Consider the following 72089-nt stretch of genomic DNA (forward strand, 5'->3'; position numbering starts at 1 on the left):
CAGCAACAACAAAAGGGTTCCACTTAGGTGAAGCTTGTTGAACTAAGGAGTTTTACAGAGCCGTGCAGGAACACAGATGACTCAGGCAACTGCATCACTGCATGGCTGACGATAGCTCACAAAAGTTATATTTCTGGAAGTTATATTTCTGCCCAATTTGCAGAAGTCTCCTCTCCCCAGTCCAACTGTCTAAGTGTGGTCTCTGTCCTACCTTTTTGACCTTCTCCAGCCTAGTAAGTTTTGTTCGAGCTTAGTCCTGAGTTTCCTTCTTCCCTTCAGGATGGAGGCTTCAGTTCAGAGGAAATAGCTATGGAACAGCATTTGCTTCTGCTGACTAACAGTAGCTTTCACAGTGCCCTGGGGATTCAGTCAGTAGGCAGAGCTGATTGACAGCTGGGTGTCACTTACATCTGGACCATCGACTTGCCATTTATATTTAATTTCTTCTCTTAGGGCCTGAAGGAAGACAATATAAGTGGTGGATTAACATATGAAGCAATTAGAAAATAACATGCAGTGTGCTTACTGTATACAATTAAGTGCTTAATTGCCTTGCTTGACTGTAAGTACCAAGCCCAGAGTACCAGACAGCAGTCTTAGACAGGAGAAAGCTTTCCAAACACAACGGCTGCCACATATTTATTCGAGAACATTAGACATTTATTAGGGCAGTGGTGTGCTAGGATCTTGGGATATGAAAAGCAATAGGATATGATTTCTTTTCTCAAAGAACCCACTGTCTAGTGCAGAAGGAAGTGGAGGTAAGTTCGGTAAAACAAGGACAATTTTAAGATAGAGATCTGGGGTGGGACCAAACTGGAAGCCTCACCTAGTCAAGGGGTCAGGGATGGCTTCAGGGACACACAACTGAATCTTGAAGACATCCAGGTGCAAGCCATTTGTAAAAAGGCGCTTTCGGGAGTAAGAAGTGCTGTGGTCTCTTCATTTCACTGCCCAGAAAAGCTGGGGACATTCGGTGACTTGTATATAGAGCAAGAAAAAAATGATCCATTTCGGCAACTCCAAAAATAACTCTTTTACAGTTCACTGAGTGTGTGTGCCCACATTGGAGATCCCACACGGAGATCAGAGAACGACGTGTGTAAGTTACTACCTGCCAGGTAGGTCTGAAGGAAACTGTAATTCCCCAACTATACAAATACCTAGATTTAGATATCCAGAAATAGGCTCAACCTGGACTTATAGGAGAATTTCTGGAGGTTAAATAAAAGCCAGCATTCCTCAGGAACTTTTGGATCTCATCTGCCAAAAGGAGCTATTTACCCTATCTCTAGAAGAAGGGGCCTATGGCTACCTGTGGCATCTATTAGCATATCAAACTCATGCTGGTCTCACAAGTACCTGTTATACCTTTCAAACTCTCACCTCCTCCCCTACCTTAAACTCCCTCCAGCTCAAGGGCTTCTGCCCTTCCAGCTGCTCATTCTCCTTGTAGCCCTGTGACTCTTGCTGTGCTCTCTCCTTGCTCTTCTCTTGCTCCTCTCATGTTTTCTCCCTTCTCTAGACCTTGCTATTTGCTCCTTCTTACAGCTAGTCCTGGCCAGATCCATTCTGCGGGCCATCTTCAGCCTACTTCTCTCTCTGCTCTGGACTCCTCCAAATGTCTCTCTCTCTTTCTCCCTCTCTCTCTGTCTCTCTCTGTCTTTGTCTATGTCTGTCTCTCTGTCTCTGTCTCTCTGTCTCTGTCTCTCTGTCTCTGTCTCTCTCTCTCTCTCTCTCTCTCACACACACACACACACACAACCTTTCCATTAACCATACCATGGAGTGGTCGTGCCCTCAGTTTATAAAGTACCCTCCTTTTCCCTGGTGAGTTTGGGGAAATTGAACTCAGTTCAACAGGCTTGGAGATAGTGCCTTTACCATCTTGTTGGCCTAGGCCTAGTTAGGGAGCTAACTCTTTTTTTTTTTTTTTTTTTTTTTTTTGGTTTTTCGAGACAGGGTTTCTCTGTGGTTTTGGAGCCTGTCCTGGAACTAGCTCTGTAGACCAGGCTGGTCTCGAACTCACAGAGATCCGCCTGCCTCTGCCTCCCAAGTGCTGGGATTAAAGGCGTGCGCCACCACCGCCCAGCGGGAGCTAACTCTTGTAGCTAGTATTTATGGAGTTCTTTGGGTCAGAAAATATATCAAAGATTTTTTTGTTGCTTTTTAAGAATTTTTTAATTTTTATTTGTGTGTGTGTGTGAACGTGTGTGCACACATGTGTGCATGTGAAAGCAGCGCCCTCAGAGATCATGAATGGGCATCAGGTCTCCTGAAGCTGGAGTTACAGGCAGTTGTGAGCCACCTAGCATGAGTGCCGGGAGCCGGACTCAGAGCAGTGCCCGCTATTAGCTCTTGAACCATCTCTCCAACCCCAAAGGTTTTATAAATATATTCTCACAAGACTCATTAAAAGTGTTGAAAAAGTTACTCCCACAATTCTCAATTTATAGTTTGGAGAAATGATAAACACTGAGAAGCTGACCTTAAATTTATTATTTGTGTTCGGTTCATTCCATTCTTTGCCTCCACATCTTATGATTCATTGGGAATATCAGATCCCTAATAATTATTATCCAGATACAGTTTCTCAATACTCTAGTTTCATCAGTATTCAGCCCTTGAAGTAGTGTAGATCTATCTGCCTGGTCATGCTAAATAATCAACAATCAAAATAGGGCCAAATCCAGTGATAGCAGCACTTATTAGTACATATCCTCACTAAAATATGTGTTTACGGATGATATGAATATTTCTGAATGAAGTTCCTTTGGCCTTCCAGTCTTACAAACAGATGAGATGCCTAAGATTTTCTATGTGTTACACTGTAACGGCTTCTGGTCAACACCTCTCAAACTTTTATGCTCTCTGAGCTTCACAGCCTTACTAGATAAATGCATAGCCCCAGGGGCGGGAGAAATGGCTCAGGAGTTAAGAGCACTGGCTGCCCTTCCAGAAGACCTGGGATTTGATTTTCAGCACCCACGCGGCGGTTCACATGCAGCTGTAACTCCAGTCCCAGAGGATACATTACCCACTTCTGGCCTCCTTGGGTACCAGATATGCTTGTACTGTACAGATCTAACATGTAGACAAACCGCCCATGTGCATAAAACAAAGCAATAAAATTTGAAAAAGAAAATTGCAAAAAAGGAACTTTAGGAAGCAAGAAATGATGCTTGGTGAAACAAAAAGCTTTTGTCTCTTTTCCCTCTTAGAAAAGTTGGAAATAGCTATTTGTACTCAAAAACAACAATAACAACAAAACTTAGCAACTATAAAGAAAACTCGTGTGTGTGTGTGTGTGTGTGTGTGTGTGTGTGTTGGTTCGTTGCAGAAGTCAGAGAATAACTCGTAGGAACTGGATCCCTCCTACTAGAAGCCTGGTCCTGAACATAAATTTTGTAGCATTGGAAACAGTTTCTTTTGTTGTCTTTGTAACTTTGAGCGGTAGTCACTTAATTGCTTAACAATCTCTTCCTCTGTAAAATGGTACAAACAGTACCTGTCGGGGCTGTGGGGAAAAAGAAAGGACATCTGGGCAGGTGTCTGTTACACTGTCACATTGCAGACTTCCGTACTCTGCTTTTCAGTTACTTCTGCGGGATCATTGCAATATAGTATATTAAGTTCAGCTTCTGTGTTAATTCAGCAGTCATTCTGGGACCATGGGTCTCTAAATCATTCCTCTTACCACAGTCACTAGTCTCCTGGGCAGTGGCTATACCAGACTAAGCCTCAAATTGCCAAGCAAGGAATGTGTATATAATCAGGTCCTTTAGAAATCCTAGCTCCCGGCCGGGCGGTGGTGGCGCACGCCTTTAATCCCAGCACTTGGGAGGCAGAGGCAGGCGGATCTCTGTGAGTTCGAGACCAGCCTGGTGTACAAGAGCTAGTTCCAGGACAGGCTCCAAAACCACAGAGAAACCCTGTCTCGAAAAACCAAAAAAAAAAAAAAAAAAAAAGAAAGAAATCCTAGCTCCCAGGTGAGTACCCGAAGAGCCCCATAGACTGGAGACTTAGGAATGTTGCAAAGCCTTGATGATAAACTTGATGTACGATTAAAAATGAACTACAAAAGCTAAGGGAATTATAGGTGCAGAATGCTTGGGGGCTAACACTAGTGGGGAGATGAAGTAGAAGATATGACAGTCAGAGAAGCCCTAAAAACTGCCTGTCATATTTGTTGGAGAAGAGACATCATCTAAATTATTATCTGTCTTTGTACCCTCATAGAAACCTTGCAAATGGCATTTCTCTTTTGACTGATGTAGAAATTAAGCTCAGAATTTGGTCAGAGATTGCCCAAGCTTTCTTTTTTAATTAGCTTCACCGCAATGATTCAAATTTAGGCTCCTTTTCTCTTGCACTTCATCTCATACGGAGAAATTGCATGTTTGCTCACGGGGGACATCTACGATATTTAATCCAGGCACTTCAAAATTAAGAAATGAGAAATATAAAAATGTCTGGTATAAAACCACAACTAGGACTGGGAACTGCAGCTTGGTGGGAGAGCAAACAAGGCCATAGGTTCAGTCCCTGGCCCCAAAGAAAATGCAAACAGATGTTAGTTTTACCTCAATTTTTAGTTCTATTTCAAGTGACATTTAAATTAAAGCTAAATAAAAGAGGCAACGCTTCTGTCATGGGTGTCATTTGTTTATGAGCTTCCTTGGTGTTGTCTCTGCACAAGAATGTGCCTTCTAAGTCCCTTTCTACTCTAGCACGTAGGAGGCAATTGGTGTGTCTTTGGTGAACGAATGGGGTTGATTCTAGCCAGAAGAAGCTCATAGGTACATAGGCAACTTTAGATTACAGTCTTCTGAAGAAAAAAAAATGGAAAGATATCTTAACTGCGAGTTTCTTCCTTGTGAGCCTCAGGGGATGTGCGGTAGAAGAATTGAGAAGTTTAAGGAGGCTTTTATCTAGACTTACACTTTCAGCAGCCCGAGGAGATGGCACAAAACAAACATGAAAATAAAAAACTTTATTTGTTAGCATGTTCCCAAGGTCTCATTTCCATGACTTAAGAACTGCTGGGCAGGGAGGAGCAACAGCAGCCGCGAACAGGATGTGGCTGTGACCTGGGAAGGTTCTACTTTACATCATAAAGTGAGAAGAAGTCAACACAGCAGTCAGAGTGACAGACCTAGTGAACTGTTGTTTGGGGCCCAAGGAAGATGGAAGAAGATTCAGGGCTGGAGAGGTGGCTGGGTGGTTATAAGCACGCGCTGCTCTGGCAGAGACAAGTGTTCAGACCCCAGAACCCAAATGGCAGCTCACACCACCTGTAAGTCCCATTTCAGGGAGTCCAATACCCTTGTCTGGCCTCTGTGGGCATCAAGCACACAGGTGGTGCACAATACATATCAGTAGGCAAAACACCTATGTGCATAGAAAAAAAATAAAAAATAACAAAAGATAGAAGTTCCAGGTCAAGTAGATGGTCCAAAGTGCACAATGTAACCAATATGGAAAGAAAAAAAAGCATCATGGGCTTTGATCATATTTTTAGTAAATGCATGACAACAGGATGTAGACTTTTCTGGACGTTTGACATGTCCTTGAAGATCCAAATCAAAGGAATGCCTCTCGGGGATGTTCTCCCTAGTTTTTCTGGGCGGAGTCCAAAAATCCTTGGGGTGTGTGATTATGTTAGTGAGGTTCACCTATTGCACAGACCCAGTGACTAGACCAACTACCTCCATCGTTTAGATTGAGAAGTACTTGAGGGCGGGACCTGTGGCTTTTTTCTCTACTTTTAGCTCTTTTATACCCTCGGTTTTATTTAGATATACCGAAAATATTTGATATATTTAAGTTGTATAACTTGATGGGTTGTGGGGGTTTTCTTTAATTTGTTTTTTAAAATGTATTCATTTTTATTTTCTGTATTTGAGTATTTAGTCTGTATGTTTGTCTGTGCACCATGCGCATGCTTAGTATCTTTGGAGGTGAGAAGAGGGCATTGGACCCCCTTGAAATGGAGTTCTAGGGGGTTGTGAGTCAACGCGTGGGTGCTAGGAATTGAACCCAGGTCCTGTGAGAAAACAGCAAGTCCTCTAAACCACTGAGCCATCTCTCCAGCTGCACATTATTTTTGAGTCAGGGTCTTGTCATGTAGCTGCATTTGGAAATCTCAAGGTCCTGCTTCCTCGAATTCCAGGGAGCAGGGGCTGCAGGTGAGCGCCACCACTCCCAGCCTCGGCTTGCTGTTTTAATTAGTAACTATGTTCCCTTTTAAAGCTCTAGCATCTGTCATCCGACTTGCCATTCAGAAGCGAGCTCTATAATGCCCGTTGACTAGGTGCCTGGAGAGTAAGTAGATGGATCTCTTAAGAGCGAGGGCAAGCTGGAGTAAAGCAACTGGTGCTCCAGAGCTGAGCAAGGAAGTCGGGGCTTCCAGGACCCGGGAGAGGTGGCGCAAAGCACAGCTCTAGCCACTGAGATCAGCTGCTGAGATCAGGACAGACAGCTCTGTCAGTTTTCGCGGCTGCATCAGAGGATGGGGGTCCGGGATCTTAGCTCAGACGGTCCTTTTTAAAGTGAATCGTGAAGTTGGGGCCTTTGTTGAGTGTGAAGTACAAAACAGAAGCAGTAACTGGAGCCTGAAGGGGAAGACCAAAGAGGTTGGTGGGAGTGCACTGGTGAATCACTAGGAGATCGGTGGTGTCTTTGTTATATCCCCAGGCACTAAGCAAGTGATAACAGGCTGTATCCATCAGTCCTGATAATAGGGACTGACTACCAGACCTAGGCCCGAAAATAACTGAATCCACTGATAACTGTCTTTGGACCTCTGCATTTCTGTCTCACTGTCTAAGGTACTCACTGCTAACATCTCCTGTTGTGGCCATTTGTCTTTTCTTTACTAGACTTTAATCAGTTGGAAGGAGAAGCTGTGTCTTCCTCATTATTGAGTTGTAGCTCGCCACAGTGCTTTTTACTCATCAGGCAGTGGACGGCTGCCTCGGGCGTGCACCTTTATCAGATTGTACTGTATTGGTTTACTTGACAGCCTCGGTATTTTCACCCTGAACTCAATGGGCTTGTACTGGATTCATCTTTGTTTCCTTTCGGTTCGGAACTTAGTTTTGCAAGCTTTTATTGAATTAAACTGTGTTCAAATAAGTGTACGAATGAAAGAATGAATTAAAGTCAATAAAATATGGGCGGGGTGGTGTCAAATAAAAAAGACTACACACTGTTTAGCCACTGCCTTTTCTTTTACATCTGTGTCATTGTGAACTTCAATAAGCCTGTAAAACTTGGTGGAAGACCTATGATTTACATACAGTTTAAATGGAATACACATTGTGGATCTTCTTATGCAAATCTCTAGTCACTCCCTGGAGCGAAACTGTAGACAAAGGGCAGGGGAAGTAGATTATCTTTTTTTCTTCTTTGTTTTGTTTTTCGAGACAGAGTTTCTCTGTAGCTTTGGAGCTTGTCCTGGAACTCACTCTGTAGACTAGGCTGACCTCAAACTCACAGAGATCTGCCTGCCTCTGCCTCCCGAGTGCTGGGATTAAAGGCGTGCGCCATCACCTCCCAACATAGATGTATCTTTTAAGAGTGAAGGCGGAATAGATGAATCTTTTAAGGGTGAAGGCGAGCTAGAGCAAACCAGCTGATAGCCCTGAGCAAAGCCAGTTAATCCGAGTTCCAGAGCACAGGAGGGGTGTGATTGAAAGCACAGTCTTAGTTTCTGAAATCAGGACAGATAACTACGAGCCGAGCTAGAGAAAGGTTCCTTGTAGCTAAATGATTGATTTGTAGACCCTCATTGGGTTCCATTTGAATGAATCAATTTTAGATCACTATGGTTACTGTTTTCTTGGGTGTTGAAATTTAAGGTTGACCTTGAAAAAAAAAAAGGTTGATGAAACACTATGTAAAATGCATTGGATCCAGAATGTAAATCCACTTCCATTGCAGGAAAAACAGTCACGTGAAAGACATCTTTAAAGGCTCACTGGTTTGTGACATTTTTTTCCCTGTTCTTTCTTTTTTAAAAATGGTTTTCCTCTCACAGAGGCCAGAAGATAACAAAAGTTGACCCTCATAGAAGGTATACTATGTCCCCAGGCATTCTTCTCCTGTGCTTTGCATAAATTAACTTATTTCTCACACTCTTTTGAGAGGGATACCGTTACGTTCTCCATTTTAGAACTGACTAGTCTGAGGGACCAGAGGTACTACAACGTGACCAAGGTCATGGAGCTAGAAGTGAGGGCGCTGAGATTCAGTCAAGACTATGGCTCCAATATGCCAAAAAAGAGCGCCGGTTTAGGTCTTTGGTTCATCTTTGTGGGTTATAAAGAAAATCACTCGTCTTAATCACTCGTCTTTTTTGACTACGACAACCCCAGCATTTACAAAGAGCCGGCTATACACAGGAGACGGTAATACATGCTTCAGCCGCATCCTTATTCTTCCTCACAATAATCTTGGGAGGTTATTTTATCTTTATTTTCAAGACCAAGAAACAAGCAAACAAAAAAATTAAGGTTGAGCGATTAAAACGATTGGCCCGAGGATTACCGTACGAACGGGAAAATTACACTGAAGCTCTGTCTTTGCTAGCAGTGAAATCAGGCAAAAGGAGGACCCCACAGGGATGCCAGGAGAGTACAATGAAATAATGGATGTAAAAAGGCCTCGAAGAACAAGTGCAAGGGCTAAGGCCTGTGCATTTGAGTCACTGGAAAACCGGTTCCCCAAGACCTGGTCCCAGGGTTTCTGGCCCCAACCCAGCGCCTTCTCCTCCCAGTGCCCAGCTTTCTCTTCAAATTCCTTTCTCAGTCTCCTCTGATCCTGCCCCCAAAGCCTCAGCGGCAGAACGGAGAATAGAAGGTACGCGCGCGAGCAGGAGGCGGGGCCGCCGCCCCAAGCCTTTCGAGGGGGGCTGGTCTGCGCGCTTGCGCTGTACTTCGGCGGCTTCAACCTCCCCGGCTCGGTGGCCAATCAGAGTCCCAGGCGCGCTTGAGACGTCTTAACGTCCTGTGGGTCGCGTGCGTAAGGAGGGAGGTAACGTAAGGGCGCTCGGCGAGCCCGTCTCTCCTCGAATGAAAGGAAACAACCCCCGGCGACAGAACCCCGCTCTTCGGCAGTGCCGAAGAACCGACGCCCGCCTTCCTCGTCTCCCCTCGTGGGCGCTGTCCTCCCGTCGCCCGCCCATCGGGCCAGGCTGGTGAGTTCCCCGCGGGAGCTAAGGGCCCCCCATTCTCTGTCTGGCGGGAGAAGACGAGAAGGATGGCGGTGGCCAGGCCGCCGCCCCTGCCCGTTGTTACGGGGTACTCGCGGTGGTCTCCTTCATTGTCAGGGACCCCCAGAGGCGCCGCGCTTTGTCGGTGAGCGCTGCAGTGGCTGGCGACCTAGTGCCTCGGGGGCGCTGAGGGACACACTAGGCGGCTGTCTGGACTTCGGGGGAGGGGGCTTCACACTAGAGGAGGGAAAAACTGGGATGGGGGGGTTAAAAAACTCTATACTGTTGCTTAGATCGTTTTAGGGGTAAGGAGGGTGACTCCTAGTTTTGAAGTATAAGAGAAAAAATTGGTTAGGATGGCTTGAGGCTGAGCCCTACGGAATGAGGGGGAGAAAAAGAAAAACTCCCGGGCGAGGGGAATCGGGTGAAAGTGATGGATAAGGAGATGATGCTCTGGAGTAAGATCCTTAGAGGACGAACTCCTGGAGGAGGGAGGGGTGGGAAGAAAGTGCTACGACGATATTTTCCTGAATTCCAGAGATTTGGCCAAGGACAATCGGTGGGGGGGGGAAGACCCCCCCGACTATCTGATTGAAAGGAACTTGCCGAAGTGTTGGAAAAGAGGATAGTTTTTCGAGTTTATCCAGCGCTTTGGTTAGAGGGAGATCTAGGAGTCTAATGTGTGATTGGGGAATAAATAACGGAGAGAGTCCGCTCTGTTATGTGCCTGGTCCTTTATTACATGAGCGAACAGCACGGCGTTCTTTTACAATTTCTATTCGTTTCGATATTCTGCGTGAAAGTGAAAAACAAATCTTTTGATCTTTGAAAAGCCTTTAATTTTCCTCTGGTTCCTACGTAATATCAGGTCTTCATACAGTTCAAATTTTTTTTCACTACCCTTTGGCTTGAAACAACTGGAAAATTCCTTTAGTTTCCTTTTGAATAACCGCAAAAAGCAGTGCGAAGCATGTAATAATATCGTGCAACCAAATTCAGGTGCCTTTCCGGTACATCTCTTACTCGTTTATTTCTCTCTTCTGGAACTTTCCTTATAGAAAAGCTGTATTATCTTTGGAGGATCATGCTTCTGTCTGTACATTTCAACTGGCTTGCATGCGGAAGGGATTTCATCTTCCGGAACTGCAGTTTTTGTTTTGTTTGTTTCTCTGTGGAAAACGTTCTTTTCAGATACCAACCATTGAACGAGCTCTTGAGCTGGTTCTCGAATGCCCTCCTTGGTTGTCCAGGTGATTTTCTACCTTGGTGCTTTACAGCATCTTGAAAAAACAGCAGAAATGCATTCATTGTTTCAGCTGCGTGTGTTTTTCATACGTTTAAACAATGTATCCCATAAAGATGTTGTCTCTTTCTGCTTTAGACATTATCTTTCTTCAAAGGGAAAGGTCTCATTGTCAGGGGAAAGTATTGAACTTTGAGCTGTGCCTGCTCTTGAAAATATTTAAATTAAAACGAAAGCGCTAAATAGATGTGGATGATTATGAACCCTATAGTAGTGATGCTTTTGAATGGCCGTATTCTGCTTACCCCGAGACCACAAATGTGACAGCAGTAGATAAAAATCTGTATTTTTATGATAGACAGTTTGCTGGGCGTCATTGTTTCCATGATGGTCTCTGCTGCTGCGTGTTTTAAGAAGACAGATGTGAAAATCGGCGAGCTATGCATACATGCATTATTTGAATTTTAGTGGAAAAATCCAATTAGTCATTGCATAGCAGGGCAAAAATTTAATCGTTTGTTGCACATTTATGTGTTTCTGCTCACTTTACAAATAAAATATAAACTAATTACCAGGAAATAAATGAATATTTTAAAAATGCAAAATTAAGCATATGTTTGTTCTCCTTTAGATTTTGGAATCATTAATATCTAGAAAAGCAGGTTCTGAAAATTAAGATGAACAATGTACCTATTTATTAGTGAAACGAGGCAATATTTAATAAGAATAGAATGGGGGTACGATTTCAGAATCAATTTTGGGAATAAAGAGTGAATTTTCCCTCTAGGAATTTTGCTTAAGTCAGTTTTTTTTTAAAGCCAGTGCTAGGATTGTATATGGACGGCACATTAAAGATGTCTATGAAAATTAGATTTATAATGTACCATCCTTTCAGCTGGCCTGGATGACCTGGAGAAATGCTGAATACATCATGGTGACTTCACAGTGCCTATTATTCATTGCACGGTAGTAGAAGAAACTCATTTAGAACTCCAGGAGCATATCTGGGTGCTATTTATGAATCTTGGTGTTTTTGCATAGCTGTAAAAACTGGAGCAGCTATATTTTTCATAAAGCAACTGGACACATACTTGCCTGAGCAAATGCAAACACACTTCCCCTTTTGTTTCTTTTGTTTCTCTGTTGTCCTTTTTTTAATGCTAAAAGATTAGCTGCCTATTTTCAGTCTGTTTCTCAGTGTTCTGAAATCAGTACTATTGAGAAGTACTCTGTGGCACTTGGGAGACTGAGGCATTTAAATTAGAGATAGCATTAACAGTTTGTTAGACCATCAAAGCAGAGACTGCAAGACCTTTGAAGTCTTGTTCAAAAGAGAATACTGGATGTAAATTAATGAGAAGAAATGTTTTCTTTGTGGCTTCCCATTACATTACATCGAGATGATCCACGTTGAGCAGAGCGGAGTGGTTGTAGATACTGCAGATTGCTGCTGCTTGCCCTGGTGGTGGTGGTGAACAGATGCTTCTCAGCGCTAACGACTGAGTTGTTAGTGAGCCAAGTCTCCAAACGCAATGTCATGAAATGTTCAAATCTATATAAGTGGCAATTTAATAAGCTAATTTGAAGACAGAAGTTTGAGATTCTATTGATTGTGATGTATGTTATGGCAACCTGGGCCTAAACTGCTTACTCCCATTAATTGGGTGAATTATACAGATCAAAACACTGATTTGAAATTTGTTGAGTGATGGCATTGCATGATCTGTGTTAAGAACGATGATGCAAATCTGTAGATTCTGTGTTACAATTTTTCTTCCCTTTTTTGGTTTGACTGCACAACCTATAATTATAATCTGATCAACTGCAAGACTCATTCAGAAGCATTTTCCTTCCACTGCACAGTATTGCTAACTTCTGTATAGAAGTTACTGCATGTAGAAGACCACTGTTGGTTTGGCTTTTAATAAACAGACAGGATAAATCTCAGCCAAATAAAATGGTTTAGTAAATATTAAGGTCCTAACGACTGTATTTTTGGTACAATATTAGGAGCTTTAGTATTTTATTACATGGAAAAGGAACAAAATAGCAAGGATCTGAAGTCATAAACATTTTCTTAAATTTGAACTCGATTTCAAGTGTTAAAAGTAGTTGTTTCAAAGTTACGGTTAATTTTGCTTCTAATACTTTATCATTATGTGAACTGGAAAAAAGTAAGCAATTAAATAAGTTCTCAATATTTTCTAGTTTAATTTATAGTTTTCAATTGTTCATAGATCTTTATCATTTTGTTTCCTTGATAGCCATCTACCTATACTTGAAAGAATATTTTTTTATTAATTACTAGTGTGTCATGGTCCAGTGCCAGCCTGGACCATAAATTATTTCTCAGGACCAGAGGGGAGGCCTCATACTCATGATCTTTTGCCTGAGACTCCTAAATGCTGAGATTCTAGCCATGCACCACTGTATGCAGTAGCTATGCTATACATTCTTCTCCGCACATGGCTCCTAATTGGAACTCATTTTGATTTCTCTCACTCTAGACTTGATTGCATTCTCTATTTCCCTCTCGTAATACGTATTACATATGGAAGGCATCTTGGGCTTTAGTATTTATACTAATGTTTAAGTAACTTTTAAAATCTAGGTCAGACATTAAACTACTTGCATGGAAATGTATAATGTTTAAATGAAATTAACCATTTTGTTGCCATTCTTATTCTCTGTAGCATTTCTTGAGGCTTAAAGTGGCATTCTAAAAGCAGTTTAAAAATCATGTCAAGCTCAGTTGAACAGAAAAAAGGGTCTACAAGACAGCGCAAATGTGGCTTTTGTAAGTCAAATAGAGACAAGGAGTGTGGACAGTTACTAATATCTGAAAACCAGAAGGTGGCAGCACACCATAAATGCATGGTGAGTATGTTATCAATCAAGAGACTTCAACCATTCCTGAGAGGGAATCTTAACACATTTGTATTACTGGATATGAAAGCAAAAACGCTGTTAAATTTTTAAGAAATAGTTTAATACTATGCAATGTCATTTTAATAGAAAATTCATTTTTAAGTTTAATATTTTATTCATTGTCTTGATGTAATTATATATGAACCTTAATGTTTCCAAATGTATTTATAGCTCTTTTCATCTGCTTTGGTGTCGTCACATTCCGATAATGAGAGTCTTGGTGGATTTTCTATTGAAGATGTCCAAAAGGAAATTAAAAGGGGCACAAAGCTGGTGAGTTGGTATTTCTGCCTCTTGAGCATAAAAAATATTTTAAACTCACAAAGAAGGAAATTGCTTATCTTAAAGTGTACTACTTTGTAAATTTTAGATAAATTTAAACTGTGGGTTCTTTTTATTTTCTAGCTAGTAAAATCTAAAGCTTGATTTGTTTATAACTCAAGCAAAAGGAGTGGATCGCTATCTGTACTATTGGAATATTTCTTCTTCAAAGGAAAATCTTCTTAAAGGCTGTGATCACTTACAAAACAGATAGTTCACTTAATTTGCATGTATCATGTTTAGAATCTTCATTCAAATATATTTTTCATAATTCTGGTATGTCTTTCCTATTCATCATAAGATTAGTGTGGATCATCACAAACTAAGATGGTAGTGCCTCCTCCACAGGAAAAGGATAACTTGCTAACAAAATACTATTCTGTGGTTTGGCTGTATGACACAGCATTTATGACTTTGGATAACTTTGGTAAATTTTCCAGGAGTTTTCCGAAGCTGCACTAGAGTTATGTTCCTGTAGTTATCTTCACCACCAGTAACCAGATTGGCAGGATGGTATATTTCTCCTTGGGAAAAGTAGCATCATCTCCATTGGTATTTACAACACACGACTTACCACACAACATTTAATTGATTGACAGATTGCTTTCTCTTTGGCTGTTTCTCTTGCTTGAGCTCTTTATTGAAATTATATCCATTGTTGTAGTAAGATCTTAACCGTGAACATATCTTATCATTCCAGCCCTAAACTGTATGTAATAATAGAAAAGATCTTTTTTAATGTGATTTTTTTTTGGTGGTTTTATATTACTTCATAACTGTAGTGTGCTATTTTTGTTTTTGTTTTTTTAAGAAACAGAACACCAGTGTTTTTATTTCATGTTCCTTAAAACAAATTAAGATGCAACAAGAAAATGCTATTTACTTAAAATTATTGTTGTAAACATTATTGCTTCATTTATTCTTTGTCATTAGAAGTAAAAACCCTTTCTCTTCTTGGTGTTAGAGATTGCACCACTTAACATGCCTCCTGTAGTCAGACAGGTATGGTATTGGCCCCTGATACTGAAATAGAATTAAGAAACTCAGTGCCTTCTTTTTTTTGCATGTTACATGAAGCAGAAGTACACATCTGTCAGTATTGCTGTAGTTAATCTAGATTCAATGCATTTGAACCTGTTTGTAAAGAAAATACCAGAACATGATACAAGTTTTACTGTTAGGAACTATTTTGTTTTGAATGTGGGGTGTTAATCTGTTAATCCCTACCCCCAGGTATAGTGTGCTATAAATAACTCAACTTGTTTCTTGATCTATTGAGTGGGATAATATTAAGGGTTAAAAGCCCAGAAATAGGAATAAACTTAGGCTTAGATCCCAGCTCTGTTACTAACTGGGTAATCCTGAATATATTATTTACTTCCCTAGCCATGTATCCTTGTTCAAGGGATAATGAACATACTTGTTCCACAGAGTTATTATTAGGATTAAAAGAGCGTATACAGGACTAAGTATGGTGCTCAGCACATAACATAAGTTAAGACTTGGTAAATGCTAGCCACCTCTGTAGTTATTCCTTATAGATAAAAGTAAGATTCTGCTAATATCATTGAAGACTTCCGAAAGCATGCTAGGCAGAGAAGTCATGAGATCAAATATTTCTTTGGTGCTTGAGCTAGAACCCACAGTCTTAAAGATGTTAAACATGTGCTCAACTACTAAGCTATTTCTCCAGCCCTGTAGCCTTCTTCCTGGATAATTCCCACAGACACATTGATGTTACCTGAGACAAGTCATTAACTTACTTGTCTTTTTGCCACCTATCAGTAGATAATGTTTTACCATCACATACTAGACATCAACAACAAATAGTTATAAAAGGTAGAACTATTTCCCATAGGCTGGTGGCATAGCTCACTGGTAGAACGCGTTTAAAGCTTGCATGCTGTTGCCAAGCATTAACTCTTTAAGAGCTATGACTTATTTCAAAAGCTATTTGACACCCTGGGCATCTTGAATTGTGGAATAGTTACAAAAGAGGAGTGTATCGGAGCCCAGACAGTTCTCTTCTTCCTTCATCCAAAGTGTTAGAATTTAAATTACTTATGTAGTGAATTGGAGAGCAGCATTTGTTTCACCTTGAAATAACTTCATAAAAATTAAAATTTTTGTTTTTATTTTGTGTGCATGAGTGTTTGCCTACTTGTATGTATGTATATATTATGTATTTGCACTATGTGCATGCCTGGGGCCCATGGAATTCAGAAGAGAGTGTCAGATTCACTCAATATTGGTAACTCTTGAGAACCTGGATCCTCTGAAAGAGCAACAAGTACCCTTAACTACTGAGCCATCTTGATAGCCCCTTAAAATTTATGTATATATCTGCCTTTATGTAGAGGTATGTGCATATGAGTGCAGTTACCCATGGAAGCCAGAAGAAGACATTGGATTTCTTGGAGCAGGAATTATAGGCAATTAGGAGTTGCCTGATACACATGCCGGGAGTAGAACTTGGGTCTTCCGCAAAAGCAGTATATACTCTTAACTACTGGACTTTTTTTCCAGGCTCTGAAGTAACTTTAGCTTTCAGGTTTTTTCTTTGCTTATATTGTTTTCTTTTTTATGAGGTATACTGCCAAGTTTTTCTTTACTTTTCCCAGTGTAGATTGGTCTAGGCAATAAAAGGACTACAAATCAAATAGAAAGAAGAAAAAATAAAGAGTTCTATATATCTTAAACTACATATAAACCAAGTAACTAGTGTCCCTGGTCAGCTTTTTAAGGCATTTGATTCTGTGAGCCTTTCTGCCCTGGCTCAAGGTCATATGCATTTTCAGATGAAAAGGGTCACGGATACCCACTGAAAACAAAAGCAGGAGCCGAGATTCCTGAGTACATTCATGGCAGATTTTAGTCGGTACCTGGCGTTGCTTCCAAAGGTCTCCATTTGCCCCAGGGAAAAGTGGGTGCAGGTGGCTAGGTGGGAGTCTTGCAAAGGTGGGAATACAAGCAAGAAGTATGTGCAGGTATGTGATTCCTTGCAGCCACGGGCAGTTCTTCACGATTTCCATATCAGCTTCAAGGATCACAGAGGAAAGCTATTTTGTACGAACATGTTCATCTCTTTCCATTATCTTAAATATATAGGCCCTAGATGTATGAAGAGAAAAAGAAAAAACTTTTTGTAGTTTAGTCATTTATTTTCCACAGTGATTTCCAGTTCTTTTTTTTTAATATTTGCTTATTTATTATGTATACAATATTCTGTCTGTGTGTATGCCTGCTGGCCAGAAGAGGGCCCCAGACCTCATTACAGATGGTTGTGAGCCACCATGTGGTTGCTGGGAATTGAACTCAGGACCTTTGGAAGAGCAGGCAATGCTCTTAACCTCTGAGCCATCTCTCCAGCCCTGATTTCCAGTTCTTATTGGAGCCATAAAGACACCACAATTGTACCGTGCGCCAGCTATGCTTTATTTTTGAGCTAGAGTCTTCTGTGTCCCAAGCAGGCTTCAAACTTACCATGCAGTTGAGGATAGCTTTGATTCCTAATTCTCCTAACTCCTCTTCTCAGTGTTGGGATATTATAGATCCTACACTCACCTGTAAAATTTATCCTTAATTGTCTAGCCATATAGAAAAAAATGTGATTTCGAAGTAAAGCTATTAGTTATCATTGCTTTTTTGAATTTCTCATGAGGAGACACTTGAATGTGGTATTTGAAGAATGTATTCTTTCTGAAGCTACTTGGTGAGATCACTAAGATCTACACTGATAGTTACTTTTACTAATTGGTACCTGTGTCAGATAGATAACAGATGTCAAAAGAATCCAGGAGGTCATGTAGTTTACCTTCCTTACTCCTAGGCAAGATAACCTAAGTCCCCCAAGATGAACCGCCCCTCTGCTCTGTTCTACTGTTAGGAAATTGTGATTCTACTCAAGTCATATGAAATAAGAACAGCAATATAAGCCGGGCGGTGGTGGCGCACGCCTTTAATCCCAGCACTCGGGAGGCAGAGGCAGGCGGACCTCTGGGAGTTCCAGGCCAGCCTGGTCTTCAGAGTGAGTTCCAGGACAGGCTCCAAAAGCTACAGAGAATCCCTGTCTCGAAACCCCCCTCCCCCAAAAAAAGAACAGCAATATATTTGAGAAACTCATCCCTTTGTAATTCAAGTATGTTTCTTAATTTCTATGTCTGTCTCCATTAAAGAAATACTTGTGGCTTTTTCTCCCTTTACTTAAAAAGAATCTTTCCTATACACAGCGACCATCCTCACATGATTCCCAAACTTGCCTTATTTTCGGATGAGAATTTTTGCCATACCTCATGAACTCCCCTGAATGTTTTACACTTTTTATAGTAGTAAAACTAGCTGACACTCATTGAGTGCTCATTATGTGCTAAGGACTGGCTAAATGTTTTAAATACATGATCCTAATTAATCCTCACAATCATACTTCAAGAAAGGGTTCATTCTTGCCATATACGAAAGGAAGCAGGCTCACAGAAGCAAAGTAACCTGAATGTCTATGGCCATAGAGCTAGTATGTGACAGACCTCAGATTTGAATCCAGGGCCCGCACTCCTAATCACAGGTTATACCAACTGTCCTTTTAAGCTGCTTCATGTCAAATTACATTTTAATAAAGTATGATGATAGTTTTCTAATAAAGATTGCTGATTTTAGGACACACTCAGGCTCCTATTACTTAATCTATTCTATCAATAGCATTCATTATCTTGCTTACTGTTAGGATAGACCCTTATATACATCCTAGGTAAAAATGGTCTATTATATCGGAGATATTTTTGTAGGCTCCGACCATAAGACAACTCATTCTATATAGTCTTTACTCAGTAGCAAGGGAGTGTGTGGCACTGTAGAGGTAGGGTGTCTGTATTTATGATCTAAATAGATAACTCCTAATGTGTGCATTCCTTCTTTTTCAGGGGGACTCTTCCCTACTTAAAATGTTAAGAGTTCTTTCTAGAGGCAGTCGGGTATAGGAATGAAGTAGACTTGAGTGAGAATGATTACAGGTAGTTTGGTTGGTTGGTTTTTGGTTGTTGTTTTGTGTTTGTTTGTTTTTTGACACAGGGCTTCTTTGTCTAGCTCTGGCTATCCTGGAACTAGTTCTTGTAGACCAGGATGGCCTCATCTCATCTGCCTGCCTCTGCTTCCCGAGTACTGGGATTAAAGGCATGTACCACCATTGCCTGGCCAGGTTTCATTTTTTTTTAATATCAGATAAGAATTTTAACTCAGAATGAGGAAAGGCAAACAGGATTTTTCTGGAAACACGTTACATACAATAGGCACTGAAGAGAATGAAGCACAATGGTTGCAGTTTATTTCCCTGCTCTATGTAGATGTCCTGCAGACATTGTACTCAACTTGTCTAAACCAGTGTTTATAGCCTTCTGCCCTGAAACCTGATTCTTTTTCTGTATCCCTTGCCTTCCACCCTTCCTACCCTTCCTTCCACGCCTGTTGTGTGGATTCTATTTCTTTCTTTCTTTCTTTCTTTCTTTCTTTCTTTCTTTCTTTCTTTCTTTCTTTCTTTCTTTTTTGATTTTTTTTGAGACAGGGTTTCTCTGTAGCTTTGGTTCCTGTCCTGGAACTAGCTCTTGTAGACCAGGCTGGCCTCGACCTCACAGAGATCCGCCTGCCTCTGCCTCCGGAGTGCTGGGATTAAAGGTGTGCACCACCACCGCCCGGCCCTGGATTCTATTTCTGAGTAGACTTTGTCCTTTCTCTCCCCCCCCTTTCTTCCTTCTCTCCTTCCTTCCTTCCTTCCTTCCTTCCTTCCTTCCTTCCTTCCTTCCTTCCTTCCTTCCTTCCTTCCTTTTTTCTTTCCTTTTTTTGGTTTGGGATTTTTGAAACAGGGATTCTCTGTAGCTTTTGGAGTCTCTCCTGGAACTCACTCTGAAGACCAGGCTGGCCTGGAACTCACAGAGATCTGCCTGTCTCTGCTGTCTTTGCCTCCCGAGTGCTGGGATTTAAAGGCATGTGCCATCACCGCCCAGCTGTCTTTTCTTTCTTAATGTTAGCCTGTATCAAGCTTTCATCTTCTCATTTTCTAGTAAACATACTACCGGCACTTGCTTGGCTGCTTTTAACAGCTACTGCCAGGCTTGTGAGATGGTTCAGCTCTGGTAAAGGTGCTTGCTACCAAGTCTGACAACCTGAGTTTGATCTCCGGGAACCACATGTTGATGGACATGATAGATAGTGAGGACCAATCAGTCCTGCATCTTGTCCTCTGACATTCTCCTCTGTGTGTGTGTATGTATGTGTATATATGTGTGTGTGCGCATGAATGCATACACCCACATGCATGTATGTACACACACACACACACATTTAATTTTTCTTTTTTGTTTTTCAAGACAGGGTATCTCTTTAGCTTTGGAGCCTGTCCTGGAACTAGCTCTTGTAGACCAGGCTGGCGTTGAGCTCACAGAGATCTACCTGCCTCAGCCTCCTGACATTTAATTTTTAAAAAAGCTAATGTTATTCTCCAAACTCTCCAGAGACATTAGCATGACACTGAGAAATCCTGTCTTAATGTACCTTTCCCAGCCTTTTCTCTCCTTTCTTGGGTTTTCAAGCATCCCCTCTATCCTTCTTTACTGCTTCATAAAAGGTTCTTCTTGTGTGGCCCAGCCCAAACTCATGCTTGTGTCCACCATACAGTACAGCACTGCATGCTTTGTAGTGGGAACACGGGCAAACTTTTCTTCCGTGGTGAACTGTGGGCTCCAAGAGAGTTGAGACTGTGTTCTCTTTGCCTAGCATAGCATCACATGGGCATAGCACATGGAAACATTTGGCATAGTGCTTTCAGTCTTCTTTGTGCTCTGTACTATTCCAACAAGTAAGTGGGCACTCATCAGTCCTTGCATGTCAAAGAGGAATGGGTTTCGATTGGAGAAAGTGGGACGCCTTTAATAATGGGTTAGGAGGATGTGAGTTCCAGGCAAACTTGGACTACAGAGTAAAACCTTTTCCCACAAGAGGTGGGCTTTTGAAATGTGTTTCACTAGGAGAAAGTCAAAGGCGGAAGGGGGACTTTCAAGGAAGAAGTGTTTGGAAATATTAAGTGAATGCCACATGCCAGTGCTGCTTAAGTAGTGTCTGTGCTTGTTTAGCATTTAGTAAGGATTGAATGGGGGCAAGATGCCCCCACTTGGTTTTTGCAACAGCACGTGTTGTGACTGTTAGTGCTACCTAAGTTCTTTTAACAGTGATCCCTCACCAGCTTGAGGGAATTGGAAAAGGGGTAGGTGTTCAGACAGGCACATTTGAGCTTTTATAAAATAGGGTCTTACTATATAGTCCAGGCTGGCTTTGAACTTGCAATTCTCCTGTCCCGACCTCCTGAGTGCTAGGAGCACAGGTACCACAAAGCAAACTTTTTCTATAAAAGACCAGATAATAAATTTGTGAAACTTTCCTCCAGCTATGTGTAATCAAAGACAATACAGAAAAAAAAATGGTTATGGCTGTGCTCCAATTAAACTTCATTTACAAATTCAAGAAGTAGGCCATGTTGGGCTCATAGGACATCTGCTTTAGGATATTTGAGGAGGAAAAGAAGTAAATTTTCATCATGAAGATTTTTCACTTCTCTGTAACTATATGTACATGCATTATGAATGTATTAATGCTAGTGGGAATTCTTTAAAAAGCCAGTTAATAGCATTCAGGTTAATTTTAATTTAGAGATATTTCACCAGAAATTTATATTAAAGTGAACTTTGCATTTGGAATGATTAAGTAGAATAAGCAGTGATGGAGAAAACTGTGTCTTTGGCTATTATGGAAATGCATTTATTTAAATGCAGTCTTTTTCTTTGCCTTCATTTAGTATTTTTTTTAATTTATTTATTTATTATGTATACAATGTTCTGTCTGTGTGTGTGCCTACAGGCCAGAAGAGGGCACCAAACCTCATTACAGATGGTTGTGAGCCACCATGTGGTTGCTGGGAATTGAACTCAGGACCTTTGGAAGAGCAGGCAATGCTCTTAACCACTGAGCCATCTCTCCAGCCCCATTTAGTATTTTTTATAATTGGGAACACTAACTTTATATTATCTAATTCTCATTTGTGTTTGCTAATGGAGGAGAACCAAAATCAGCAAGATAAACCCAGAGCTTGAGGAGGTGTGCTCAGTGGTAGACTGTTTGCACAGCATGTTCAAGGCCCTGGGTTCCTTCCTCAGAACTGCAAAAACAATTGAGCAGCAATGGCAAATAATTTCTCTGTGCTCTAGGGGACTGTCTTGGTGCTTGAGTGTGGCTATGTTTTTGGCATTCTTCACAGATTAAATATAGCAAGCAGCCTGGCAGTTCACAGTTTTCTCAGCTGCAAAGACCATAGCTGAGAAGAATCTAAACAAAAGGTCTGTGCTTACAAAATGGCTGAACTTTTCAGCTGAACAGAGCGAGAAAAGAAACTTCAAATGCTCCAATACGAGAACCTGTTTTTCTTATCAGACATGATTCAGGTAATTGGATAGAATAAAGTCAGAGGGCTAGGTTAGGCAAGAACTTCATAGACCGAGTTTGTTGTCCTCCAATTTTTGGGTTTTTTTTTTTTTTTTTTTTTGGTTTTTCGAGACAGGGCTTTTCTGTAGCCTTGGAGCCTGACCTGGAATTAGCTCTTATCCAGGATGGCCTTGAACTCACAGAGATCTGCCTCCCAAGTGCTGGGATTAAAGGTGTGTGCCACCACTCAGCTGTCCTCCAATTTCTAAGACTCCCCCAATTCTTTTGGTTAGTCTATATGTACTCTGGTTAAAAAAAAAAAAAAAAAAAAAGTACCTAGTGCTTTTCATTGGCCCCCCCCCCTTTTTTTTTTAGAGGCACCTGGAATTTAAAGTCTAAATATGTCTTGTAAGCAAGATTATCTTCTCATTTTTCAAGAATTTGACAATGTTCAGATTTTATTGATGTTTTTTAGCTTCTTTTTAGACCTAAGCAAGTTTTTATGTGCTATCGTAATAACACTGGTTTTGGAAACAAGAGTATAGCTATAAGATCACGTAGAAACATTTGAGTTCATGCTGCACCCTTCTTGGCAGGGACAACAAGTAGTTTGGTTACTGTCAACTGACTAGGTAAGCCAGAGACTACTCTTGTCCATTTTGGATATGTGAGGTAGTATTCTAAACTATGATCCTGGAGATAATACAGCATTATTGAGGCATTCCCGACTATTTGCCCTAACTGTACTGTCCTGCTTTCTGGTTTTTATGGGCGATACTGTTATTACAGCCAAAAGAAGGAGTCAGACCACTGTAAGGTGAGCTTGCCTCTTGTGAAAATATCCTAGATACAGTGTCCCTTTCTGTAGGTGCTTTTGACAGTTTTCGTCTTTGCCTTACAGGCTCAGGACCATGGCTACTTTTCACATCTTCTTTTGCATTTTCTGTATTCCAAGCAGTTTTCTGACGTGAGTGTCTCCAGTGCTGTCAACAGTATTGCTCAACTGTGACTGTGTGTCTGTGCCGGGTGTTCCTCTGTTACATTGGGCTGCATGGAACTGTGCCAGACGGGTTTCTGTGTAGCCACTGGATTCTAGCTTTTCCACAAACACTTACTTTTTCTGCTTATCCATGAAGTTGGCAAGCTCCTTTTCATTTTCCTCCCCTCAGCTACTGAGAAAACTGTATTTTCCTTTTGTTCCTTAAGACTTTGTGGAGACTCAGTTTCGCTCTTGGCCTTGTTCAGTTGACTGCAGCGCAGGTATGTTCTGCCGTCTGCTTCCTCTGGTAGCCCAGCTAAGATTTACTTTGAATTCTTTCTGTGTCTTCTCATGCATGACTTGGTTCCTCTTTCATCTTTGGGTCAACTCCTTGAGACTTGTTTCTGTGGTACAGCTGAACCCATGTTAACATAGCAGAACTTCTGGCTGTTACCATGACTTCTGACCATACTGTGGAAAGGGTATGCAGTTACCTATAATAGGACAGGACCTTCTTTCCTAAGTCTCCAACTTTGACTCTGGATATTCATAATTGAGGTTTCTCAGGTGTCCAGGAGTAAGCTGAAGGGGGTGTGGGTGAGAGAAGAGCAGTATCAGCGACACGTGTTTGCCTTTTTCAAACAAGGGCGTGGTCTAGGATACAAGCAGAGGAGCTGGGAATGAGCATTTATACAAACTACAGTGCGGGAAAGAAAACTGGCTCTCAAGAGAATATTTGATAGGTAGGTCAGCCCTTTTTTTGAGCAGGGAAAGGACACAATTGTTCTTAAAAACAACCACGTCCCTGTCACATTAGTTTTCATTTTCCCTCATTGGAAGGTGCCAGGGATACAGAGAAAGCTTGACGAAAATGGCAGCTGACAGTTCTTCTGGAGGACAAATAGCAAGGATGACTGTGGCAAATTGCAGAGCAAATGTTTTCTGTAAAGGCAGATACTGGGTACCAGTGCTAGCTAGGGTGCTTATGACAAACCTTGCTGTGATGGCGATGGTGGGGATGGGGGCTCTTTTGTTTGTTTTTTGAGAAAGAGTCTTACTTTGTAGCCCTTGCTGGCTTGGAACTCATAGACATCTGCCTGCCCCTACTTCTCCCTCCTTGGTGCCAAAATTGAAGGCATATGCCACCATGCCCATCCCTCTTTTAAATTAATTTTTCTTTAGTCTTTGAACACTTCATACATTTATGACATTTATTTTTATCATAGTTACTGACCATGACCTTCCTCCGCCTCCTTCTAATGTCCCTCACCTTGTCATCCTGCTAACTTCATGTCCTTTCTCTTTTGTTATTACTAGCCCCCTGGAGTCCAATTATTGCTGCCCGAAAATGTATGTGTGTGGTGATAGCCACCAGGCTATGGGGAAACCTATCAGCAGCCAAGTCCCCAGAACAGGACAGTGGCTCTCTCTTCCTTCCTATTTCCTTTTTTTTTTTTTTTTTTTTTTTTTTAAATTAAAAGGCCTTTTAGGCAGATCTTTGTAAGTTCAAAGCCAGTGTGGTTTACAGGGTGAGTCTCAGGACAGCCAGGACTGTTTCATGGTGAAATCATGTCTCAAAAAGACAAAAAAGAAAGAAAAAAGAAAAGGCCTCTTTTTTATTTCTATTTGCCATAGCATTTCAGAAATGGTTCTACCTACTTATCTTCTTTCCTAGCTTCTTTAATTGTGATATTTATCTTTAAGCTCTCAATCTTGTTTCAATAAGGGCTAATCTGTTCCTCCCTATACTCTGTATTCTTTCAACTGAATTGCCCTCAGGTTCACTTTTTCTAGTCCCAGATCAAACCATTTGTAAGTTATTTTGTGTGTGTTTTGTATGTTTTAGTGTGTGAGTGTATTGCATGTGTTGTGCAGTGCCTTCATGGGTTAGAAGAGAGTTCTGGATTTCCTGAAAGTGAACTTACAGATTGCTGACCCTGGGTCCTCTGCAAGAGCAACAAGTTCTCTTATCCAGGGAACCATCTCTCTAGCCACTGTTTATTTCTGAATAAACCCTGAACTCAACTTGCCATCCAACTTGAAATTGCCTCAGTTTCCAGAGTTCTGCTATCAAAGGTATATTCCTACATCCAGTTCGTTATTTTTAGAATCATCTGAAGATAAATAGGTAAAGTCTTCAATTTTTAAGTTTTTGTGTGTAAGATATTCCAGTCTTCAATAACAGAATTAACAAATAAATTATGTTGACAAAATCAGCAAATCTATTGAGCACTCTCTTAGTTTTCAGGGGGAGAGTGCTTGCCTACCATGCACAAAGGCCTGGGGGCCTTCTCTAGTGTTAAAAAGTAATAGAGAAGGGATGGTTAGGTAAAAATCTATCCACTTATAAATACTAGCCAAATAGGGAGGGAAACTGTAAGAACTAAGAGGAAGCTGGTATGCACCCTGTCCTGTAGGAATGGAGGGAAGAGAGTTGCTGCAGGCGTTGGGCTAAAGCCTGGATGATTAGGACAGCACAGTGAGAGGTGGAAGAGTGAGGGTAGAAATTCCTGACGTTTGGAAGGCTGACACAGTTGGGGGCTAGACTGGGCTACATACTGGAACCTTCTGTCAAAAAATAAAACAAGTGGATGGACAGATTGCTCAGTGGTTAAGAATACTGTATAGTGAGACTGTGGTGATGCACGCCTTTAATCCCAGCACTCTGGAGGCAGAGGCAGGTGGATCTGTGAGTTCAAGGGCAGCCTGGTCTACAGAGTGAGTTCCCAGACATCCAGGGCTACACAGAGAAACCCTGTCTCAAAAAAACAAAACAGAAACCAAACCAAAACACACACACACACACACACACACACACACACACACACACACACACACCACTGTCTGCTCTTCCAGAAGACCAGGATTCAATTCCCAGCACCCACATGGTGGCTCACAGCTGTCTGTAACTTCAGTTCCCAGGGATCTGATGCCCTCATCTTGCCTCCATGGACAAACACCCATAGAAAATAAGGAAAAACAAATTTTAAAGTATTACATAAATACCCTCACCCCCAAATCCAAAACTCCAAAGAAATTCTATTCCTTATCTTGACAAGTATTTTCTTTTTTTTTTTTTTGCATTTTATTTATTTATTTATTTATTTTAAAATATGGAATACTTCAGAAATTGCCATGTCATCTTTGTGCAAGGGCCATGCTAATCTTCTCTGTATTGCTCCAATTTAGTAGACATGCTACCTTGACAAGTATTTTCTACTCTAAAATATTTTGTCCTATTCTTCATTGAATGGAACTGACAACAAAATAAGCTTTTGATTGCTTTAAAAACATGATCTTCCTATGTTGATGTACTTGGTTATTTATGAAATTGATTTCTGTTCCCATAGCAGCTTAAACAACTTACTTGGAATGTATCTAAATTCATAGCTCCCCCCAAATACTGGCATATTTTGGTTTCCTTTGCTTTCTCAGCTGATCAACAAACACGAATGCATTGACTAAACTATTTCTGATACTTTAAAAAATAACTTGTATAACAAAATACTTTGAATATTGTAGAGAATATGGAGAATTAAAACCATCTAAAGATAGCAACCCAGCATTTTGCTATATTTACTTCTGCTCTCTTTCTTTCTTTCAGTCGTTTTTTTCTTTCTGTATTTTGAGTCGAGGGTTTCTCTGTGTAGCTCTGCCTGTCTTGGAACTTGCTTAGACCAGGCTGGCTTCAAACTCACAGAGATCTGCTCCCTCTGCCTCCCAAGTGCTGGGATTAAAGGCGCGTACCACCACCACCTGGTTTCTATTCATTTTCAAAGACCATGTACTAGAAATATAATTGAGATAGAAATTGACTTAGTTTCATACCCTCTATTGGTGTTTCATGTAACATAAATAGACCCATTACTTTGAAGCTGGGTATGCACTAGGTAGTTTGAGGCTGCAGGTCCCAAATCTGAGTCCAACGTAGCTGTAATATGAGATGCTCTCTGAAGGAAAAGTTCTCTAAAGGAGCAGCAGTAGAACATTCCGTCATATGGACATGCTGCAATTTATTTGAACGTTTCAATTGTTTTTTTGTAATTAAAACGATTCAGAACAGTTCTGCAATGTGTTTGAACATAATTTTTTATGCCTGATGATATTTGCAGTAAATGTGTAGAAGTGCAATTACTAGAACAAAGGATATAAACTTTGTAAAAACTAATTTTTCATTTTGGTGGTGCTGGAGGTGGAGGTCAAACCTAGGGCCTCATACATGCTGAGCAAGTGCTCTGTGATCTTGCTGTTCCTCCATGAGCGCAGTGTTTCTTTTTATGGTAATTACTTGGAGTTTCGGTACTCATTTGAAGAAGTGGGTTATTTCTTGTGTATTAATAGTGGATAGTGGCCCTTATGATTTCTGGGAAGTACCTACATTGAGAGTATTTTTGACTTACATGAATATTTTTAAAAATGATAGCATGAGTGAGTTTGAGTGATTTCCTTAGAGAGATGTGGAAAATTTTATTGGAATTTATATTAGCCTCTTAATACATCAGCGTTGCTTAGGGACTAAGTAGTCCAAATGTTAGGATTATAAGTGGTGTTTGTTTTTCCTTGTTTGATCTTGGGTTTGGATTTTGGAGGAGAGTCTCAGTAAATGTAGCCCAGGCTGCCTCCATCCTTGGTCTCCTGAGTACTGAGATGAGAGTTTAGAGCAAGGTGTCTGGCAACCAGGAAACAAAGTGAAGGCTCTGTTTTTACCTTATTATGATTCACTTTGCTGTGGCATTTATAGCTTAGGAGATGGCACATTAAAAGTCCACAGGGTGCAGTACACTGTGTTTTCTGAACCAAAACAATTAATAATGATTGTTATGTACTTTTAAAAACAGAATTGTTTTCTAAATATAGAGTATGAGCTGGTTAATTACTATCTAATAAGTTCAGAACGTAAGATAATATCTAGTTGAAAGAATCTTTTCTCTCTGGCTTGAATTCATAATGCAGACGGTAATTAAAAGTAAATTGAAGCAGGCAGGCCTATTTTCACAGTATAATCAATTAGATATCACAAAATATTCTCAACTCAAGGTATTAAAACTACTTTATAATTCTTTTATCCTCTCTACTGACCTAACTTCCAATTGATTCTACCAGGTTCCCAAATAGTATAGGGGAGTTTTTCTCAACGATTTTCATTTAAATCTTTCTTAATCTTCATTTAAATCTGGTTTGAAAATTGGTTTTGGTGGTGGTACCAGGGACCACTGGTACTAGGGACTGCTGGTAGGTTTCGTGACTGAGGAAGCAGTGTATCACTGAGCTGTATCAACACTCTCTCTGATTTAATTGGAAGTTTTAAGGAAAAAAACTCTTATGCGGTATTTTTCCTAATTAATTGTATCCAGCAAGTTCTGGATTGCAAAGAAGTTAATCTTTTTATAGTGGTATTTATATATAGCTCAGATTCATGATTTACAGTATTTCAGGTATTCTCTTGACCATGGAGAAATAACAGGCATTTATAGTAGCCTATATTTTCCCCCCAGAGGCAGTCAAAGGAAGTATCTTTGTTTCTTTTTTTTATTTTTTTAAATTTATTTATTTATTAAAAATTTCCACCTCCTCCCATTTCCCTCCCACTCTTCCCACTACCCCTCCCTCTCCAGTCCTAAGAGCAGTCAGGGTCCCCTGCCCTGTGGGAAGTCCAAGGCCCTCCCCCCTCTATCCAGGTCTAGTAAGATGAGCATCCAAACAGACTAGGCCCCCAAATGTCAGTACATGCAGTAGAATCAAAACCCAGTGCCATTATCATGGACTTCTCTGTCAGCCCTCATTGTCAGCCACATTCAGAGAGTCCGGTTTGATCACATGCTCATTCAGTCCCAGTCCAGCTGGATTTGGTGAGCTCCCATTAGATCAGGTACACTGTTTCCATGGGTGGACGCACCCCTCGCGGTCCTGACTTCCTTGCTCATGTTCTCTCTCCTGCTCCTCATTTGGACCTTGGGAGCTCAGTCCAGTGCTCCAATGTGGGTCTCTGTCTCTATCTCCATCCATCGCCGGAAGAAGTTTCTATGGTGATATGCAAGATATTCATCAGTGTGGCTATGTGATAAGGCCAGTTCAGGCACCCTCTCCTCTGCTGCCCAAGGACCTAGGTGGGGACATCCCCTTGGACACCTGGGAACCCCTAAAATGGCTCCCTTAATTAAGATATATACTTCCCTGATCCCATAACCACCCTTCCTCCATCTCAACCATCCCATTCCCCCAAGCTCTCCCCAATCCTCCCCTTCTCCCTTCTCTCTCCCCATCTCCCTTTCCCTCACCCCCACCCCCGTGCTCTCAACTTTTGCCCAGCGATCTTGTCTACTTCCAATATCCAGGAGGATAAATATATGTTTTTCTTTGGGTTCAGCCTATATTTTTTAATCAATGAAAAAAGTACCAACAGAATTATTTTATTCAGATTATTTTTAGGAGACAAAATAAGAAAACTAATATGAATTAGAATTTTTTTCAATAACCACCTTGCTTTTTCTGACAGAAATTGGAATGCCCCTCAGCTGTTTGTGACAGTATTAGCAAACTCACATTTGAATATTGTTTTGTTGTTTTTCTTTAGATGTGTTCTTTGTGCCATTGTCCTGGAGCAACAATTGGCTGTGATGTGAAAACCTGCCACAGGACATACCACTACCACTGTGCATTGCATGATAAAGCTCAGATCCGAGAGAAACCTTCACAAGGCATTTACATGTAACTGTTTCATTTTGCTTTGTTTTAAAGCAATCATACTTTCCTTCAGCTTTTATAGTTTCTCCTCATTCAAAGCATTTCATTGTCACTATAAAGGCTGTTTTTATATGTAATAGTTAAAGAAATGATTTAGGAAGTGTAACAGTGAGATTTAAAAAATTCAGTTTATGAATGGGGTGGACTGTGCTGCTCATTTTTCTAATTTGGAAGCTGAATTTAATTTAGTTCATGATTTTGTATTTTCCCCCTCAGGGTTTATTGTCGAAAACACAAGAAAACGGCACATAACTCTGAAGGTATGTCTCATCAGTCAGTTTCATGTTTCAGGAAGAAATGTAAATAAAATATGAATGGTGATTTGTTAAGGTTTTTCTTAAGATAGTTCACACAGAAACTCTGTTAATTAAACACTTCTTGGCCTATTAGCTCATACATATTTCTAGCTAGCTCTTATATCTGTGCATCAACATGAGGTTATGGCCTACCGGCAAGGTTCCACCATCTATTTCCTCCTGTGGCTACACGGCATCTTACTGACTCCACCTACTTTATATATATCTTCCAGCCTGGCTGTGTTCTGCCCTGCTATAGGCTGAAGCAGCTTCTTTTATTAATCAATGATATACAGAGGGGAGTCCCACATCAAGGGACATCATTAGAACAAACTAATGTAAATAAGAGCTAATTTTTAAAGAAAATTTTTACCTCAGAGATCTTCTAAAGTATACATTGAAAACTTATGTCACATTAGGAAGAAACAGTGGTAACAGTGATGTTTCTGTAAGGGTGCTAATTGTGATTTTTGCTTTCGTTAGCTATTGTAGACAATGTTAATGTAGCAATACTAATGTACTTTGGATCAGCATACATTCTAGGAAGATTTCAACACATTGTGGTAGCTTTATGTGGTAGCCTTATTCATGATTTTGCTTTCCATTGTTTCATTTACTCTTTGGCTTTCATGATCCAGAAATATTAAGTAGAAATTTCCAAAATTAACAAGTTCTAAGTTACTTTTGATTACAATATGTTTATGTTTCATTAATAGTTATTGTTGTTGATGCTTTATTGTCCTTAATTTATAAGTCAGACTTTACCATAAGTAGGTATATGTAGGGAAAAAAATTTAGAATTATTCATGATTTTGCATATTGACTGGGAATTTTAAAACACATCCCTCACTGAGAAATATGTGGAAATATATTTTTTTCCAGAAGAAAATAGATGCTTTACAAGTAACTAAGATTTAAAAATAGAAGCTTATTTTGTTTCCACTTAAATTTATAAAACTAGTTTAATCATGTTTACATATTGTTAGCTAATTTGCATCTGGTCCTTAAAGCATGAGGAAGTTCTCAAGTTGGATTCTGACTTGGGTCAAACCTTTTATTTTTTCTTTTTCTGTTTTAAGTGTGTGGGTGTTTTGCCTGCAGGTATGTCTGTACACCATGAGCATATCCTGTACCCATGGAGGCTAAAAGAGCGCGTCAGGTCCCCTGGAGCTGGAGTTACAGACTCTTGTGAGCTTCCATGTGGGTGTTGGCAATCCAAGTTAGGTCCTCTAGAAGAGCAGTTAGTGCTCTTAACTGTTGAGCCGCCTCTCCAACCCTGGCTCAAACCTTTTCAAATAGATGGTTTTGATAATGTCTACTAGCAGTATAAAAATGTCTACTAGCAGTATAAAATGGATGAGATTCAATCTCAGATTAATTTTAATTTTTCATTTAACTTGGACTTAAGTCTTTAAATTTTTTTGTTAGCTTCTAAGTCTGTTCTGTTCAAAATTAAAATGGATCAAATACTGGTATTTTAGGAAGTTGATCCTTTTGAGACAGGGTCTCTCTATTATGTAGCCAGATTCCCTTGTCCCTGCCTCCCAAAAGTTCTGGGATTAAAGGTATGTGCCACTATGCTGGACTTGTTGCTGATCTTTTTAAAGACTTAGCTAGGGCCTGGAGAGATATAAAGCATTCTTGAAAAGGATCAGAGATGGATTCCTGTGGTGATATTTTGTTTGTAATCTAACAAATAAAACTTGCCTGAAAATCAGAGTGCATAGTTAGCCACTAGTTTTTAGCTGTAGAGGCCAGGTAGTGGTGGCAGTGGTGGCAGAGGCAGACAGACCTCTGTAAATTCAAGGCCACCCTGGGCTACACGAAATTGATCCAGTCCAAAAGAGAAACAGAATCAGGCAGTGTTGGCTCATTTCTTTAATTTCAGTACTCGGGACTCACACACCTATAATCCCAAAACTAGGGAAAAGTGGAGACAGGAAGGGATATGGCTGGGCAGAGAGAAGACTATAACGCGGGGGTGGGGGTATGTGGGGGGAATCAGAGCTCAAGGCATTTAGTCTGAGGATTCGTGGAGGACTTCAGATGTGAAAACAGTCTAAGGATTCAATAGAGTTTAAAAGTCTCTCTAGTGGCTGGCTCCTTTACTTCTCTGATCTTTCAGCATTTACCCTGATATCTGACTTGGGGTTTTATTATTAAAACCAATTAGAATTCACGGAATAGATTCCCAACTGCCATACTGGGTAGTTCCTAGGGTCTGATTCCTCTGGCCTCCATGTGCACCTGAACTCATGAACACCTAACTATATACCTCTCTCTCAACATACACATACACACACATACACTAAAAATAAATCCTTAGAAAATCTACTTACCTGATTACTGGTATAAATTGGTTTCCCTTTCTGATCTCTTATACTTTGCTTTTACAGTAGAAAAACATACTGTTTTCGCATCTGAAGTCCATATTAGTTCATGCTGCTTAAAAATACAGTCATCATATATGTGCACTGAAATATGCATGATACTTAATGTTAATTAAAATTTTTGGAACAAATGATTTAATAGCTACATATGCTTACTGTGATTTGGTCATCATACACTGTATCCATGTATAGAGTTATTATTCTATATTCTACAAATACATACAATTAAAATAATAGTTAAGTATAAATTCAACATTGAATATAAATAAGCAGGCACACATATACATAAGTAAAAATAAATGAATATTTAACAAACTTTTTTGTGTGCTCTTAAAAAGGAGAATATAGGGCTGGAGACGTGGCTTGTAGTAAAGAGCATTTGATCCTATTCTAGAAGACTAAAGTTTGGTTTCTAGCATCCATATCAGGTAGCACACATCTGCCTGTGACTCCCAACTCCAGGGGATCCAGTGCCCTCTTCTGGCCTCTTTGGAAATGACCGGATAAGCAATAAGAACAAATACTTTTCGAGGTGATGAGTGTGATTGAAAATCCCATACAAGTATTTTTCTATTTTTTTCACTCAATTCTAGAATTATTAATTAAAAATCTTTTGTGAAGGGTTCTAAGTAGGGGCTGGCAGTGTATCTCAGTGGAAGGTGGCTTGCTTGTTATGCGCGATGCTGGGTTCTAACCTAAACACTATATGAAAAAGGAAGAAAACCATTGTAAGGACGCTTTCCCATCATTCAGTTCCTTCAGATTTTAACAATGTATCTATACAGCATCCTTTTATGATTAGTGTAGCCATCTCTGTTAAGAGCTGAGAATTAAGATTCATGATCTGATTTATATAAGTATATGAATATACTGGGACAGGATACTTTATATACTTAAAGATGATTAATATATGCTGATTAATATAGCTGGCTCTTATTTTCTGGCCTGCTGAAACCAGTAGTACCATCTAGTGGTAAAAAAAGCCACTGTAGTGCAGGGCATACTAAGAAAGGTTATTAAAAATTGTTTTATTTTTACATTTATTTATTTAGTATGAGCCTGTGTTTGTGTGTGTGTATGACAAAAACAATTTTTGGGAGTTGGTTTTCTCCTTCTATCATGTGTAATTCAGGATTGAACTCATGTCTTTAGCCTAAGCAGCAAGTGTCCTTACTGCCTGAATTCTCTCAAAGACCCAACTAGAATGATTTTGAGTTCCTTTTGCTGAGTGAGAGAATTCTAGTTATATTTCATACTTTATGAACAACTTCAAATTGGCTTGAGTTTCTGGGTTCATGGTATACTTCTGTAGACTATCAGGCCCTTTTGTTTTCTTGGTATTTAGTATCTGTTTATATTTATATTCTAGAATTTGAGGCATAATCTTATCTTTAGTTTTAGTTGTATTTTTTTTGTTTGGTTTTGGTTTTTTTTTTTATTATTCTTTTTTACTTAAAATTTCCAACTGCTCCCCGTTTCCCATTTCCCTCCCCCTCCTCCCACATATTGCCCCCTCCCCCCGCTCCCCTCCCTCTATCCCCACTCCACTTCTCCTCCCCCTAGTCCACTCCCCCTCCCTCTCGATACTGAAGAGCAGTCCAAATTCCCTGCTCTACAGGAAGACCAAGGTCCTCCCACTTCTATCTAGGTCCAGGAAGGTGAGCATCCAAACAGGCTACGCTCCCACAAAGCCAGTTCATGTATTAGGATCGAGACCTAGTGCCATTGTCCTTGGCTTCTCATCAGCCTTCATTGTCCGCCTTGTTCAGAGAGTCCAGTTTCAACCCATGCTTATTCAGTCCCCGTCCAGCTGGCCTTGGAGAGCTCCCAATAGATCAGTTCCACTGTCACAGTGGGTGGGTGCACGCCTCGTGGTCCTGATTTCCTTGCTCATGTTCTCCCTCCTTCTGCTCCTCATTTGGACCTTAAGAGCTCAGACGGTTGATCCAAATTGGGTCTCTGTCTCTCTCTCGATCCATCGCCAGATGAAAGTTCCTGTGCCATTCTCCTTGGCCTCTCGTCAGCTCTCATTGTCCACCACATTCAGAGAGTCCGGTTTTATCCCATGTTTTTTTTCAGTAGCAGTCGAGCTGGCCTTGGTGAGCTCCCAATAGATTGGCCCCCCTGTCTCAGTGGTTGGGTGCACCCCTCATGGTCCTGACTTCCTTGTTCATGTTCTCTCTCCTTCTGCTCCTCATTATAACCTTGGGAGCTCAGTCCGGTGCTCCAGTGTGGGTCTCTGTCTCTATCTCCATCCATCGCTAGATGAAGGTTCTATGGCGATATGCAAGATATTCATCAGTATGATTATAGGATAGGTTCATTTCAGGTTCCCTATCCTCAGGTGCCCCAATGAACTAACTGGGGACATTGCCCTGGGCTTCTGGTAGCCATTCCAGGTTCAAGTCTCTTGCCAACCCTTAGGTGCTCCCTTAACTAAGGTATGAGTTTCCCTGCTCCCCCATCCAACCTTCCTTTACCCCCAATCACCCCGATTCCCCCAGTTCCCCTCATCCTCTCCTTCACACTTTTCTCTCCCCATCTCCCCTCATCCCCATCCCACCCCACCCCCCAAGATTCCCATTTTTTGCCCATCAATCTTGTCTATTTCCCATAGCTGGGAGGATATCTATATGTTTTTCCTTGGGTTTACCCTCTTGTTTAGCTTCTTTAGGATCACAAATTATAGACTCAGTGGCCCCTATCCATGGCTAGAAACCAATTATGAGTGAGTACATCCCATGATCTTCTTTTACTCTAATGTATATATATTCCACACTTTCTTCATCCATTCTTCTATTGAAGGGCATCTAGGTTGCTTCCAGGTTCTGGCTATTACAAATAATGCTGCTATGAACATAGTTGGACAAATGCTTTTGTCATATGCTAGGGCATCTCTTGGGTTTTTTTTTTTTTGTGACAGGATTTCTCTGTGTAGCTTTGGGGCCTGTCCTGGAACTTGCTTTGTATACCAGATCAGCCTCAAGCTCACAGAGATCCGCCTGCCTCTGCTTCCCAAGTGCTGGGATTAAAGGCTCACGCCACCACTGTCTGACCTTAGATGTATTTTTTTTAAATATTTATTTATTATGTATACAATATTCTGTCTGTATGCCTGAAGGCCAGAAGAGGGCACCAGACCTCTTTACAGATGGTTGTGAGCCACCATGTGGTTGCTGGGAATTGAACTCAGGACCTTTGGAAGAGCAGGCAATGCTCTTAACCACTGAGCCATCTCTCCAGCCCCCTTAGATGTATTTTTATCTTAGGTGTCTACATGTATGTCTGTGCACCATATGCATGCCTAATGTCCATGGAGGCCAGAAGGCAGCTCTGGATAGTTGCAAGCCACCATATGGATGCTGGGAAAGCAAACAAGTATTTCCCAAAGTTACATAAAGGGAAGCATTTTAGGTGATACTGAGGTATCAGGGTCTGACTTTAGGAATTGGGTGCTTGATGGAGGACATCATTGAAGGTAATGTAATTGAGAGACTAGTTTGCCCATATGGTCAGTTGAAATTAGCCAGAATGAGGATTGTTGGAACAGAGAAGAGCTGTGTGCTAAAGAAAGCCTGTTGTGTTAGGTAACATGAGCAGGAGAGTTCGGAGTTGTTAGCAAATGGGAGAGGAAGAAATGAGTGTCGTAGATCCTTTTTACCCAGAGTGTAATCTATAGGTCAGTAGGATGAGCAACATCTATGAGTTTATTAAAAGTGTCTAATCTTAAGCCTTACATTGACTTTCTAAAAAGGACTGTCTTTTAACAAGATCAAGCTTGAGAAGTTCTGGCTTAGCTAAGTGGTGTGGATGGAAAGATACCTGGCTTTTTACAAAGCAATAGAGATCAAGCTTTGAGAGATGAATGACTTGTCAACATCAGTAGACTTTTGCTTGATGTTTCTTCTTTGCATCATCTAGTGTGGTAGCTATGTGTGATATTGACTAGTGTTCTTAAACTTTTCTATTCTTAGTGGGAAGTTTATGCATTAAATATGGGCAAGAATGAACAGAATTAAATCCTATGTAATTCGTCTAGTTGTGCTGTTTTGAAACAGGGTCTTATTATGTAGCCCATGCTGGCCTCCAGCTCAAGATCCTGCTGCTTACAGCCTGAGTGTTAGTTTTATGGATATATTTTTACCATGTTTGGCTAAGCGCTATATCTTTACGTTTTTCTTGTATGTATCTGAGTAGGAACTATATTGTTTATTCCCCTTTTTTTCAAGACAGGGTTTCTCTAAGTAACAGCATAGGCTGTTCAAGAACTTGCTTTGTAGATCAAATTTGCCTTAAATTCCAGGAGATCCTCCTGCCTCTGGCTCCTGAGTGCTAGGATTAAAGGCGTGCACCATCTCTACCCAGCAGCCTTTAATTTTTTTTTAACTTTATTTTATGTGCATTGGTCTGAAAGTGTCAGATCTCCTGGCACTGGAATTACAGATGGTTGTGAGCCACCATGTGGTTGCTGGGAATTGAACTCAGGACCTCTGGAAGAGCAATCAGTGCTCTTAACCGCTGAGCCATCTCTCCAGCCCAGCCTTTAAATTTTTTAAGTTATTTTTCTTTATTTTTGTGTGTTTGTGTTTATGCATGCATGTGTATGTATGTACATGCAAGGACTGAACTCAGATTGTCAGGCACAGTGGCAAACATCTTTACCCACTGAACCTGAGCTATTTCTCTGAACCCTCTTAAAAGCAGCATTTTAAAAGCAGTAAGTACAGGGCTAGAGAGATGGCTCAGCAATTCAGAGATCTAGGTACTCTTACAGAGGACCTTGGTTTAGTTCCCAGCACCCACATGGCAACTAACAACTGTCTGTAACTCCAATTCCAGAGGGTCTGATACTTTCTTCTAGCTTCTACAGACACTGATATACTTGGGGCACAGACATATATTCAGGCAAAACACACATATACATACAACAAAAAGAGATACATCTTCAAAAAATTTTAAATTAATAAATTTGGGGCTGAAGAAAGGATCAGTGGTTAGGAACACTTGCTGCTCTTTCAGAGGACCCGAGTTCAGTCCCCAGTACTCACATCAGGTGGTTACTCCTCTAACTCCAGCTCCTGTGGGTCCAACATTTTCTTTAGGCCTTTGCAGAAACCAGCATGCATATGCACATACATACACAAATACAAAAAGAAATCTTTTAAAAGCTGAGTATTGATAATAGCAACTAGCTCCAGGTTATAACTATTGCTACTAGTCTATGTTTGTAAAACTGCATTAATAGACAGTTTATAATCCCTAAACATTTGATTATCTATAAGGAGCTATGATTATGAGTGGTGGTTTGTTTAAGATCATTTTTAGGCTATGGATATGGTCACTCAAACCTATAACCCAGCACTCAGGAAGTCAAGGAATTCTGGCAGTTGCCATAAGTTCAAGGCCACCTTAGACTACAAAGTAAAAACCTATCTCAAAACAGGTTAAAGGGGGTTTGGAGAAGTGCTGCTGTTGAGAGAGCCCGAGTTTCTTCCTAGCACCTACATGGTGGCTCATAACAGTTTTCCACTCTAGTTCTGGGGCACCAGGCACACAGGTATTAAACTCATTACATGCTGGCAAAACATCCAAACACATAAAATAAAGATAAATCTTTTTTTAAAGATAAAAAAGTAAAGTAGAATAAAAATTGTGCTAACTTATAGTCTCATAAGTGATGGAAAAAGAATCCTCATTCTTATGATTAGAAAAGCAGCACATTGCTTATTTAAAACACTAAAGAGTAGTACAAAGATACAATTAGAATTACCTTAAAACTTGCTACATTTACGCGTGTGTGTGTGTATGTGTGTATGTCGGGGGCCATATGCATACCACAGTGTGCATATGGATGGAGGTCACAGGACAACTTCTCATTTCTCTCCTTCCATCATGTGAATCCTAGGGATCGAACTTAGGTTGTCAGGCTTGGCACCAAGCCACCATTTCTCTGGACCTAAAATTGGTTTCAAAAATTCTCTCACCTCACTCTCTGGGACTAATTGGTATAATTACCTTATAATCTAATATTAGTGTTATCCCCGAGTTTATATGTATTCAAATATACTAAATGAGTTGTTCTTTTCCCCTATCATGAATCATGAATATATATCCCAAGAAAGATATTGGCATCTGAGAATAGAGCTGATAGAATTTCTCATTGAGAAATTAGTTTGTAGAATTACAATCAGTAACATACTAAAGGAAAACCAATGAATGTATTAGAAGGTTTTGTCTAAAGCTTATAGGTTGGCCCCAAGGCAAATTAATGTTTGGTTTTTGTACCATTCTTAATACTAAATACATTATCTTATAAGTACTTATATTAAAAATGTTTACTAAAACTGTGTCTATGTATGATGCATGTATGTGCCAGACAACAACTTTGTGGTGTTTCCTTCTGTCTTTATGTCAATTCTGGGGCTTGAACTTAGGTTGCCAGGCTTGGCGGCAAGCACCTTCACCCACCAAGCCATCACATATCCTCAAATCTTGGGCCTTTAATAAATAAATATTTATGGTGAATAATTGAATGAAATACTTTCTGTTAATTGTAGAATTCTTTTCTCATTTATGGGTAAAGTAGTTGTAAAATTCCTAAGAGTTTAATGAAAGTACATGCAGCTAACTCACTAATGGCTTTTTATTGCTTGTGTTAGAACTTCTTTTTGTACTTAAGATATGTTTAACTATCAATTAGTTCAGTCATAAATGGCTTTAAAGTTGGAGCTGTTTGTTCAGTTATCACAATGGATGAACTATATACATCAGTGCTGTCCATAGAACTGCAGTGATGGAAATTAAGGTCTCTGCTAATGCTGTTGGCATTTGCCCAGTGTGTCTAATAAGTTCTTGAGATGTGATCAGTATGTCTGAGATTATTTTATTATAACTGTAATGATGCTGAAAAGCCACACAGCCAGTATCACAACACTTATTTTTAATATGCCCCAGACCAGTCCTCTGCATTTCCAGGGCCCATTTCATGCTAATGAGAAGCATAGCTCTCAGACCTAGCAGGCCTCATGGACCTAGTGCTGGTTGTTAAAGTTGATCCATGTAAAGCTTTGCTTTCTTTCGGAGCAGCTGATTTAGAAGAAAGTTTTAATGAGCATGAACTGGAGCCCTCATCTCCAAAGACTAAGAAGAAAAGTCGCAAAGGAAGACCAAGGAAAACTAATTTTAAAGGGCTGACAGAAGACACCCGATCTACATCTTCCCATGGAACAGACGAAATTGAAAGTAGTTCCTATGTAAGTAGAAAACTAGTGAATTCCTCCCGTTTGTTGGAACATGAATAGTTCCGTTTAAACTGTGTCTACAGGTAAGATATATTGTTTGAAGTGTTAATAAGCTTTGAATCCATTTTAAGTGTCTTTTTCCTTTTCTATTTACAGCGGGATAGATCTCCACACAGGAGCAGTCCTAATGACACCAGGCCGAAATGTGGATTTTGCCATGTAGGGGAGGAAGAAAATGAAGCAAGAGGGAAGTTGCATATATTTAATGCCAAGAAGGCAGCTGCGCACTATAAGTGCATGGTAGGCATGCTTCTTAGGGTTTTTTTAAAAAAATCTTTTAGCTGGTAATCAAATCTAGTGCTTTTGTTTCAAATATTGTTTTAGATCCTTGCATAGTGAAGTATTACTTACTTTCCTCATTGCTTTGACAAAATACCCGAGCAAAGCAACTTAAGAAAGGAAGAATTTGGGCTGGGTGTAGTGGTGCATGCCTTTAATTCCAGTACTAGGGAAGCAGAGTCAGACACTTACCTGAGTTCTAAACCAGAGAGCTACATATTGAGACCCTGCCTCAAAAGACAAAAAGAAAAGGAAAGAAGACAAAAAGAAAAGGAAGAAGGGTTTGTTCAGTTTGGATTGTAGTAGGGAAGTGGTGGTATGGCTGGGACATGAGGCAGCTGGTCACATTGAATCCACATTCAAGAAGCAGAGAACAGTAAATGTTTGCTTCTCGTTCATTCAGTTTGGAGCCTCAGCCCATGCAATGATGCCACCCACCTCAGCCTAATCTAGGAATTGCCTCACAGACATGCCCAGAGATTTGTCTACAGGGTGATTATAGATTGTGTCAAGATGACAATTAGTACAAAGCATCACAAATAATATGTTATGCTCCCAAATCTTTTAGTTTTTTGAGACAGGGTTTCTCTGGGTAGCCCTGGATTTCTTGGAATTTGCTCTGCAGACCAGGCTGGCCTTGAGCCCAGAGAGCTCTGCCTCTGCCTCCCGAATGCTGGGATTAAAGGGTGTGTGCCCCAAATGTTAGTATACTTTAGATTTTTTTAAAAAAAAAACAAACCAACCCGTATTTGAAGTAATATTAATTATAGTTACCATATCAAAATACTCTCTAACTCTTAAGAATTTCATCTTTATAATCATTTATTAAATACAAATGTTTATAAATGCCTTGGACTTCACATATAACTTAATAAATATCACTGTTGTAGTACTTAGCACTCGGTATTGCAGTTGTTTATGAATGTACCTTTTCTAATAGACTCTAAAATTCCTTGGAGAGATTCTCTTCTTGCATCCTTATATCCTGGCCTTATTTATCTTTTGAGCTAGGTTGTATTGAACTAGTCATCTCACTTAAAATTAATTTTGAAAAGTTATTTATATAATAAGTTGTTAATAGATGTGAAATCACAAGCCTATGAGCCCAGCACTTGGGAAGCTGAAACGGAGAAAACATCTCAAGTTTGAGTTCAAGGCCAGCCTAAAACACATAGTCAGACACTGTCTCAAAATCTAAGTAACTGGGCCTGGGAAATGCTCAGCAGATAAAGGCACTTGTGCTCCCAGGACTTGTGTGACAGAAAGAGAGAACTGACTCCTGCAAGTTCTTTGACCTCCACTCACATGCCGTGGCACATATGGAAATATATAGTGTAGTAAAGAAAATTAAGACCATATCGCCCCAAATAAACAGAATTTTGGATTATAGTACATACTAGATTTACCCAAAATTTTCTTTTTCAAAATGTGTTCTCTCCAAGGACCCTCATGGAGTAGATTTTAGATATATATCTGTTTTGAAAATACAATATCAAAAAGGATTCTAATCTGTATTGCTAGTTGAAGTTTGCCAATTTAATATATTTTTCAAAACTTTCTGGAAATATTAATAGTTGGGCAAACAGGGTACTGGTATTATTGAAATCTTTGTTATTTAAAGCAGGTTATAATCTGAGCTCCAATTGGCAATCTTCATTGGGTTTTTAATTATTTCCATTTTGGTTTATATTGCAATGAGACATGAAAATATTTAAAATACTTGAGTTGATATTGATTATTTAGGAAAAATCTTGCTCTGGGAGTTATAGAAATTAATGACTTGTTACTGCACTGCTTAAATTTTTCTTATAAGAACTGCTAAGTGGTTATGTTCTGCATTTTTCTTTTGTAGTTGTTTTCTTCTGGCACTGTCCAGCTCACAACAACATCAAGAGCAGAATTTGGAGATTTTGATATTAAAACTGTACTTCAGGAGATTAAACGAGGAAAAAGGATGGTCTGTGATTTTTATATATATACATATACATACATACATATATATAATATATATATTGCATTGTGCCATGATACTCTTGATTCTGCTTTAAATTTAGGGCAAATCCCATATTTATCCAGTTATCAGAAATTTAATATGAAGTACTTCATAATTTTAAATATAACCTGATTACTGGTCAGTAGCTTTAAGAAGCACAACGTTAGAGCTGATGAATGTGGAGGGCCAGTGGAATGCAAACCTTTCAAGTTTTATTGTGAAAATTTTCCTCTATTCCAATTCATCAGTCACTTATTTCACCTGTGCTTTTCATTCTTACTGCTTGAAGTCTTTCATTGGGGTGGGGGTGGGGATGCGGGGTGGGTTGCTCATGCCTATGTGAGTGCATTTGGAAAAAAGAGTCATGTCATGTGTCCTACCCTGCCCCTCTCCACCTTGTGCCTTTGAGATACAGTATTTCTCTGACCCTGAAGCTAGGCTGGTGGACAGTGAATCCCAGTGGTCTTCCTGTGAATTGTCATATTTGGTTCTTTCCCCTTTTTAGATTTTATCTTTGTGTGTGTGTGTGTGTGTGTGTGTGTGTGTGTGTGTGTACATGTTTCTGCATGTTCCTGTAGAGGCCAGAAAAAGACATTAGATTTCCCTACAGATGGAGTTATAGAAGGTTGTGAGCCACAATGTGGATGCTAGAACCAAACCTGGATTCCCTGCAAAAGTGGCCATCTCTCCGGCCCCTACATTTGCTTCATATATCCCTTACATAACACAGGCCAGTGCCTCCTCTTCCAATCTCTTTTGTCTTTTAATTTTATGTATATAGGTGTTTTGTCTACATGTATTCATGCACATTGGTGCCCAGGAGGTCAAGAGATGGTATTGGGTACTCTGGAACTGGAGCTAAAGACAGTTAATTGTGAAGCATCATGTGGTTGCTGCGAACTGAACCTGGTTCATCTGGAAGAGCAACTAGTACTCTTAACTGCTTAGCCATCTCTCCAGCCCCCTCTATCTCACTTTCTCTGACTTGTTGGAGAACACAAACTATACATTTGTTTGCTTTTTGAACTTGTTTGTCCATCCTCTATATTTCTATCTAAAGTGGGAATTACAGAGACTGGAGAGATGGCTCAAGGGTAAAGAGAATGTACTACTGTTTGAGAGGACCTGAGTTAGGTTACCAACACCCAGATCACAACTCCCTGTAACTCTAGCTCCAGGGAATCCAACACCCTCTTCTGATTTCCACAGGTGTCTGTACTCACATGTGTATGTTTCTGCACACAGATATCCCACATATACATGCTTAAAAATAAATCTTTTGAAAAATAAGTGGCTGGAGAGAGGACTCAGTGCTTAAGAGCCCTTGCCACTCTTCCAGAGAAGCTGGGTTCAATGTTTAGCGCCCACATGATGGTCCGCAGCCATCTTTAAGTACCAATCCATGGTCCCTCTACCCTCTTCTGGCCATCGCAGGCACTACAAGCATATGGTGCATAGAAAGACATGCAGACAAAACACCCATACACATAAAATAAAAGACTGGGCAGTGGTGGCACACTCCTTTAATCCCAGTACTCTGGAGGCAGAGGCAGGCTGATCTCTGAGTTCAAGGCCAGCCTGGTCTACAGAGAGAGTTCCAGGATAGTCAAAGCTACACAGAGAAACCCTGTTTCAAATAAATGAACAAAACAAAAAACAAAATAAATATACAAATATTTAAAAAATAAAGTAAGTCATTTGAAAAATTAAATAAACTGGGCGGTGGTGGTGCACGCCTTTAATCCCAGCACTTGGGAGGCAGAGGCAGGCGGATCTCTGTGAGTTTGAGACCAGCCTGGTCTACAAGAGCTAGTTCCAGGACAGGCTCCAAAAACCACAGAGAAACCCTGTCTCGAAAAACCAAAAAAAAAAAAAAAAAAAGAAAGAAAAATTAAATAAGGGACTGGAGTGTTGGCTCAGCAGTTAAGTCCTCTGCTCTTACAGAGGACCTAAGTTCAATCCTCAGTACCTGCATGATACTCAACTGTAACTCCAGTTGCAAGGGATCTAGGCATGCATGTGGTGCACATACCTGCATACATATATACAGGCAAAACACTCATAACACATAAAATAATTTTTAAAAAGAAACTGGGAATTGCACATAAGGGTATAAATAGATTCAGTTTCAACACTTGGGGCCATATTAGTATTGTACAAGAAGGACTCTATCTTCCCCTGGGTTACCTATCGGGTACATCATGGCTGGTCCTGGATTGGGTGATCAGTTTGTTGTGAAGTTCTCCTTCACTCTTTCATGTGGTAGCTTTGGATATTTATGATCCTTGTCCAACTCCACTAGAAATGACTTTTTCTTTGTGGAAATTCTTATTTTCAGATGTGACTATTATCTGTTCTTTAGATTCAGCTCATTTGGTTGTTAAATTTGGTTACTTTGAAGCTGAAATCCTTAGTACTAAACATATAGGAAAGTCACCTTATCCTCCTGTGTGGTGGTGCTGTGTTATTTAGACAGAAGTCTAAATAAGTGAGTGGGACAAAATTCAGTTCTCTTGATGAATTTATTGTATGACTCTGTTAAAGGTTAGGGTAAGTGCTAGCCTAGCAGTCCCCTGTGTCTACTCCAGTAGAAATTAGTCCATCATGGTCCTTTCCTACCACTCTAAACATAAAAGGCTAACTGCAGTGGAATAAGTGTGTAAGCTATTTACTATGCCCCTATCCTGGAGAAGGGCTATGAAACATTCTGGGGAAAGACAATCTGCCTACCTCTTGTCAGACTTACTGTACTGTGAGACCTCTTTTGCAGTGGGCACCTGTTCATCTCACAGTATTATTTAGGAGAAGCTGAGAAGTTTTGAAAAGATTTCAGCCCCATTAGTCTCCCTTTGCCATTCTGGAAACTTAGTAGTGAGCCTTCTAATGGAGGGATTGCTTTCCTGTTTTTCTCATTTTTTTCCAATCATAATAAGAAAGGATATGATTTCAGGAAGGAAAGGGTGTCAAACCACTAAAATACCTAATGTTATTTTTGTGCTTGGCAAAATTAAGGAGTGTCATCTGTATTTATAGTCCAACCATATATGTTGTCACAGCTTTGATTATATGCTATATAACTGTGCTTTTTTTGGTGTATTTTTTAGTAGAAAATATCTGCTTTTTTATTTTTTAATATTTATTTTTGTTTGTGTGTATGTGTGTGTGCTTTATGCACACATGGATGTGGGTACCCATGGAGGCCAGACGTAGGCATCCAGTACCTGGAGTTACAGGCATTTGTGAGCTGTGCAACATGGTTGTTGGGAACTGGACTCTAGTTCTCTGCAAGAGCAACAAATACTCGTAATCACTGAGTCATTTCACCAGCTCCTGGCTGCTATTTCTGTAGAAATGGAAGTAGTTGGCTAAAATATACTTAAAATAGAATAAATAAGATTGCCTACATCTTGAAGTACTGCTTCTAATTGTTCTTTTTCTTTAAACAGAAATGCACACTTTGCAATCAGCCTGGTGCTACTATTGGATGCGAAATAAAAGCCTGTGTTAAAACCTACCATTACCACTGTGGAGTACAAGACAAAGCAAAATATATTGAAAATATGTCACGAGGAATTTACAAGTAAGATAACAACTGTCTGTTTCTTTAACATGCCAGTTAGTGCCCTTAGAAAGATGCACTACTTTCTTCATCTCTATGCTTCAACAGTGTTCAGGCAATTTAGAACATTGATGCTATTGTATTAGGAATGAGGACTACAGTTAGCATTTTTCTCTGACTGTATGCTCTGGTCATTCACTAGTGATCACTCAGGCACAAGACCGTTGTTAGGAAACTTACAGTTTGTTAAGCTCTCCCAACAGCTCTACCGTTTAATTAAATGACAGACAAGTCAATGCTCAATTATACATTATGTAAGCATCTAGATGAAAGAGCTAACCTAACCTGTGGTAAGAAGTGTTTGAGATTTTGCTAAAAACAGAAAACAGAATTAATTGCTGGAGCCGAGATGTAGAAGACAAAGGTAAACATGGCACAGGTGTTCTGCTGTACATATGCCAAGTAAGCACTCTAGCGCTGAGACAAATTCTAGGGTTGCTTTTGTTTTTTTCTAAAACAAGGTTGTCCTTGCTGGCCTTGAAATCACACATATCTGCCCCCTTAGTGCTGGGATTAAAGGTGTGTACACCTTGTCTAGCCTTCCAATCTTGCCAAGACTTCTTTTGGCTTTATCTTCACAACTGCACCCTAGTTGAGATTATCCACCATTTTCACTTGGTTCATCAGTGATAGCATGGTAGTTCATCTTGTCTCCTTTCTGCTTCTGCTTTACATACTTGGATTAAAGTACTTGCTTGGTGTGTATGAAGTTCAGTCCTCGCACAAGACAAGGAGAGAGAATATCTTCTGAAATTTGGGATTGCATATCACATTTTGTAATTGGTCTTCCACTTACTTGTGTGTCTATAGTAGTTCCATTCCTTTCATCAGATGGAGAATGAATTTGATAGGAATCCCCGGAACTTGATTTGCCCTTGAGAGTTGTGAAACACTTCCATGGACTTAATATTCAGTAAAACAATAACTAATATGCAATTAAACATACTTCTGGGTCTCTTGTTTGTGGAAAAAGCAGTTGTACGTTGAGTCATCAAGCCCTTTAGGTGCACATATAACATGCTAATGCTCTCAGGCCACTAAGCAACAGATAATGCAAATATTATATAGAGAGCTAACAAGAGATGAGAGACTTCTGTTTTATTGTTTAAGACTTGCTTAACTGTAATAGCAAACCATTCAAATCAAGCTGTACCTGTCTCGTCAGTGCATATGTTTGCATAAAGTCAATATAAACTATAAACATAAACCCAGCTCTGTAATCCAATGTTTAAAAATAAGTGTTCATGTGGTCTATTGTAAATTAGTAAAGAAAAACCATGTCATCACCTTCCAGGTAAATGGATGAAAGGCCACTTTATAACTTTGAATGTCAGTTTCAGAACTTTAGAGTATCATCTCAATGATACCTTTGCTAAGTTAAGAATCATGATAGGGTGTCCAGGAGAAAACAACAAGTAGTTTATTTAGCATTGAAGGGAAAGAGCAATGACCCCTGATGCAAGGTGGGCCTCGGAATTACAGATGCAGATTGGGTCTTTTTGGAAATGTCCATGTCTGTAACCTACCAGACATGTTTCAGTTCAGTAGGGCTGCAATGAGGATCAAACTTGAGGTGATTCTTGCTCATGCTCATCTCTAATGGAACAATTAAACTGAGCATATGTATTCATTCCGATTAGGAACAAGACAAAGGTGCCAGCTACCAGCATTACCTTCAATTGCTCTGGAGCGTTAGCTCTTGCAACAAGAAAAGAAAGGGGCTGCAGCATAGCTCAGTGGTAGTAGCACAGTTGACTAGAACATTCAAGAGACCCCAAGTTTCATTCCCAGCACCACACACACACACACACACACACACACACACACACACACCAACCCAAATGTACAGTGCAAAGGAATCAAGTTTAAACTCAAAATAAATGAAAGCAGAGTAAGATTGCACTGCATGAGATGCCTTTTAAAAGGCAATTTCAGTAATAATTGGTTTAAAAATGTGAAGGAAAGATGTCCCCCCCTCGGTCCTGCTCCTCAATTTTAACCAATTTTAAAAACAGTTGCATTTTGCTAAGCACTCAGATGAAGCATATTACATTTCTTAATAGATGGACTTGGCATTAAAAGATACCTAGTCAACCAAATTAATCTAGACACCAAAATAAAGTTAAGCAAATCCAAAAATGTTGACAGTTTTCTCTTAGTAGTAATCAGAGCATAGTTTCTGTCTCTAGTAAATTGGTGTGCTCTGTGTAACAAAATTGCAACTTAAATAAGATTGATATTCTTCATCTATAAGGCACACAGAGGGAAGATGTCAGATGTGCAAGGCAGTTTTTTATAATCTGTTTTCCATTTATTCTATCTGAGACACTAAACAGCTCACAACAATTTTAATGGTTGTGTGGTTTTCCATTGTATGGGTTAATTGGCTTTTTATTGGTTCCTGGTTTAGACATTTAGATTAATTTTTTAGCTGTCAGAAAAGTATTTCAGTGCTGGGTTGGCTTAGCTGGTGGAGACCTTGCCTAGCATGCATAAAGCCCTGTGTCTGAGTTCAATCCCTATCATATCATAAAAACAGTTGTGTATACAGTACTTGGGATGTGGAGGCAGGAGTTCAGCAGTTCAAGGTCATGCACTACTACATAGCAAGTTCAAGATCAGAATATGGAGACTGGAGGCTCAGGAGTGCTCGGGCAGTCACAGCCACAGTGAGTTTGAGGTCAACTTGGGCTTTATAAAACTGCCTCATTGAAACAGAACAAAAAAATCCCAAATTGGTATCACTTGTACCATAAGTTTGAGGCTCAACTAGGCTACATTTGAGTTCTAGGTCTGTCTGTAGGACTGCTTGTTCTCATTGGCTACATAATGAGACCCTGTCCCCCAAAAAACCCCACATAGCTTGTATTATTCAATTGTAGTACTCCAAGTCCATCCTTACCATCTGTTCTATTCAAATGTTGGTTTTAAACCTTGTGAGAAATAAACAACGTACTTTAAAAAAAAATCTTCATTGATTCTTTGTGGATTGCACATCCTGATCCCATTCATTTCCCTGTTCCTTTGTATCCTGTCCTCTGCCCCTGACCACCCCAAAATAAAACTTAAGAAAGGGAGAAAAGTGGGGGAAATCTCATCATGGAAGCCACAACACGTCACAGTGAGTCACACGATGTGCCCTTTAGTCCATGTGTCTTTACTTGAAAGTATTCATTCGCTGCAATGAGTCATTCATTCATTGGTCTGGTTCCAGGCCTCTGGCTTCTGCTGGGCCCTCTCTCCACTATTGACCACAAGAGGGCACTGTTCCATTATTGCTGTAAAAATTACCTAAAACCAAGTTTGATTCAGCCCACCACCATCATCTTCTCCCCAGTCTTTCTTTTCTCTTCTCTTCTTTTCTTGTTACAATATACTAACTGTATAAAGGGGTTTTGTTCGTTATAGCATGCATGTAACATACTTTAATCACACTAAGCCCTTCAATCCCCATCCTTAATAGTCTCCTTTTTTGTTGCATGGTCTTTCTACTCCCTAGCTTCCTCACACTTGTCTTTGTGAAGCTGATCTTAATTAACAGAATGATCTCCACTTCCATCCATTTTCCTGCACCAATACCAATGCATTTTTTCTGGCTAGGTAAAAGTCTATTGAGTGCATGTACCATCAGATCACCTTTTCTATGATTGTGTCTGTGTGTGTGCATGCGTGTGTCTCGTGTGTGTGTGTGTGTTTTGGAATTGAATATGTACATGCTAGGTAGATACTCTAGCATTGAGCTATATTCTTAGCTTTCTCTTCTTTCTTTGTTTCTTTACTTTTTTTTTTGAGCCAGGGTCTTACTAGGTTGTCTACTCAGGCCTTGAACTTGCATTCCTCCTTCCACAACTAATTATCAAAAGCTACCTACATCATTTTCCCTTAAAAACTTCATGACTTTCAAATATACAGTCTAAGAAAAAAAATCACTCCAGCAAGCACTTGCTTGTTTTCAAGGGGAAAGCTACATATACAAGGACTAACTCTGCCTTGGGCACTGCTGCCTTAATCATATAATTTAAGTATAGCATCATTAGGGGGACAGTTGGAAATCACATGCCGCTAGAAGTAGACAGGATCAGTTGTAGAGCATCCTGATTGACAGACTGAAGCTGATCAAACTCAGCTTTATTCCTGGTTTGTATGAAATGGAGTAAGAGAGAACCAAATAAAGTGGTAGTAGACAAATCCAGTTTGTAGCTGACAAGCTGTTCTAATGCCATCTTAAAAGGGTCAGTATTCTGAAATGAAAGGAAATTGGAAGGGCCAGTGTAGATGAAGAGACAGCCAAGTACAATGCAGGGAAACGACAGATTCCTAAAGAAGGCAAGGAGGACGCTCATGCTGCAGAGGCACTGGAGGACCTTGAGGAAGGCTGTGTCATGAAATACAAGCAGAAAGTCACAGGGTGTAGAGAATGGATCTCTCTATCTGCTCATTTTTCTTCTTTCACCATATGGGTCCTGGGGATTAAACAAGGGCATCTGGAGGTCGGGGCAAGCACCTTTAATTATTCCTTGGCCAGAGAGATGGCTCAGTGGCTGAGAACACTTTTTGCTCTTTGAGGGACGGGAGCCAGTGTCTTTTTCTGGTTTCTGGATGCACATACATACAAAAAACACAAAGTAAATATTTTTTAAAGCTATAGTTCTCAAAAATGTGAATGTAAATTATGTAACTGAAGTAAATTTGTAACATTTGGTTAGTTCATTTGTTTACCTGAAAGTTGATTTTTTGGGTTGTTTTAAAACAGGGTGTCACTCGCGAGCAGACCTCACATTTGAATAGCCCTCCAGAGTGTCTAGAAAAGTTGTTTTTTAAAAGAAATTTGTTACTTTTCTTCTCTTTATTTGTTGGAGGCACATGTGTGGCATTGTCTATGCACGTGGAGACCTTTGGGGAGGACAACTTTGGGGAGGCTCTTGTCTCCTTCCAGCATGGGGCTTGTCCTCAGGTGCCCTTTTCTGATGATGGATCTCATGGTACTAAGCGTGAATGAGGAAGCCCATATTTTATAGGGGAACCAACCTCTGCTAGTGATGATTTCATTATACTCTTATCAACATGCAACAAAGGACTGTGAGATGTTTGTCTTTTGTCATTGTAGACTGTATTGTAAAAACCATAGTGGAAATGATGAGCGAGATGAAGAAGATGAGGAGCGAGAGAGTAAAAGCCGGGGAAGAGTAGCGATTGATCAGCAACTAACCCAGCAGCAGCTTAATGGAAACTAGGTATGGAAGTGGATTTGACGAGCTCTCTTGTGAGAATACCATGTACACTGAAACAGAAAGACAATGTGCAGCAAGAATTTTAATCCTATTGTATTGCGTTACGAGTGTAGTGCCAGAATGCTGAGGATTGTCTAGGCCTGCACAGTTGTGTGTGTTTTTTTTAAGCTGGTCAGTTTTAGAAGCATAAACACAAGCTATCTACTTTATCAGTAAATATAGTCAGAATGTGAAATCAATAAGCTATCCCTATTTATTCCTCAATAATGTTATATTCGTTATATCACCTTAAGCATCATATTTTACATGTTTTATCATCTTTTAAACAGGTTCCTGGGACAGAGAGAGTTAGAAAACTGAGAATAAGACATCTGTAACTCCTATGCTTTTTTGTTTTTCACTCTTTTCTAAATTTAAAATAAGGGTTTGTAACTTTTTACTGCCCCACTCTTAGATCCTTTATTGAACTGCGGAAAACCCCTTGTTTGTTTTCTGAGCCTCACTAGATGGCCGAATTTGACATATTGATATTATGTAGCTGTAGTTTGCAGTTTCTGGGAAGCAATCGAAACACTATTAACCATGTGTATACTGTCAGCAGTTAAAACAGACATCGGATGAAGTAAACTGTATTTCTGGACTGAACAAAGTTCTGCTCTTTAGGATGTTTAAGTTTGTAGTGGATCCATGCTCAAAGGAAACCGGAAGCAAGTTGTACTTCACCGTGCAAGCACGCCTCTGGTGGCAACACCTGGTAACTTGTGAACCTTTTTTTTTTCATACTCAAGCAATGGAAACTACAAATGAAAAGAACCTTCTTTTTATCTTGGCTTCGACAGCAGATGTTAAACGTTTCTTCCAAGAAGTGTGCTGAAGCCTTCCTATGGTCCTTTTTAAGAGTTGTTCTCACTGATCAGCATGGACTCTGGGCAACTGGTGATGATAAGCTCTGAGCTCTAGCGCATCTTCCAAAAATCTCTTGTCAGTATACCTTTCTGTGCTGTACAGAGAACTTCTGGCAAAATAATGTTTGACAGCAGCCAACTAAACATCTGTGAGATTAAAGAGGTTACCAACGCGCTAAGGACTTTGGACACCATGTCCAAAATGAGTTCCTGTCAAGTGCCCTGTTGTGTGAAACATTTTACGTACTGGTCCAAAGTATATCAGGAGGTCTCATGTGCTAACAGATTATAAAGAAAAAGAAAAAAGTCTTTGAGTAAAACAGTATTTATTTTTGATTTGTGACCACTATTTTAGAAACTTTATTTAATGCTTTCAGTCATTGGTTTGCTTACATATTGAATAGGCTTTTGTGCCCTGCTTTCTTCTAGGGCTCAGAAGTGTTTCTTAATCACCAGGTTTTTAGAAAGGATTTCCACTGGCGTCTCTCGCTAGTGGCGCTCTTCCACTTACCTGCTGAAGCACATTTATATATTTCTTTATGGCAAAACCAAAAAAAAATAGTTGTGGTCTGCCTAATATTACCATAGCACCTCAGTATGAAAGGTAGGGATTCTGAGCTCTGAATTATTATTACTTAACCTACCACAATGACCAGATTTGCAAATAACAACATACTAACTTGACTGTACATTGATCTTTTCTGCAGCTGGTTGAACAGCATTTTTAAATGTAACAGGTGGAAAATTACACTGTGCTTATTGACTGAACTTTTAAACTGCTAGTCCCTTAAGATCATGTTTGTTAAAGTACGTACTTACACATTTACTTAAATCAAGGGACTCGATGCTTGCTTTATTTTAACCATCTTTTATTGTTATTTTAGAAGGAAACTAGCTTTAGTAGTGGATTGCCTTGTATGTCTTCTCCTTTTGCTCTTAATATGCCATGATGTGTATGTGATTAATATTCAAGGTTCATCATGACTTGAAGTGCAAGGACAGATCTCAGTTTGTTTACCAAGCGATGTGACTTTTTCCAAAGGATCTGTACTTTATTTCCTTATAACAGCTTGAAAACATTATTTTTTAAATCTTTAAATCACTGTGTCTAGGTAATTTTTACATTGTGTGCCATAGAACTTACCCATGGAGAAATAGAGCTCCTTCATTTTTGGACAACTACTGTAATGAATTTTTTAAGAAAAATGGAAGGTGCCAGGGGTAATTATGGCCAGTCAATAATTATATACAGGACTTCAAATACTATAGCTGTCAGTTGATGGATTTGATATGTAGTAAATGTATGACTTTGTATGGGTTTCTTAGCCCTTTCTCTGCCACTAGCAACCAGAAAAGCACTTTACCTTTTGGTTGGTTAGATAAGTGGCTGACTACCTGTTTTTCTCACTGTGGTGTGATTGGCTAAATAACCTTCATTTAAAACTGAAGTCACATTAAAAACTCATGTTTGGGTGTAAACTTCCAATATTTTGATTCTTTGTTTCTGTTTTCATTCTATGCTGAGTAAAAGTGCCTTACAATGTAAAAATTGTACAGTACTTGTGTTCCCAAGTAGCATCTTCATCACCTGGCTAGTAATTACATTGTGGTATTAATATTTAGATAAATGGACCTCAGCAGTGTATTTACTGTACATCTCTTAAGTCCTTAACTGTAGTTTTAATAAGCATGACATTATTTGGTAAATATATGGCATTTACATCATTTCCAAAAATACTGCCATTGCTGTCTTATGCGTATTTTAGCCTGAAATTTTGATGCGTCTTTTTTCCTGTTTTTTCTTTGTTTTATTCTTTTTTGTCATTATTAATATTAAAACGTGTAATCTTTGCAAGCGTATGTTGAAGATTATTCTGGTGCGTTTATTGCCTTACCAGAAACGTTAGTAGGAAATGTTCTTTAGAGTAGAAGGGTAGACTTGAGTTTCTATACTTTAATAAGTTCCTGGGGGGGGGGTGTTTTACTTTCATCTCATTGTTTAAAAACCCACACCAGAAGTAAATTTCATTTCAAGGATCAGCAGTTTCAAACTTGAGGTGGTACTTGTTCAGTATACACTACTCAAGATACTAACAGAACAACGTGATCTATACATCTGCTATTGAATCAAATCTATGTACTTGAACAAATGTGTGAATCTCAAATATCTCAAAGCAAAAGTGTTGTAGAATGTTGTTGCTTTTTGAAAAAGCACTGAAGTTAGACCAAGGCACAGTTTTGTTTTAACAGACATTTAAGTTAATTGTAAAGATAAGGAATGCTTCATGGGTCAAAAATCAAACATTCCTCACATGTTATGTATATTTTGTTCCTGTTATATTGGCTTTATTTTCAAAATTGTAGTTCGTAGTATTAGTTTCCTTTTATTGGTATTCTTGCATATCCGTTCAATAAATAAGTTCTGAATTTCAGATCTGTGTGTCTTTTTGTAAGAGCGTGTATCCACAGTTGTTTGGTAACAACAGTAGTGCTTTGTTCGTTCACTCTCGCTTTACTCCAAGTGAAATACAAAAATGTAGTATGTTTAATCGTTTGAAGATAAACCAATATAGGAGGAGGGCTAGAGAGGTAGTTTAGTGGTCGGGATCGGCCAGCATACTCTCTGCCCTGAGTTCAGTCCCCTGGTGTGATGCATACCTCAAAAGTAGTTGGACTGGAAGAGTCTGGTTGAAAATGAATGTGAACAGTTCAGAGTTTGACAATATAAAGATGGCGTCATGCAGAGGAGCAGCAACCTTTTAAAGACAATAGAGTTCCTTTCTGTCTTGGTCCTTCTAATACATGGTTCAGATCCCCAATACAAGTCTGCTGCCACCAAGTCAGTCTGTAACTCTGCAAATGAACACATCAAAACACCCAGTACAGATTAGCTGACAAGTAATGGTCATTCAGCTATTCCACCTGCTTACTGCTGGAACTTTGCTCGTGTGTTGAACTTGATCCTACCCAGGTCAGGAATCAAAGCTTCAATTCATGGACTGTATGTTTCCTATATGTAGTTTCTAACCCTACATTCTTATGGAGGAATAGCTGAAATGTACAATGATGTGCTTTCCTGCAAATGCTACCTACTGGTTCCTGGCACAAGTGTGTCTCTATGTATGATTAAGTCTCATCTAAATGACTAATAAAATACGAAAATGAATAGCTATATGGGTTTTTTTTTTTTTTGCTAATACAACTGTTGACAACTTGCTTATTGTTTCCAGCTGCAGTTCCTAGCAATTGCTAAAGGTCATGTTGAAGCCCTACTACTATTTCCTAGGAAAATTCAATAACCAGGCCATTTATTTAGAGATAAGGTATCATATAACACAGGTTGACCTGTGGTCTCCTCATTCTTCTGCCTCCACTTCCCAAGTGCTAGTATTACAGGTGTGCACAGCCATGCCTAGTTTACCTACCAGGTCTACTAGGCCCATCTTTTTGAAAAAGGATGTCTGTGTGTGTGCGTGGGAGAAAAAAGAGAGAGATGTTCCACTCCTAAAGAAGACCAGAAAACAATTTTGTCATGTGCTGGGGACCAAACTTGCATCCTCTGCAAAAGCAACAAACTGAACTGAGCCCCAGGTCTGCCCTTTATTAAAGATACCAAAACAAAACCTCCTATTTGTATATTAAGTGTCTAGTTGTGAAGGCAAGTGCTAGTTTCTGTATCACCTAACCGCCTTGTTTGGATGAGGATTCAAGTGGACATTAACAATATACAACAAAAATATATGGTTGACTTTATTTAGAAGATGGAAACTCAAGTAACTATCGCTTGGAAAAAGTTACATTTGAAAATGTTACTGTGGGAGGCGTGTTGTCCATGAGGTCAGCGTGGTGAAGCCAGTCAGGCCTGACATTTTGTGAAGACAGCAGAGAGCCAGGCATGGTGTCACACACTTTTAATCCCAGCAGTAGCAGTTGGGAGGTAGAGACAGGAGGGCCTTGTGGACCTCTGTGAATTTAAGGCCAGCCTGGTCTACAAAGCTATGTAGTGAGATGTAGCCTCCTATAGAGAGGGAGAGAGGCAGAGGGCAAAGTGGCTCATAAACATAATCCCAGCACTCGGGAGGGGGAGGGCAGAGGCAGGACGATCACACATTTTAGGGCCAATTTGAACTACCTGGTGAGACCCAGTCTCAAAAATAAACAGTGGTGCACACCTGTAATTCCAGCACTTGGGGGATCAGGAGTGTAAGACCACCCTCATCTACCTAGCAAGTTCAATACTTGTCTGGGCTACTTAAGAATTTGTCTGAGAAAAGAGAACACATCACAAACTTCCAAATTATGCCTTTGCCTTCTGTGACTGTGTTATGATGCTAGTGGGGAGATAGGGAAAATGAAAGCCAGATGGACAAGGCCCTAGCTAGGTGTATTGTATGACTGATAATACTTGAATAAAGCGATGTGAGAACAGGAGGACTGTTTAAGGAGCCTGTTAGTACCTGTCTTGAGAGAGAGGAGAGAGAGAGAGAGAACTGTGGTGTTGTGGGAAATCTTGGAAACAAGACCTGTTACTAGGTATTAAGAGTTAGGAATATCAAGGCAGAAATAATGTAATATGGATGCTGGGTTTCAAGATGTTCTTTTGTTTTCCTGTAGAGTGATTTCTCCAGAAGGGTGAAGCGCTTCCACATATTTTAGAAATCAGAACCACTTAGGATTTTGAAATTATTTATAAGAGTAATCTAAGGACTGGAGAGATGGCTCAGCAGTTGAATTTATATGTTGAACAGCTCAGCCACCTCAAATCCTAGTTCTAGGGGATCCAGCACCCTCTTCTGGGCTTCTTGGGCACCTGTACTCATGCACACATACCCACATATAGATGCACACATGTGCATATAATCAAAAATAGAAGTAAATCTTATGGAATATTAGTTTAAGATGTGTTACATTTGTTTATGCTGTGGAACATTTGTTTAATGATGCAAAGATGTGTTGCATTCTTTTATGTTGCATTTGTGAAGCTGTGTTACTTTGCCTTGCCTATCTAAAGCACCCAATTGGTCTAATAGAGAGCTGATTGGCCAGTAGGTAGGCAGGAGAAAGCAAAGATGGGGCTGGCAGGCAGAGAAAATAGGAGAAATCTGGGAAGAGAAGATAGGAAGAGCAACAAAGGGAATAGAGGACAAGGGCCAGCAACACAGCCAGCCAAACGGAACAAGAAGGAAAGAAAAGATATGCAGGAATAGAAAAAGGTAAAAACCCAGAGGCAAAAGGTAGAGGGGATAATTTAAGAAAAACTGGCGAGAAATAAGCCAAGGTAAGGCTGGGCATTCATAAGTAAGAATAAGCCTCTGTATTTGGGAACTGTGTGGCAGCCCCCTCAAAAGAACAAAGAGTTGTTTTTTGTTGTTGTTGTTGTTGTTGTTGAACAAAACAAAACAGAAAAAAACCAACCACCAGCAAAGTCTTTTGGTTTGATTTTTGAGACAGGGTTTCTCTGTAACAGTCCTGGCTGTCCTGGAACTCACTCTGTAGACCAGGCTGACTTGGAACTCACAGAGATCTGCCTGCCTCTGCCTCCTGAGTGTTGGGATTAAAGGTGTATGCCACCACCACCAGATAGAAATAAACCTTTTGTAACAGTTATGTGTAGAGACTGGAGAAATGGCTCAGGAGTTAATGCTTGCTGCCCTTACAGAGGACCCAAGTTCAGTTCTCAGCACCCATGTTGGGCCGCTAACAACCACCTGTAAAGTCCAGCTCCAAGAAATTCCACCCCTCTTCTGGACTCCTCAGACACTTGCACCACACACACACACACACACACACACACAATTTTTTTATTAAATTTTTTTTAATTAAAAATTTCTGCCTCCTCCCCGCCTCCCTTTTCCCCCCCTCCCCACTCCCCTCCCCCTCCCTCTCCAGTTCAAAGAGCAGCCAGGGTTCCCTGCCCTGTGGAAAGTCCAAGGTCCTCCCCCCTCCATCCAGGTCTAGGAAGGTGAGCATCCAAACAGACTAGGCTCCCACAAAGCCAGTACGTGCAGTAGGATCAAAACCCAGTGCCATTGTCCTTGGCTTCTCAGCAGCCCTCATTGTCCACCATATTCAGAGAGTCCGGTTTTATCCCATGCTTATTCAGTCCCAGTCCAGCTGGCCTTGGTGATCTCCTAATAGATCAGCCCCACCGTCTCAGTGGGTGGGTGCTCCCCTCGCGGTCTTGACTTCCTTGCTCATGTTCTCCCTCCTTCTGCTCCTCATTTGGACCTTGGGAGCTCAGTCCATTGCTCCAATGTGGGTCTCTGTCTCTATCTCCATCCTTTGCCAGATGAAGGTTCTATGGACACACACAATTTTTTAAAAGTAATCTAGGGTCTGGAGAGATGGCTTGCAGAGGGACTGGGATCAGTTCTGAGAACCCACACCCTATGGCTCATAACCTCCTGTAAATCCAGCTCCAGGGAATCCAATGGTTTCTTATGACCTCTGCAGGCGCCCACAAGTGCGTGCATGCACGTACCCACATAATTAAAAACAGAAAAAGTAATCTATAGCCTTAAAATCGAGCAAATTCTTGATATATGCTTAGTGGTGATGAACCATGAAAACATGCTTAAAGAAGCCAGATACCAGCCAGGCAGTGATGGCACACACCTTTAAATCCCAGCACTCGGGAGGCAGAGGCAGGTGGATCTCTTGAATTCGAAGCCAGTCTAGTCTACAGAGTTTCAGCACAGCCAGAGCTACACAAAGAAACCCTGTCTCAACAACAACAACAAAAAGAAGCCAGACACAATAGGTCACATCACAAATGGTATGACTCAATTTATATGAAGTTCTCAGAAAGTCAAAGGTAAAAGATAGATTATTATTGGTTGCCAGTGGCTACAGAGATGGGGCAGTTGAGGGACTATTAATAGGTGGTTATCTTTTGGCAGTGAAGAGTGTCTGAACTAACATAATAATTGGTGATTGTATGACCTTACAACTATGCTGAAGTTATGAATGACACACTTTATATTTTTAATTAATTTCTTTTTTTAGATTATAATAATAATTTTATCATGTTCCCCTTTTCTTTCCTCCCTTATAATCCCTCTTTGTTCCCTTTAAAATTCATGACCTCTTTATTCATTAATTGATACATGCATATGTGTGTCTCGTTCTGTATGTTAGCCATATGGATATTTCAGGGCTGAGTACTGGGTAACCAGTTGGCACTCTCTTCCCTGAGGAAGACTGTTTCTCCTGCTCTCAGCACTCCTCAGTTGCCTATGGTTCTGTGGGTAGCCTTGAGGCCTCCTGGGCTTTCCCCCTTCCATGTTAGCAGGTCTATTGTCATTGTCCTTGTCCAGCTGATGTTCCTGCTGGTGAGACTTCAAGTGTAGCTTCTGACATTACTAGAAGACACACTCACATAGCACACTCCCTGACCCTCTGACCTTAGAACCTTTCCAGCCCTCTTCCGCAGTCATCTCTGAACCTTAGCGGTGAGTGAATGAACACACTTTTCAAAAGGAATTTTATGTTGTCTGCCTTTTATCTAAGCATTTTACAAAACTAAAGCTGGGAATGGTATCACGTGAGTATAGTCCCTAGCACTTGCCTTACCCAGGAGGACAATTTGGGCTACCTGAGACCTCTCTTTTTTAAATATTTATTTATTTATTTATTTATTTATTTATTTATTATGTATACAATATTCTGTCTGTGTGTATGCCTGCAGGCCAGAAGAGGGCACCAGACCTCATTACAGATGGCTGTGAGCCACCATGTGGTTGCTGGGAATTGAACTCAGGACCTTTGGAAGAGCAGACAATGCTCTTAACCACTGAGCCATCTCTCCAGCCCCCTACCTGAGACACCTCTCTCTCTCTCTCTCTCTCTCTCTCTCTCTCTCTCTCTCTCTCACACACACACACACACACACACACACACACACACACACACACAAATAACAACATAACCAAATTTAATGTGTTGTCATTATACACATTTAAAATACAGAAAGGTATATGAAGCCGAATTTGAAATCTCCCCTTTCTGCTCAACTGAGTCTCCAAAATTATTGCATACCTTGTACATGCTTTTATACAGATACAAGATATACCCCCATTCACTCTCTTTGTCTAACTTAGGGTTTTTATTGCCTGGCAACTCTTATAAAGGAAAACATTTAATTGGGTGGCTTACAGTTTCAGAGGTTTAGTCCACTATCATGGCAGGACATGGCGACATGCAGGCAGACCTGGTGCTGGAGAAGGAGTTGACAGTCTTGATCCACAGGCAACAGGAAATGAATTGTGACCCTGGGCATAGCTTGAGAATAGGAGACCTCAAAGTTCACCCTGACAGTGGCACACTTCCTCCACCAAGGCCCCACCTCTTAACAGTGCCACTCCCTTTGGGGGCCATTTTCTTTCAAAGCACCCCTACCCCCCCTCGTGTGTGTGTCTAAAGACCTTTAGGTGCATGGGAAAGCCAGAGATCAACATGAAGTGTACTCTTCAATTGTCATATCCCTTATTTTTTGGAGATGGGGTGTTCCACTGAACTTGGAGTCCACTGACTCGGCTGCTTTGGCTGGCCACAGAGCTCAGGGATATGCCGGGCTGCCTCCTCATGTTAGGATTACAGCTGTGCACCACACCTGCCATTTTGTGTGGGTTTGGGGGATCTTAACTCTGCCTCACACGTGTGCACACAGCAAGTGTTTTGTCAACTGAGCCATCTCCCCAGCCCCAGTTTTCTTTGAACATGAATAGGATCACACTTATTAATGTTGAAATGCTACTCAATTCTGTACCTTGCCTTTTGTACTTCAGCACATAAAATGTCAGCATATGTAGTTTCTCATGTTCTTCTTAGCAGCCCTATTTGAAGGTGTGGATGAACTAGATTTTTTTCTACCTAGTCTTACGTGCACCATTACTTTTTTAGGCAAGTAATGTCTTAAGCTGAATTTCCAAATGTGGAGCTATGTATGTTTCATGTTGTGATAAGAATTGCTATCCAGCCGGGCGATGGTGGCGCACGCCTTTAATCCCAGCACTTGGGAGGCAGAGGCAGGCGGATCTCTGTGAGTTCGAGACCAGCCTGGTCTACAGAGCTAGTTCCAGGACAGGCTCCAAAGCCACAGAGAAACCCTGTCTCGAAAAACCAAAAAAAAAAAAAAAAAAAAAAAAAAAAAAGAATTGCTATCCAAAAATTCGATGCCATTTAAAAGGTTAAGTTTACCTGCTTCTCCACTTTAGAAGGATACAGGCAGCCATAATAGCTCAAACCTATAATCCCATCCCAGTATTGGAAAGGTGAGACAGGAGGATTGTCATCAGTTTGAGGCTAGCCCTGGCTACCTAGTGAGTTCTAGCCAGCCATGACTATAATATGAGACACTGTCTCAAAAAGGGGGGGGGGTGCTAAAATTAGTGGGGGGAAAAGCATGGTATAGTTCTTTTTTCAAAAATACATTACATGGGTTTTAGATTTTACTGAAGGCCAAAGAGACAATATCTCAGTAATACATGAATTGTCCTTGGGAAACCTGGCACTGTTTCATTTACAAAAGAATTCGAAGGTTTTATCCTGGCTGGGAATGATGACTCACCCCAGAAATTTCAGCATTTGGGAGGCAGAAGCAAGGAGAATCGGGAGTTCAAGGTCATCCTCAGCTATATAGCTTGTTCAAGGGCAGCCTAGGCTACTGTGGGACCTTGTCCCCACTCCCCCCTATGGTGGTCAGTCATTTCCCTTTGACTGGATTTCTGAAGAGTCTAGTGTTTCCAGTTAGGCCTGCTTCTCCACTCAGGGTCATATTTGCTTTAGTTCCATAGCCTTTCTTCCTGGTGTGTGCTGGCTCTTAGCCCCACAGTTATGACTGCGTCTAACAGCTGGGCAGCTTTGTGAAAAAAGAAAGCACCATCTGAACTTCTAACTTCAGCTGCTTGTTTTGGCTTTGCATAAATACAGTCTAAGACTAGCCAGGAAATGAGCTTTTGTTTTGTTTGCTAAAAATGATTTTTTTATGTAGCAGTAGCAAGCAATTTCAATTTAGCAATGTTTACATGGCTGAAAAGAAATTATTAGTTAAAAGAAAACCCAGACAAACAGGGACCCATTATGCTGGCTAGTCAGCATGAAAGTATCTAAATGAATGCAGTCAAGGGTGAATCAACACGGCTTTTTTTCTAATTCCTCATTACATTTTATGCTAATTGGTACTATAACATTAGTGAAACATGAATTTTTTTTCAAATGTTAAAACATTATAAAAATAAGGTTTGGTGCCAGGCAGTGGTGGTGCATGCCTTTAATCCCAGCACTTGCAAGGCAGAGACAGGTGAATCTCTGAGTTCGAGGCCAGCCTGGTCTACAGAGTGAGTTCCAGGACAGGCTCCAAAGCTACAGCAAAACCCTGTCTCAAAAAACATAAATAAATAAATAAATAAATAAATAAATAAATAAATAAATAAATAGGTTTGTTATTTTACTAGTAAGCCAGCCTTTGATCATGTTTCTGCTTAGTTGATCTTTGCCAGTTTGTTAAATAAGGGAGGCAACAAAATAAAATGACTTCATGAAAGCACTTTTTGTAACCTAGAACTTCAGTAGTTGTGGGGCCCGCAACCATTTACCTTTCAGAGGTAAGCCAGACAATTGAATACAAAGACTTATTCTCAAATGTTCCTGATCCTTAAACCCCAATAAACTTATGTTCTATAGTTAATGCTGATTTATTAGCACCTAAAAGCAGTGGTCCATTGGAACCTGGTTTCATGTGGTTTTGGTTACAGAGCAAGCACACAGGAAGATACATGGTTTAGAAAAATACTAATCAGAGAGTTGGAGTATGTGTGATAGAGAGAGAGAATTGGAAGTGTATGTATGTGCACGCACACACATGCACGTGCACACACACTTTCCAAGACAACATATATGGAGGTCAGAGAACAACCTTGGGTGTCAGTCTTCGCCTTGTGCCTTCTTTGCTGCTGGATACCCCAGGATAGCTGGCCTGTGGGTTTCCAGACCACCTCTTATCTCTACTTCATAGCTCATTGTTGAAACACTGGAAATACAGGCTTGTATTCCTGACTTTATGTAGGTTCTTGGGATTTAAACTCTGGTTTTTGTGCTTGCACGCAAGTGATTTCTCCACTGAGCCATCTCCCCAGGCCTCCAAAGTGGAATTTTAATTTTTGTTTTCTGTTTTTTTGAGACAGAGTCTCACTATTATAGTCCTGGCTGTCCTGGAATATGCTCTGTAGACCAGACAGGCCTCAAACTCATAGGGTTCTGCTTGCCTCTGCCTCCCAAGTACTGGGATTAAAGGTGTGTATCCCTACGCCAGCCTTACTGTTATTTTTAAATACAACATTCTTTGTAGGCATGTCTTAAAAGAATTGTTCTTAAGCATTTCAACCTATCATATGTACCCTAATCACTTAGGAGAGCTCTTGTGTGGCATTTTACTCTTTTTGGTTTTTTGAGGGGCCCACCACCCAGCTCCCAAATAAATCACACACAGAGGCTTAGTCTTAATTATAAATAACCAGCTTATTTCTAGCCAGCTTTTCTTATCTTAAATTATACTGACTACCTTTTCCCTCTGGGCTTTTATCTTTCTTACTTCTGTATATCTTACTTTCCTTCTTACTCCATGGCTGACAAGGTGGCTGAGTGGCTGGCCCCTGCTCATTGCTCTCTTCATTCTCAGGTCTCCTATTTTTTCTCTCTTCCTGCTAGCCCTACCTATCCTTGCTCCTGCCTCACTATTGGCTGTTCATCTCTTTATGAGGACCATCCGACATTTTTAGACAGGCACAGTAACACAGCTTCACAGAATTAAACAAATGCAGCGTAAACAAGGGGGGAGGGGGAGAGGGGCGGGAGGAGGGGGAGGGAAATGGGAGGCGGGGAGGAGGTGGAAAACTTTTTTTAATAAAAAAAAAAGTCACACACTTGAACATAATATTCCCCAACAACAAGCTAACCAGAATATTGGGGGTATGAGGATAAAATGTCGAACAAGACAGTTTGTGTTTAAAGCTAATGACAGAGCTCAACTGGTAGGGTGCTTGCATATGTATGAACTACTTAGCTTGGCATGATAGTGCACACCTGTGTAAGCTTAGCGTTTGCCAGTGTTGGAAGGCAGAGGGAAGATAATCAGGCCTTCAAGGACATCCTCGGCTACGTAGTGAGTTGGAGGCCAACCTGCGCTATATAACCCTTTATCTAAAGAAACAAGGGAGGTGGAGGAGAAAGTCTGTGGAGATCGTGGGTAAAGTGCCTGATGCGTAAGAATGGCGATTCAAGTTTGGATCCCCCAGCACGCATGTCAAAGGTAGCTAGGTATAGATGTGCATGCATCTAATCCCAATGCTGGGGCATGCAGACTGAGTCTGCAACTCTGTCTCAAATAAGGTGGAGAGCATTGAGTAAAGATGCTGGACATTACCCTGACTGCTCTTAGGGCTGATGAGAGAGGGGGAGTTGATTGGGGGAGGGGGAGGGATATGGGAGGCGGTGGCGGGGAAGAGACAGAAATCTTTAATAAATAAATAAATTAATAAGATGCTGGACATTGATTCATCTCTAGACTCAATGCACATATGCATGAGTGAGTATACACAAACACACCATGCAACACACACACACATGAAAGAAAAAGGAGGGGCTGGAAAGATGACTCAGTTGGTAAATTGCTGCTCGTGAAAGCAGAAGGTCCTGAGGTTTTTTTCCCGGCACCCACATAGAAAGCTAAGTATGGTTGTCATGTGCTTGCAATCTCAGCTCTAGAAAAACAAGACAGGAGAATCTCTAGGGCTTGCTGGTTGAATCAGTAAGCTCCAGGTCCAGTGAGACACCCTGTTTCAAGAAACCAGCTGAAAAATGACAGAGGAAGACCCCCAACATTGACCTCTGGCCTTCCCATGCACATACACACACATGAACATGTATGCATGCATGTACCCCTTCCCCAAACACACACCATGAAAAAGGAGTTATTTGTGCTGTCAGATTTGGAACTTCCAGGGCAAGATGGGTGGTGCATTCCTTTGGGTCTCTAATGAGGCCTTCCATGACAGGAGCACATAAAACTGCTCCTGTCATACACTGATACACTCCAATAACCTCTAGCCCACTCCTTAAAGGTTCCACAGCACTATCTGGTGAACGAGCTTCAACCAGGCTGCTGGGCCAGCAAGTTTTAGAAAGTCTTCTCCTGTGCTTCTGACCATACTTAGTTTTTACGTGTGCCTCTGGGAGACACTAGCTCAGACTATAGCAGTGAGGTTCCGGTCTCTGCCATGCCATATTCTCAGCATCACCTGTGTATTCAACACAGATATCCATTATTCAGAGAAGCCCCACACTCTCAGCTCCTCTAATGGACATTTCTAGCCAAGGTGATATCTACTCAAGCATGAGTTCCAAACTAAATGCTCCTGACCTGAGCTCTTGCTGTCTGCTAGCTGATTGTTTCCATCTCCAACTCCATCTGCTCCTAAGTTTCTCAGACTCTGTCCCTCTTTCTTTTAGATCCATCCTCTCTTCTTTTTTATATCCATCCATCCAATCTATTTATTACATGTGTGTTAATATGTGGGCTTACATGTGCCATGGCATGTGTTCAGAGGTCAAAGTGTTATAGGAGGCTACTTGATTGTTCTCTGCTGCTCAACCCCAAAATAACCACACAGAAACTGTATTAATTAAGTCACTGTTTGGCCCATTAGCTCTAGCTTTTTATTGGCTAGGTCTTACATCTTAATTTAACCCATTTTTATTAATCTGTGTATTGCCACGTGGCTGTGGCTTACCAGCAAGGTTCCATCTGGCTTATGTCTCTGATGGGGCTACATGGCTTCGCCTTGACTCTGCCTACTCTCTCTATATCTCTTTCAGCATGATTTTACTCTGTTAAACCATTGGCCAATAGCAGCTTCTTTATTAACAAATGGCAATAAAACATATTCACAGCATACATCACCTCCCACATCACCTACCCTTTTCTGTCTAAATAAAAAGGATTTAACTTTAACATAGCAAGATTACATATAACAAAACAGGTATCAAGCAAGAATTAAGGTTACCATATTTATATCTACTTTATCTTTTATCATAACTAAGGAAAACCATAATTATAACTATCCAATCTTCAACTCCATCAAAGACTCCAGAAGGATATAATATTATGTAAGTAAACAGGAAGTGCATTGTAAGCAACTTCCAAAATTCTAGAATTGACAGAGACATCTTCTGCCTGGACAGTCACCCAAAGTTCTTCTGTAATGTTGGATCATCCATCTTCAGCCTACAGGCCCATAGTATCTGGTAGACTTCTCCATGAAGCAGAAAGTTTCAAAGACAGTTCTGCCTATATTGGCAGTTTGTCAATCACTTTCTTCTGTGCCCTGCAGAATGTCTGTCAGTCTCTTACATGAAGCAGGAACCCCAAAGGGTCATCTCACCTTTAGGCAAGTTCGTCAGTAATTTCTCTGTGGGTCCTGCATGTCCAGTTCATACAGCAACAGCATAACATCAAGCAGTCTAGGCAAGAGCAGTTTCTTGCCCAAATGGCTAGCAAACTCCATAAGGAGCCTCTTCAATGCCCATCTTCCTCTTGAAGTAACTGGTGCTGCCAGGATCAGATATGTCTCATTGTCATGAAAAATCTTAAGTTAATAATTTAAACATGTTAAATGCCATATTCTGAAGGTCTCTGAAAGATTTGAAGAATACCTATCTAACTGAAATATATCTCTATATATCTATATATCTAGAAAACCTAGCTAACATGACTACAAGCAAAAAATCCTTAGACCCAAATTCTGAAGTCAAGATAACTTTAAAACATATATGCCGGATTAGCTTAGCAGCCTATACAATGAAATGTCTCTCTGTACTTTTGTTGAAGGAGCTGCGGGCAGCATTCCCGCCTGGCTCCTGGCCGCCTGGCTAGCTTATGTCCCGAAATAATTACATGGAAACTGTATTCTTTTAAACACTGCTTGGCCCATTTCTATTAAGGTGTGTAGCACCATGAGGTACGCTTACCAGGAAGATTCTAGCCTATGTCCATCCTGGGTCGGAGCTTCATCGCATCTGCCTCAGAGAGCAGAGCCATGGCGTCTGTCTGAGGCATCTTACCTCACTTCCTCTTCCTCCCAGCATTCTGTTCTGTTTACTCCACCCACCTATGTTCTAACCTATCAGGGTCAAGCAGTTTCTTTATTAATTAATTAACTAATGACCTTCCTCCATCATACTTTGTTCCTTTACAGTCAAAAAATTCAAAGAAAACACAATAATATACATAACCCAGGTTCTCTGTGTTTATTCCATCTTTATGTGGCTTATTTTTCTTTACTCCTTTTATCTATGGCTGTCTGTCTCTTTAAAGACTTTACCTTTTTTAAAACCACTTACTTCCTTTTATAACTGTCTATACTTTTTCTTTTCTTTCCCAAGCCTATGTACATTTATCCAACACTGACCCATTTAGAGGTGTTTTTTTATCTGAATCTATTTTACTATGTATCTGAAATCCTTTTCTGTCCAGGAGCACTTCTTAAAATGCTAAGTGGCCTCGCTACCACTGATGCTGCTTTGCCTTTTGGCTTCACCCAATCCAACATGGCAGAGGTTTGTTCAGCATGTGCCATGTTCATAGTCCCATTTTCAGGCACACAGCAGGCCTATGTTGCCATTAAGCAAGTTTGTAGCACTCTGTTCACAAACTCCATTTAAATGTTTGGTCTTCTGAAAGAGTCAGAGTTCATGCTGGCAGCATGGACCAGGAAACTGCCATTTAGAAACCACACTTTTTTTGTTTGTTTGTTTTGCTTTTGCTACTGCTGAATCAGAAAGACTTTTCTTAAAGGAGCTGCAGCATGCTGCCAGCAAGCAGAGCCCATCCCCCCCAAAAAGAAAAGAAAACAAAACAAAACAAAAACAAACATGCAGCTGAGCTTTGTTTTTAATGTCTAGAATTCCTTTCCAAGCCCTCTCAGGTTTTATGTGGATTTAGCTAGCACAGGTTGGAGTGCCAATTTATTGTAGGAGCCTGCTTGTTTGTTTCTATCTGCTCAGCCCCGAAATAACCACATCAAAGAACAACTTGCAGGAGTCACTTCTGTTCTTCAAACACAGGGTCCTGGGAATAGAATTCAGTTCATCAGTTTGGTGGCAAACACCTTGACTGACTGGGTCATGTCACCGGCAGTATCCTCTCTGTTCTTCCTGCTTACACCTCCTGTCAATTCCACTTTTATTTTTAACCATTTTCAGAATTTCCTCCCTTCTACTCTGTCCATGTTCATTAGATGTTAGTCTTTTTTTGGAAGCAGTTCTTGGCCTTTCTCTGTCAACTTGATGTGAAGGTGATTGCTTTGTGATGGTGCCAGGCTCACTTCCACTCCCCCCCCCCCAATTTTCTTTGTTCCTGTATACCACATGTCCAGTTGTACCATTTCCTCCATCTCTGCTTGTGGAGTTTTCTCTAAAGTTCACCCACACCTCCCATTTTTATTTAGTTTTATTTTTTATACACTTACCCACTCTAGCAAAGCTTGCAGTGCCTGTTGCAAAACCAGTGTTCCTTTCTAATTCTTAACTTACTTATTACCTCTAAATTATATTCCCAATAGTTCAAATGCTGTTTCTTGGTCCTTAGCTAATCTGCTTTTGCAAATGACCCCCAAAAAGACGTCTGTGTTAATGACAGTAGGATCAAGATAAAAAAGCCAAAGACTCCACACATTCTTCCTTGCTGGCAATGATGTAATAGGAATCTACCCCAAAGCTGGTAGTTCATTAGCAAAGGGAAGGCAGCCCTGCCCAGATATAAGGCTGTGTAAACTATATGCACCGAGAAGATAAAGGGGCAGGAGAGAAATGAGAGTAACGGAAGCTGAAGCATGGAGTGCCAATAGAAATGGAGGGCTTCTTTCTTTCTTCTTTCTTTTTTTTTTTTTTTTTTTTAAAAAAAACTGATTTGCTTATGAAAAATGCTACATGGTAAAGGTGTCTCAAAACTTGAAGCACACATGCCAGGTGAGGTGCCTCCTACCCATAATGCCAACACTTAGAAAGCCAAGAAAGGACTGTCATGAGTTTGAGGCCAGTCTGAGATACATAATGCATTCCAGCCCATTCTGGTCTACTGTGTGAAACCTTGACTCAAAAGCAAACAAAACCCAAAGCTGAAGTCTGTGTGCGGTAGGCAAGTTACAGGGATAGCTTATCAATCTGGAGCGCCACTTGGTTTGGTTCTACATGCACCCCTCCTTTAACAATTAGCCTGGCACCCTAAGATGCCCACCTTTATCAAGCTGCAGCTACACCATACTCCAAACAGTGGAATAAGTTTCTCTTCCCTTATCTTCTAAAATACCCATTTTGTGGTCAGTTTCTACTCAAGCATGTTCCCAGGGTTATGTGAGATTGACAGGCAGGGAGGGGGCTGATGTGAACTATTTTTGAGGAACACGCACAGTTAGGTAAACTGTCCTAGAGTGACCTTTTAGGGAAAACTTCTTTTTTACCAGCCTGTACTTTTGCATAATTGGGTGTGTATATGATTAAAATCAGATGCATCATGGGAGCAGAACCACCTGTGGTATGCACCCCTTAGCAACCATACACCACCTCCTCTTCGTTCACCATCCCATAAAGAAAGGGCCCAGACAATAACCAGGTAAAATAACAATAACAGTAAGGGGGGGTTATGTCCAAAAAGCCTGGGACTGAATTTGAATGTTACCAGTTTATCTGGGCAGGGTTATCTTTCCCTTGCTCTCAGCTTCCTGGATCTCTGGGAGCTGGAGGCCAGCCTGGTCTACATAGTGAGTTACAGGCCAGCTAAGGCTACAACTTTTATACAAATGCTCTCTTAAACCTATTAAGATTTTTTATTTAGAAACCACAAATATTTTCCTAGGTTGGAAAAATATCCTCTTGTCATTCTTCCTGGCTGCCTACTAGTCAATTCTGTGGCTGCATCAGTTTGTATCATGAGACATTTGAGGACTTCTCAGCTTTCATTGATGCTATTCCATGGTTTCAAGCAGACCTTCTCAAATCACAAACAACTTGCAGAGATCCCAAATTGGAAGATATTCTATATAATCATTGGCCTGAACACCTCAAAAAAGTCTTGAAAACCAAAGAAAGACTAAGGATGCATTTCAAATAGAACCAAAGAAAGACTAAGGATGCATTTCAAATAGAACCAAAGAAAGACTAAGGATGCATTTCAAATAGAAGGTGACTAAAAGAGCAGGATAACTAAAATGAATACTCAATCCTGAATTATACCTCAATTTTAAAAAATAACCTTTTCACTGTTAGGGCATTTTAAGGAAGTATAGACTGAATGTAGTTATGGACTGAATGTTATATAATATTGTGTCAATGGTAATTTCTTGATTGCAGTCCTTGTTCTGTAGTCATGTAAGAGAATATTCTTGGTCTGGGGATGTAGCTCAGTAGTAGAACTCTTGCCTAGCATGCATGGAAAGTCCCTGGGTTCCATCTCTAACACTGTAAAAATTAAAAATACTGGGGTTGGCAGATTGACCAGAAGGTAAAGGGGCTTGCTGCCAAGGCTGTATACCTGAGTTTGATTCTTAAAACCCACATGCTCCCACACGCTGGAAGGAGAAAGCTGACTCCAAGTAGCTGTCCTCTGACCTCATACATTGTGACCTCATAAATGTACTGTGGTTCTCTCTCTCTCTCTTTCCCTCCCTCCCTCCCTTCTGTCCTCCTCCCTACCTCTCCCTCTCTCTCTCTCTCCTTTCTCATGAGCTCTCATGCTTCCTTGTGTTCTGGCTCTCTCTGTCTCACTCACTCTTTTTGTTGTATGTAACATGAGGGCCTGCTTGTTGGGGTTTCTGTCCTGCCCAGTTCCTACAATCAAGTTCCAAAGAAAATCACACAGAGGTCTACATAAGTTATAAACTGATTGGCCCATTAGCTCAGGCTTCTTATTAACTCATAACTTATATAGCCCACTATTCTTATCTACATTAGCCACATGGCTCGGAACCTTTTTCAGCGGGGCACATCCTGCTTCTTCGGTGGTCTGGGCAGGATTGGGGAAAGAGCTTCCTTCTTCCCAGAATACTCCTGTTCTCATTGCCCCACTTCTACTTCCTGTCTTGTTTTCCTGCCTATACTTCCTGCCTGGCTACTGGCCAATCAGTGTTTATTTAAAACATAATTGACAGAATACAGAATTGCCCTGTACCAGCTGTTGTTTTTGAGACAGGGTTTCTCTGTGTAACAGTCATGGCTGTCCTGGAACTCATTCTGCAGACCAGGCTGGCCTCGAACTCACAGAGATCTGCTTGGCTCTGTCTCCCGAGTGCTGGGATTAAAGCTGTGTGCTCTCTTACACATAAAACCTCACACATGGGGCAGGGAATAAAAAATATTTGAAAGAGAATATTGTCCTTAGAAACCACATATTCAGTGTTTAGGAATAACTTTTACAATTTTTTGTCCTTTTTAAATTGTTCAAAAACTTGAGCATAGCAGCCAAAACTGCAGCTCTCCTTCAGGGAGTCCAAAGAGGGTGAAACCTCGGGACAGCAAATTCCAGAAACAGGAGGAATCCTGAGATGGCCATCAGAATATTTAACTGAGAAACCACATCTGAGCTGGACTTGGTGGCTCACACCCTGGTTCCTGCTTCGCAGTAGTGGCTAATGCTGTTTTCCCTCCTGTGACTCGGGACAAGGCTAATAGAATAGAGTTGTTAATAGAACTCTGTCGGGACCCTGTTCTGCTTTTTCTCCCAGATGTTCTCTTTAAGCTGCCAGTGGTTGCTGGGACTATAGCTCAGTGGTAGAGTGCTTCCCTGGCATTTCCCGGGCCGTGGATTTCCCAGGCCCAGATATCTAGCCAGATGTCTCATGAGTTTTGCCAGGAAAGGTGGTTCATGCCTATGACCTCAGTATTTGGGTGGTGGAGGCAGCAAGATTGCTATGACTGCTAGACAGGCTTGGGCTTCATTTTGAGTTACAGGCCAGCTTGGGCTACAGTGCCAGTCCTTGTTTCAAAACACAACTTAAATTGGGCAGTGGTGGTGCACGCCTTTAATCCCAGCACTCAAGGCAGAGGCAGGTGGATCTCTTTGAGTTCAAAGCCAGACTGGTCTACAGAGCAAGTTTCAGGACAGTCAGGGCTACTCAGAGAAGCCCTGACTTGGAAAA

At 40.5% G+C, this 72089-nt stretch overlaps 1 protein-coding gene and 1 non-coding gene across 4 annotated transcripts; one reads left to right on the forward strand and one right to left on the reverse strand.

The window, feature by feature from the left end:
• Window positions 1-9035: 9035 nt before the first annotated feature.
• Phf6 (PHD finger protein 6) lies at window positions 9036-54335 on the forward strand. 3 transcript variants are annotated; one of them, XM_057760322.1, is made up of 11 exons: window positions 9036-9199; window positions 13151-13334; window positions 13557-13658; window positions 29720-29853; window positions 30106-30149; window positions 39662-39828; window positions 39973-40116; window positions 42008-42112; window positions 45595-45728; window positions 50875-51001; window positions 51328-54335. In XM_057760322.1, the coding sequence occupies exons 2-10, from the start codon at window positions 13197-13199 to the stop codon at window positions 50999-51001; spliced, it is 1095 nt and encodes a 364-aa protein (XP_057616305.1). In that variant the 5' UTR covers window positions 9036-9199; window positions 13151-13196; the 3' UTR covers window positions 51328-54335. The 3 variants fall into 3 exon arrangements, with proteins under 3 accessions (XP_057616305.1, XP_057616306.1, XP_057616307.1); XM_057760323.1 differs by having other exon boundaries at window positions 51662-54335; XM_057760324.1 differs by having other exon boundaries at window positions 51787-54335.
• On the reverse strand, window positions 26253-26358 carry LOC130868686 (U6 spliceosomal RNA). The gene has a single exon (XR_009056522.1). It is a non-coding gene; the product is annotated as a U6 spliceosomal RNA (small nuclear RNA).
• Window positions 54336-72089: the final 17754 nt, after the last annotated feature.

Source organism: Chionomys nivalis, chromosome X (assembly GCF_950005125.1).
Source record: "Chionomys nivalis chromosome X, mChiNiv1.1, whole genome shotgun sequence".
Classification (NCBI taxonomy): domain Eukaryota; kingdom Metazoa; phylum Chordata; class Mammalia; order Rodentia; family Cricetidae; genus Chionomys; species Chionomys nivalis.

Bases quoted from the DNA above. Each gene is read 5' to 3' on its own strand.
- Phf6 (XM_057760322.1), top strand. From the start codon at position 13,197: ATGTCAAGCTCAGTTGAACAGAAAAAAGGGTCTACAAGACAGCGCAAA. The intron at 13,659-29,719 runs GTGAGTTGGTAT...GTTTTTCTTTAG, and splicing joins TTAAAAGGGGCACAAAGCTG to ATGTGTTCTTTGTGCCATTG. The intron at 40,117-42,007 runs GTAGGCATGCTT...TTTCTTTTGTAG, and splicing joins CTGCGCACTATAAGTGCATG to TTGTTTTCTTCTGGCACTGT.